Consider the following 72,089-nt stretch of genomic DNA (forward strand, 5'->3'; position numbering starts at 1 on the left):
TTTGCTCAGTTCTGAAGAGAGCATAGCACAGAAACAGGGGCTAGCAGTTTTTACACAATTGCCTCTTCCAGACTCAACTGTGCGCACTATTTGCTGAAAACCGCCTACTGCAGAAAACATGCTTTCTCGAAGTCAGCGAACCAGAGGAATACCATTTTGCTCGGTTGTTGACCACAGCAATCGCCACTCGCAGTTGTGATCGTCAAGAGCAGATTGGCAAAAGAGTAGATAAGCGCTCTCAGAGGCTAGTTTGTGAATATTCTGCAGCTTAAAGTTCTTAACTGGAACTGTTGCTTCAATAGCATTTCATCTTTCAAAGAGCAGACTATTTTGTAATAGTTCAAGCGCATGCAAAAAAAAAACAGAGAATGGGACAAAACGCTGTGTCTCCTTTAGTGTCGTGTTTTGCTCGCCCTTGAAGTATGCCGCAATAAACATGTTCCAACTTGCCGAGTTTTCTGCCCTGAAAGATATAATTTGTTTTTTACGAAACATCTATAGCTGTTTTCGAAGAAACCTACCAGGCAGACCCCATGGCTGCAAAAATTCTTCAAGAGAGCTCTAATTATGTAGTGTACTTTGAAAAGTGGGACGCATCTTTATAACAGTGCCTGTTTGATCACCTTTCTCGAAATATATACAAGAACAATGTTCAGTGTACATAAAAATCAATTTATTATTTAAATACGATTTGTATGATTTGTGCGCACAAAATACAACAAGTGCACATAACATGCGTCACGTTTGAACAATACAGCTTTTGTTCTTTTGTTTGTTTTTTGCACTACAAATATGCGAGTATGTACACACAAACAACATGCCATTGTTTTTGGTCATCACTTTTGTATCACTTCTTATGTCATGTAAATGTATACTATAAAACTATTCATTTGATCTGCTCAACAACGTCAATAATGACAAACAATTTTTACACTCGCTTAAAAGGCAGCTTCAAGAGTTCGTAAATTCTTGTATTCTTTGGCACACCCGAACCAGTGCAGCGTTTGTGACAGGAAAAACCTGGTGATGAATATGATTCTTAACCAGCTATATTCTAGCTTTTATGAACACACTGGCTAGACGGGTCTTATTTAGCGTGCAATGTTAGCAGTGATTAGCCTTGCTAACGTACGCCACCCTTGGTGCGGTATTTGTGGCGCATGATTGAATTTTTGAGTAGGCAAATATGCGTCACGGAAAAAGAAATACGTGGATGAACTCACCTTTTAGTGGTTCTTTTTTCAAACCTTCTCGTTTTTGCGACTGATAAGCCAGTATACTGCTTGTAAAGTGTGTCCCTAATGAAGCCTCAAAATAAAAAATGTATATACAGTCGCTACATGGCTTTCAACTATACGCATACGTTGCTTTTAACTACAACTACATCGCAGATACTGTGGATCGCAATACGCTCAACTTGTCCATGGTTAAAAAAAAAAAATGCGCCTGCTGTTTATCCTTCGCCAACGCGCATCTGTTTTCCCATTGAACCGTGAGCGCCACGACAAGACAGCTATAGCAGCACAACAGTTTGTTCTACAAGGGACAACCTAAACGACGTCGAGAAAACACATACGTATACGGGACACTGCTCGTTTTAAGTCTGAACAGTAAGCCAGGGCAGCGTGTGACAACTAGGTTTTGTATCTACACTGTGCAGCCCCTGATGCAGCTGCCACGAAGGTTGTCATGTCAGCAAAGATGGAACAGTTCCTCCCTCCTGGGAAACAGCGGGAGCATGAAAGACGTCGACAGTCATTTTAAAACCTAAAGCCTCGAGCTTTCCATTTTTTCATCCTCCTTGCTTGGCTTCTCTTTCTCGTCCAGAGTGGCCGGTTGCTCTGGGTCGCAACCCTTGCCCCAAGGCTGCAGTTCTGCGGTGCCGAAGAACAAGAAGGCCGCAGCGCATATTATGCCCACAGCTGAGGCAATATAGTAGAAGTAGCTCCAGGTCCGGATTGAGTTCTGTAGAAAAATGAAAATAGAAGGGCGTGCATTTTGACATTGTCGTTACGGTCCCAACCAAACAACACCGCAGCTCATGACACACTTTCCTCTGCCTGGAACTGTGCCAGCAGCGCTTTTCGAACTGTCCGAAGAACTTCATGCACGTTGAGTAACAGATGGCAGCCGCACGGACCACGATGATTCAAACAAAACAAGCTGTAAAAGATTTCGCTGGTTGCTGCGTGAGTTGCACAGGGATTTGGTATGTGGCAAGGCAACACTTCGCTCATAGGACGGAGAACAGCAATTTTTACCCTTGATGCCGGCGATTACCATATATATCGTGTTCTGGTTACGGACAGCGAGGTGGTAAATATAGTGGAAATCACAGGACATGAAGGGCACTACTGTACGTGAACCCTTTCGATACAAACGGAACAAATGAAAACTGCTTTGTTCGTTATTTCTATCTCACGCTCACTCGTTGCCTCACTCACTTTATCGCTGACTAAATCAGCGTCAACTGTGCACACAAGACCGAACAAGAGCCAACAAGGTCGGTGCGCCCGTAATTGTTGTTTTATTGCACCTATGTTGAACTGCAGTTTGTTCCAAATATCTTGAGCTTAAATTTAAAAAAAAAGGTGCATTTTTGGTGGAAAAAGGTCACTGAGGACATTGTTACGCAGCAGAGGGCGTACTCAAGGCGAAGTACGCAGAGAGCACTGAACAAAAATCCATGGCACACAGGGCCCATCTCTACCTCGATACATTGTGTACGACAATAGTGTATGAGATATGAAATTTGTCTGTGGTCTTCAGCAGCATGCGCGCGTTTAAAAAGATCTCGGTGCACCGTCTGTGGGCAGTTGTAAACCCTTTGACGACTCTTTGACCATTGTGCTACCCATGCAAGCATGCTTTAACCCTCCTTTTGTGTTCTGTTGCTTTGCGGGCCTTCCTCCTCGCTTGTAATCAGCATTACGGGTTGAAGCTCTACCTAGTTTAGATAATATGCACAATGTAAACCTAAAGCCTCAGCAGTATGAAGCTACCAATAGGTAACACCTAAGAAGTATTTTGGATTATTTTTTATAATGTGATAAAAGACTTACTTCTTCACTGGTCAACACACCGGCGACGTATGGCATAAGAAATCCTGGCAGGTTCCCAATAGTGTTCGTGATGCCAAGCAGTGTTCCTGGTGGACAAAAATAAGTTTAGCAGGTTCATAACTGTACATTAACTAGTTATATGTACCGACTGACGAAAGAAATCACGCCATGACATTTAACATATTTTCGTCGGATTCTGCTTTTCTGGCTTCTGTAAGTGAAGGCGTTTTCCTCTTACTTACAATCCTTCGCTCACTCGTTTGCTGATGTTTTTAACGGGATCGTGAGGGTTTTGTCTCAAGAGCACGGACGTGCATTGCGTTCCCGGCGAATGCGACCATCCTATTCATTTCCAAAGGAATTCCCCGGAGAAACTAGCCCGGAGTCACGCGCCCAAGATCGCGTTTCCCTCTGACGTGAGAGTACAAAACTAACAAACCGCGTTTCCAGGAGCGAGCGGAAATTAGAAGCGGGCTTTGTTTGCCACCGGGGTCCGCGATAGAATGGCATCCGCTCTGGCAATCACGGAGACGTTCCGCGGTCGCAGCCCAAGGAGGAAGGAACGAACAAGGAAAGCAAGAAGACGTCACCTCGAGCGACACGACACGGAACGTTTCCGAAATGCGCTGCGACTGACAGCGCGACAGGCGCTCGAAGCATCTGCGGCGCCTTGCTTATTGCCTCCTTATCGCTTGCGCAAAATTTCCGTTCGTAAACGTCTGGACGAAGCGCTTCGCGAACGCCTCGTCAGTCAGCGTGAAACGAGAAAAAGCAGCCCCTAACAGCAGTAAAGAGCGCGTGTGAACGACTGTTTACTGGTTTCGCAGCCTAGAGTGTTTATAGCATTCTCTAGAGAGCCGCAGGCCAAGGCAACAACGTCCCTTTTCTCGTTTTTCTGTTTGCTCGAATCAAATGGCAGGCCTTCCGTCGGGCATCTACGTGGGATGTCCTGTAAAACTTAGCTCATAGATAGTTAAGGCGCTGTATTACTTTCTGTAACGACGGTCTAGTGTATAGCACGCCCCGGTCCAAGCTGCCGAGGCAGTGGTTGAAGTCCCGCATTGCGCCTAAATTTTTATACCCGCTGCATTATCCCAGTGGTTAATGTGTTCGGCTACTGAGCCGGAGAACCCAAGTTCAAACGTGGCCATGGTGGTAGCGTTTTGGTGGACGCGAAACGCAAAAGGTAAAACCGTGCGTTGTGCGATGTCAGTGCACGTTAAAGATCCCCAAGTGGCCGGAATTATTCTGGAGCTCTCCACTATAGCAACTCTTTCTCTCTTCCTGTTCTCGCTCCCGTCGCTCCCAACATGTACATATGTGGTGAAATAAATAGATTGAATTGAATTGAATTGAATCTTCGCCTCTTCCCCCACAACACGGTCAGGTGTCTACCGAGTAGTGCGACATACACTGCGGCTTCCCCTTCCTCAAAATTAATTTAATTTGACAGACACAGCAAGGCATCTTCAACAAGTTTAGTGTACCCGAACGAAGAAAAATGCCCGCCATCACTTTCTGTCCGTCGTCACTCTTTCTACAATGACGTCAGTAAAGTGCCTATTTATTCAGACTAAGGAACAGCAACTAGCTGAACAAAACTTTTGCTCCCCGCAACCAAACTAAACACAAACGGTTCTCGCGAATAAATTGAGAGTATTAAGAACAAAGTTCGGTAATGGAGCAGTAGGAGGCTACCCTTCTTTTATTCGCGTTGTGAAAGTCTGTTCCAGAGTTGGGATAAGCTTTCACGTCAAGAGTTCTTTCATGAAAGACGTTGTGCAGTACGTGGAAGTAGTCATAATATATTATTATTAAAATACTTTAACAAATTTAGAGAACTTCATACATTTTGAACGCTAACTCTAGAACTTTGTATGTGCAAGGCGAGCAAGGCCGCAAATATTGAGATTTCAAGATTTGCAAGTTTGAAATGAACACTCATGCTGGTGCATTTTCGCCCATTTCAGTTGGCATAAGCTGCGCAGTGAGTTCACAAAATAAATTATTTCAGCTCTACATTTGTCCAATTACTTTTTTTTGTATTGTATGGTGTTTGAAGATTACTCTCTAAGGAAATTTGAAGCTTAACGGTGTTCAGTATGAAACGCACTTGACGCCATAACTTTACAGCTATGGGCGCAGTATGAAAAGCACAATACTTCACAGCTCAGGAATAATTTAGACCACGTGACATTCCTTGATGTACAGTGAAAGTTCTGTGCGCAAACATTCTTGTATTTTGTCTCCATTGAACCAGGGCCTCTGCAGCCCGGCTGTTGGCAAAACGCCATGCACAGACAGACACACTCTTCAATGTGATTTCTTCAGTTAAAATAGAGGACACCAAAGTTTCATTACATAAACCTCTAAATTTTCTATCTTCGCGAAACACGCGTTACAATAGCCACTGCAGCGGCTGCAGAAAGCGACAAATAAGTGAAGACCTCAACTTGACGGGCCCGAGGGTGTGATGATCAGGCGAATCAGTAAATGAATCGGCATATAAATAAATAGCTGGAGAAATGAATAGGAAGAGCCAAACCTTTCATTAATGAAAATTTAGGGATTATACTGTAACAGCTTTTGGAAGGAAAAGACAGAGGCAGAGAAATGTGACTGTGGTAATAAGACATGCGGGTACTCCGAAAGACGGAGAGAAAGAAGGCTGTCTCGTGCACATCCAGTGATGTTCTTCGGCTTATTTGCCTGCTTTTTTCATTTTCTTTCCCGCTATCATAACCAGTTATAACCAATCATTATGACCCTCAAGTGAATGCGTGCTTTAAGCAATACGACCTCCACTTGATCTGGTACCACTGTCGGCAACGATGCTGGCAGCCAAAAACTTGAGCTGACACTCTCTGCCGTTAGTATATCTGCGGGTGACCGACTTAACAAGGCGGCTGGACAGCTCCGAACGAGAAGGAGTAGCTCACAATTCATCGCCGAGTGGTCGTGGCATGAGAACAAGAAAGAAGAAAAGAGCATCAAAGCACCGCGCATCCTGTATCAAAGGCTGCCGATGTGGCTGTGCATTTGTTCGGGGCCACATTATCGCCTCGTGCGGTACGGCACTCGGACCCGTAGCGCTGTCCACGTGTCAGTGTGTTGCGTCCCCACCAGCCAGCCAAGGCCTACCGGCGAAATCAGGCGACATGTCGATGTGGGTGACCATGAATCCCACTTCTCGGACGCCCAGCGCCGCCCCGGCGAGGCTAAGGAGAGCCACGGACCAGACTCGGTCGCATCCGGCCATCGGCATCCCGATCAGCAACAGTGCGGGCACCACGGCGGCTGCGAAGGGGAAGGCCAAAGACAAATCAGCCGGCGGTCTTCGTTCCAAAGGGGTCCGCTGCAGCAATAGAGCTCGGCTGGTTAGCCCGAACAGTCGTTGTACGAATCGCATCGGTCGCGTTACGAAGAAGGGTTAGATTGGGTGTCTCGCAATACAGAGGCGGTCATCCCTTCAGTGCAATGCCGCCTCGTTTATTAAGCCTTAGGCTGATATCGGCTGCTTATTGGTCGTGTAACGAGAGTCCTTTGCCAGGGAGTCCCGCAGTTAAACACGAAGCATGCTTTCTGCCCCTCTAAAACTCCCAAGGAGCTTTGCTGTTGGGTCAATGGCGGCTATCGCAACGCTGAGGAAGGGAGAGTCGTTTTAGTAGCCTGATCTTATATCTGAAGCTTTGACGCTTAGATGCATAAAGTAGAAAGACAGAAAATTTAAGAAGCGCAGGCTTACAATGTTTTGTGCGTACGGTACATGAAGGTTATAAACTGAAAGTGCTTCTTACCCTTCGCGCCCCTTTCTCTAGCAATACAGCTGAACTACTCAGGCCGGAGCGTGGTCTACGCAGGGGTAACCGCGTTGTGATGGGCTATTAGGTTTAATTGAGTTCGTTACGTTTGTTTGTTGAACACTTTCAAACAGCCGCGAACTGAAAACAAATGCACTGCTACGCTTGATAAAAGGGACACGAGTTTCTGTCTCTGGTTGAGAATCTATCATTTTTAAATGGAGCTCTCTGGTGATTCTCAGAGGAAAAGTAAAGCAACACGACGTACAGACCCTGACGCTCGTCTATTCATATGCCGGTACGCGGTTGCATCTAGTCACCCACTCAAATGGCAGCACCTAAGCTGTCCTTCCCTCTCCGCCCACAAAGGCTATACCCGGGACGTTACGATCGACCGGTGGCAGTACTTTTACAAACATCTACGTCAACAGATCTGTAAAGAAGTCACATTAATGTGCCTGTGAACTATATACAGCATCCAAAACTAGCCATAAAATTAAGATGCTGGATTTTTATTCCTGTACAAAGCGCGCCGGAATGTCTTTAAATGTAACGTTGTCTTCTGTTTGAGTAACGCAGAGGTAATTTTGTCAACTAGTAATAACATTTCCTAACTCGTCAGCCTTCCGATCTGAGCATTGCCTTGAACTATAACTTGATACGCTGAGCTTGGAAATAGTTATCTCATGGAAGTTGGCGTGTATAACACAATTTATGATTCATTACAATTTGCTATGGACGTCGCGCCATAGGGCACGCAGCATAAAGGAAGTAGTTTGCTGTTCACCGTTCAAAACCATGCAAATACGCCAAATGAAGTGATTACTGAGCCAAACTGTTTAATACTATAATATTTTCACGTGACACATACTCAGCCGTTTTTTTTAGATTACCTGCGGTTTAAGTATGTATGGCGCCTATAGTGCAAGCTTCTTTTCACAGAGCCGCGCTATATGAAATTAGCATGCATGACAATGAACGCCGTACGAAACCTTGCTTCATCTGTTGACAGCTCCGTGCATCACTCGTTGGCTGCTGCGAATATCTCCTGCAGCGTTCCAGGCAGACCTCATGCGTCGAAGCACGTAATGGACGTATGTGTACTTATTGTGTAGCCATTTAACACGTGCCTTTGACTTGCACCTTGTCATACAAGACTGAAGACGTTTTCCAGCACAATGAGGCTTCTCTGATGCGGAGCTAACACGCGCACTCTTCCTATTGTTTTACTCGCGGCTTGTTCACGCCGGCCACAGAAAAAAAGAACTAGGGGAAAAAAACGCATTCACAAGAAAATATACAGACTCAAGCTGGAGCATCGCTCTTGTGTATTTCTTCTCCCGCCAATGCGTTCTTTTTGTAGTTTTTTTTATGTGAGCTGTGCACCACTTAGCCCAACAAGTCACCCTGCTTCTATTATTTTATGCTGTGCTACCTGAGCTGTCTCCAGAAAGATGAGCAGAAAGTCCGTATGAATAAAAAAAATTGCCCCACAGAAGAAAAGACGCTCTTCACACGTTGCGCAAACGGCATCATCTTCACGGAAAACCATCTGACTCTCAAGGGTTTTAGGTCCCCCCCCCCCCTTTTTTTTGGAATTCCTACAATACCATATATGCGAAGGAACCTGCTTGATACTGTCTCACGCAACAACACAGTTACTTTAGCTATGAGAGCATAGGAAAAGAAGTAAAAATAATTTTTTTTTTAAAGATGAACTTTCTCAGAGAAAATAAAGCGGTCTGACATTACGGGGAAATTTGAAGTGAGTGCCATCCCGTAATGCGAATGATTTCTTGAAATAATGTTCTCGGAAAAGATATTCGGTCTTACAGCAAAGTGGGTTTTGTAATGTGTCGTGTTCTAAGAACCAAGTCCGACACTTTCCAACATGTCAGGAACTTAGACACAAAATCAAAACCTCATTTTAAGCCCTCGTTTCCACGCTGCTTTTTTTTTACGTCTATTTCAGTAAAAAACTGGGAACTAAAAATTAGCAGCTGCTCCAATCATTGAAACTTCTACGCAACAGTTTCATGCGTCCACTTCGCTGACGTCAAGGTAAGTTACTTTGGAGCCATGATTGGGGCTATGCAAGTATATAAAATTGTTTCTTAAACAAACTCTTCAACGCAGAGAGATTACCGTGGCTTCCGGAAAGGTCAACAGCAATTTCAAAGCAGGTCTTGATAAGTGTGTGTTGTAATTCCTTCTTATACATGTTCCAACTAAATTCGCCAAACGTTTCCTTCCACTTTCCCTGGTATGGATTTAAAGGAAGCGCTTCATGAGTGGCAAAGCGCAAAATAATAACAAAACGTATATGACGCAAGACCGTACCCCAGCGGATCTGTTCAGTCGCATTATCAGGGTTTCCTAGAAAGTGCTAAGGTTCCACTAACACTTAGCCTTGCTTTACATTGATGCTTATCAGTGCAGTCATGTGAACGGGGAGACAACGCCAGCACTCTGCAGTTCTTAAGGTTGTTCCTTGCCTTCGTAATTTTTCTGGCTCCATTATCATTATATCTTGACAGAAAAAACCTTTAAAGATATCACTGTGGCTTGTTCCCTGGTCGCAGGACTTACTATTCCTACGACCTTAACGCGACAGCATCATGTACATTATTACTTATATTTCACTTTTGTTTGCATATACTTTCTTGTATTATATTGTTGTTAGACAGATTCACTATTCACTTCAAAATTTGCACTTTACTGCCGAATACGGGTAGTAAATTTTGATGGTCGGTTTCTGTACTCTAGACATTCCAGCAGCCTAAACGTTAATCAAGCAGTGAGACCGTATCATGTGGCTAGAAAAGGACTTTCAGCCTCTTTTTTTTTATGCTTGTTCCTGGCTTCCAAGAAGACCAGTAATTATTTAGTGTAGACAACTTGCTGTTCATTTCAAGAAGCAGTATGTTCTGCTGTTTTAACCTGCTGCTGTAGAGAAAGGCTGTCGGCTTAACTTTCATCGTTGGCAGTCTGTCAATTTTGTCGCTGTGGCGTGCACGGTGTATGGGTAACAAAAAAAAGCTTAATGGGCGCAGGCTTGAGAACTTTTACCTTAAATTGGCTAATGTGGAATGGAGATATCGGTCCTTACGACAAGAGTTTTTCGCAGACAACTTAGGCGTTTTTACTCTTTAAAGCCAAGGGAGCAAGCAATAAACTATCTAATTGTGAAACCCTTTTTCATTCAAGTAACTATCCCCTTTATCCCCTGAGGCAGTGAATATGGCTTAGAAAAAGGAACAGTAATGGGCTGGTGCAGATTAATGAAAACAGTAGAGCTTGGCTCTCATTTCTTAGAGGCTAAAGCATAAAAAAGAAAAATTATTGTCCTCTGCATCTTGTATCTGCATTTTGTCACGGTATCGGAGCAAAATCGAACTTTTATCGTTCATAGTTGATTTGTTTTCGATCAGCACGTGTGGATCATATCGAAAGAAAAAAACTAACCGGATGTATTGAAGAATTTCCGGATGGCTGTGGTGCTCATGATCCCCTTTTTGCGCAGCACGTCAGCGTAGACACTCGCCAGACAGCTGGTGATGGTGGTGAGCAGGTAGGGGAGCGAAGAGATGAGTCCATTCTGGGAAATATGATTGCGCCACAAACAGTGAGCGAAACTGTTCCACAGTTAAACCACATCGACACCCGTCGATTGACAGCTCGGTGTTATCATCATACGTGATGTATATTACTCCTAATTCCCCTCAAGACAGCTCATATCCTGACAGCTGCTTCGCGTTCGCGGAGTCCATTCCCATGATGCCAATTCACACCTTGCCCTTCTGTCCACCCACACCTCTTGATTCAAAGCTCAATGTTATTTGCGCCTGTTATTTTTATGTTAGCTTTAAAAGTTAGCCTTACTTACACTTTAGGTGCATTATGTACCATCCTCCTCGGACACCTGCCTGCTGTCAGTTCGCATCCAGCGCAAGGCTGTCTATACATATAATATACCTTAATCTCTGGATATGTTCTCTCAGATTGCTGGGCAAACGAAGAAGCGCTACCAGCAAATTAACGGCCTCACGTTTCAGCCGCTATCGAACAAGGAAACCACCCAGGTTGTTACGCTTTGGCGTGTAATACGATTGAATACTGAAAACGCTAGTATTGCAGCCCTAAGCAGTACTTGAAATTTGCAAAACTTGACATTTAGGTCAAGTTGAAGTCTGGACTTTGAAGTTCAAATTAAATACTTCAAATCCATTGTTCAATTTGAGATTTAGCCCACCTTTAGCAGTTTAAGCCCAGCAACATTCGGGATGGAGTTTCCTTACCTTTTTGATATCGTACAGAAGGATCGTAGCCAAGTAAGAAGGAATGATGGTTAGGAATGTGTAATAGATCCAGTTTGATCCAAAATGAGCCAGAGAGAGAGCCCAAAGTCCTTTGGACATTGCAATCGGCTTCCAAGGAATCTTCACGTTCTGAAAATGAGAACAAAGGCGGTACGATGTTATGTAGAGAGGCTACACTCGGTTGCACTATCATCGGCTCCTGAGGGTTGCGCTACGAGCGAGGACTCTTTCCGACAACGCAAAACAACATGAAGCGGAAATGTGCTTGTAATAACCGGGGTTGATACTTGTGGCACGCGGCCAAAATACGAAGGAAGCACAGAATACTCAGGAATTTGAAAAAAGAGATCGCATGATCGGCGGAAATTACTAAGAGCCAACGATCACTCCTTTTGGTCTTTAATTGTCGACGTGCTAGTGAGTGGGATATTCTGTTCTTGTCCACACACGAGAATATGTTCTCTTTCCTAACTGGATGCTGAATTTGCTGTTCAGAACAAAATACGAGCTGGATGTCACAAAAATTTCTGTTAGTGATAGCTCATCGCTTCCTAAAGTTAATGATGAATAGAAGTCGACTTTGACATTTTTCTTTTCATAGTTTGCCAGTAATTTACGGCGGCGCATCAGTGAACTTCAGTCTTCTGGATTCGTAATAAAGCAGTTGCTTCAGCATTTGTGACATGCAAGAAAGCAGAACGCTAACGACAAAATAAAGTTCTTCGTAATACCACGAACATTCTTTATCACTGCATTCCGCTTGTGATTATTTCCCAAACTAAAGGCAATTCATACAGCCTTGTAGTCATCTTTAGGTCTTAGTTTTTACCTTTTGTACTTTTTCGTCGCCCTGGTTGATCAAAATATAGTCGTATTCTTCCTGAGTGATGCGAGGATGCTCTTCAGGACTGTCGTAGACAAGGAACATCCAAAATACGAACCAAACACAGCCGAGGAACCCTGGAATAGGAGTCAAAAGAAGATCTACCTTTAGTTATTGTTTTTTTTTTTAAGACGACGGAATTGACTCATTTTTGCATGCACAACGCACTGTACGGAAAAACCGGAGACCAGAACTGAGTAGTTAAATCACTGGCCCCAATGCGCTTCAGTGAGGCAAGTAATCGTGCTTTCGTTTACAACATTCGTTAATGGGCACACAAACCACTATTTTTCGTATTTCGTTTTCATCTTTTTATTGTTTAGACAAAACATTCAAATTTTTGAACGTATAAAGGAGGCAAACGTACATTCCAGACTCTACTGCTTGCACTCACTTTTACTCACTGCCCCTAGGCGCGTGTTGACGTTTCTGGCCTTTTGATGGGGAATAATGTTGCAAGAACATTAAATACACATTGTACTTTGTGTAAGTCAAGAATAACTAACAGCAAATTGGAAGAAACAGAATAAACAAACATCGTTCAACCCTAGAAAATCGACACTATTTTGGCGCATTGCCCAAAACATATTTTAAACAAATATAAACATCAAGCGGAAGGAAAAACTAGGGCGCTGCCAGTCATCAAAGGGCGACTACAGAGGCGTTCTGAGTTCATTGATTTTAACAAACGTTTACTGCTGGTGCTCATCTAAGCCTTGGTCTGTTAGCCATATTATACACCCGCACTGCGTACTTTCCGCTCAAATTGTAATCCAAAATGCCTTCGTCGACCTCAAGAACGACCAACGCGGCGTTTTCTCCGTCAGAAGGAGCACCCTCCAGTTGCTTCCATTTCACGCTTTCTGAATAAAATATTGTGAGCTCATCTTTCACAGTAACAATTTTTGTGATCTCAATCCGCAGGCGAGAGTTTTACCGATAATGCTTGCAATGCCACGCAAACTGCTGCCTTAGGTTGTGAATTTTAGCTCCGATTTGTTAGGTTTTTCAGTTCTAAAATGATTTAACTTTAAGTTGTAACAATTGATTTCTCGCTACGAACAGATGTAGCTCGAAATGTAATGCTATTACAAGATAAACACGTTCAAGATGCCGTGCAGTTCTCTTTTAGCAGGACAGTAGAAACGCTCAAATGAACGCCGATGCAACACCTAGTCAACTACACGCTTTAGAACTGCATCAATCATGCATATGTTTTGACGGGAGGATCCAATTTCACAACACGACTGGCGCTGAGGGTTGCAAAAGAAATGATTGCGAGAAATCGAGAACTCGTTTCATGAGCAATTTCTTTCTCTAGGAGCACTCCATCTGCCCTTTGAAAAAAAAAAAGAAAACAGCAATTGCTCTGGGCGTTTGTGCAAAGGCACAAACCGCGAGGCGGCAATTTTAGCAGCCAAAATGCAGCACAGCTTCGTCGATTGCACAGTGGTCACGACGGGACAGCTAACTAAAGGGGCTTTTCTAAATGGCCATTACGCTAAGTGTACATCCTATGCTACCGATAATATACCCACTCGAGATATCAGTAAGGTGACCCCACAATGGTTATAACTGCCTCATGAGTTCCTGAGAGAAAGTCCATTCCGTGCTTTGAAGCTACCGTCGATGACGAGATAGAACGAGCGATTCTGGGCTTTTCGCTAAGATCCGAGGGCACACTACTTGGACGGTACTGTTACCGAAAACGTAGAAGACGGCTGGCCAGCCGCCCAGAAAGGAAGACGCCGCCAGGAAACCCGAGAAGGTGAGGGCGGCCATGGCTCCGACGTGTGCTCCGGCGTGCACCAAAGCCGTGGCAGTGGACCGCTCGAACTTGGGCGACCATTGTGCGAGCATCGAGTGCATCGCGGGGTACGTCACTCCCTGCAGGATGAAAAGAAAAAATTAAATAATGCAGATGAACGCGTTAGCTTCATGAGTGGATATTCGCAACAGTTGCGAAATTTATGTGACGCAGTGGACAAATAAAGCTATGTCAAGAAACGATAAATAAGAAAGGACGGTGTATGTGAAAATAATCTTGCTGATAAATCAGCAGGAAAGCTTTTACGTATCGACCTCACGTCTCAGTTTTCGGTCCCATCTCGAATGCCTCAAACATGGCGACGCATTCAAAGTAATTAAGTGTATTACAAATATGCAAGTTAGATCTTCATTAAATAAATATATGAGTCATATTACTTTCAAACGAATGGCAAAATGATGTCCCTAACAGTACTTAAGAGACAAGATATTCAGCATCGCAAAATGGAACATGGAAAAGGAAGGGTAGTATATTGTGGGTAATGCTCCTGGAAGCGATGAATATGACGACACTGTTGCACATAATGAAATTAAACTAGTACGATTACACATACTAGGTAGAGTTGGTTAACAATAGATTGTGGGCTTAGTATACTTCCAACGGTACCATTTTATTGCATCTTTGTACAACAACGGTTTTCGAGAGGAATTGTAAGAAGTTAAACACAATGAAGGGTACCGAGGACCGAGGGTATACCGAGGACCCAGCTCTGCATTGTTCCGGCCGAACAATGCATCGCGAACTGCAGTTGCTTACACGATTTCCACGTGGTTCGACTAGGCTCTTTGAATTCTTACGTGGAGAAATCATGACATCCCGATGTCAGTGCACGTTAAAGAACCCCAGGTGGTCGAAATTTCCGGAGCCCTCCACTACGGCGTCCCTCATAGCCTTAGTCGCTTTGGGAAGTTAAACCCCATAAAACCTAAAACCAAACCAAACCAAAGAAAATTAAGAGAACACAGAAAAATTGAGGCCAGTCATCAATAATCATAGAAAGAATAAAATGTAAAATAAATGGAACTCGACACCGACTGATGAAGGCTCATGCACGGTACCATAAAAGAGGTATTGCACGAAACTGGAGATGATGGTAGTAGGTTTTACTTCATTTTGCTTTCTGATAAAGCAGAAAAGCTCTTCAGTGAAGCGCAAAAGATACCTGAACAGGACAACGGTCGGGTTCAAGTTACTGGTTGTCGCAGTGCGGGGTTAGGTAACGCAATATTCAGAGGCAAACTTAGTCTTAAATGATATTTGAGTATGTCGGTGTTTTTTGCATGACTGAAGGCTTTTAGAGGTTTAGGGAACATGAGCTACACCCTACTAATTGGATAATTTTCGTCAGATGGGAGTCAAGCACGATATGAAATCCTAAACAAACGTTAAAAAGCCCAGTGATGTGTTCAGAAGATGTGGACACTTTCGAGATGCGTACTTTTCTGCACAGTATTCATTGCTTACATGTGTGAGGTTTGGGCGCGTAAGTGGCACCATCATTCTTTCGAACATTTGACTGCAACATTAGAGAACATAGCGCGGAAAAAAATCGCAGTATAATTGCAGCTGGAAGTGTCACTCACAGAAAGTAGAAATACGTGAAAACGTACTCAGAAATATGTCTATATAGGAAGAGAAATATGCAGGAAACATGGATTTACGACTCCTTGACCGAGCAGGCAGAATAGCATAATCACCATAGTCATAATTCTAAATTTCAGGTCTGTGAGCACAGATGTGAAAATGGCAAGGTATTAAAGGATTTCGTCTTTAAGGCAAACAATGCAACGGCTTAATTATCACATAGTGAAGCTGAGCATTGTGGGACAATAAATTCTTTTATTAATGTTGTCGAGTTTTTCGACTAATGCCATTCATGAAAGAAATGCAGTTTGGTTTTCTGTTTGCTTGAAATACACTTTACAACCTTGATTTATTCTTTTTCACAATTTGTTTCTGTCTTCGTTTCTTGGTTTGAAAATTTTACTGCGAGGTTCATTTAGCTAAGAGGTCACAGCGATTCACGTTCTCCTCATTAGCGCAGCAGAGCGGTACATGTAAAGAAAACCGTACGTGCGTGGTATCATGCAATCCGATGTCATCAAGGAAGCACTTCCTTAAGTTAACGCGCTCCCACAACGAGAGACCGTGATCTACTAGAACGCTGTTATGTACGAAAGTTTTACCCTACGCTGCGCGGGGCTAATTCCGCGCATTTGCTACAGCGGCTGCCCGTACGCGCAGCTATAGCAACTTATAGCTACGGGTACTGTGTGGGTAGCGCAACTAGACAGTACTGGCATACCCAAATGTTTCGCCCTATGGAGGAAGTTCCGACAGGAATGCAACCCCAGCAGACTCCCAAAACACCCACATGTGCGCATAAACACCTTTGTATTCCCCATGTTCGAGCAGATTCGCAAGCGCTTCAGTATATGAGCGCCGAAAAATGGCTTGGCGGGTTCGAAAAAGTGGCCGTTTTGAAAGGTACGGCAATGTTTTCTAATAAAAGGGCACGGGGACTCAGAAAGCAAAAGAAAAAAGAAGAGAAGAAAACTAGGTGCCCGGTTTTAATAACCAAGTGGAAGAACTCCGTACCATAACATTACCATCACTGTCAGACTACCTGCTTCCACAGCAGGACAAAGGCTTCTCCCATTGTTGCCAAATCATCTCTGCCCAGAGTCACCATCTGCCGCCTTATCCTCGCATAATTTCCAACCTCCTTACCTATGCACCTCACTCTCTCCGGCCTCCTCCTACGTCTACTTTAGCTTAGAATCCGCATTTTTATCCTAAGGGGACATCGTTCATTTTCTCTACACATTACATGCTCTGATCATGTCCATTTCTTCATCAAAGTTTCAGCAAATATATTATGAAGTCGTGTTTGTTTCCTAAACAAGCTTACGTTACCCCTTTAACCCTATGGTTTTCTCGTTTCATAGCCCGCTACTCTCAGTGGGCCTTAAAACTCTGCGCAAGGAATTTCAAATAGGGCATCGCCGACGCCCTTGTCCGCTAAATTGCGTCGCGATACCTGTAATCCTGCACAGCTCCAATACAGCCTGCTTCTAGACAAGGCCCCTAACTCAATGAACAGCGAATCGAAAACAGCTTTGCCAGTCACGCCGATACCAAAATCGATCGCCTTAGGGAGAGAGAGGGAGAGAAGCGGCGAAAGGAGGACCAGGCCAGGCGCTCACCTCCCCGAGGCCCTGGATCACGCGGATGGCGATGAGCGCCCCGTAGTGGGCCCTGGAGGCGACGGGGATGGCCAGCGTGAGCACCGCAGTGAGGAACACGCCCAGGCCGAACATCCACCTAGCGCCCAGCACCTCGGCGATGCGGCCGCCGGGCAGCTGGGTGATGACGTAGCCGTAGAAGAAGGAGCCCAGGATTATGCCCTGGGTGTAGCTGTCCCATTCGAACTCGCCCGTCTCCTGCACGCCGTGGAGAGAGCAATCAGGAAATTAATGCTCCTGGCGAGGCGCAAGCCGCTCCATGCAGAGTCATGCAGAGTAGCTCCGTGGCGTTAACTGATGAACCCTGCTGACTAATGACCATGTCGTACTGGATTGTTCCGGGTTAATTCCGACCACGTAATGTTCTTTAACAAGCGCCAAATGTCAGCACCTGGACATTTTTGGCGTTTTGCCTCCATCGAAACGCCGAAGCCACGGTACATATTGAATCCGTGATTTCGTGATCAAATCCATGCAGCACATAACCACAGAGAACATATACATGGAGCTTAACGTTCTCAATTGTAAAACTGCCCAAACCTCACCTTAGTTTTCCACACCCCAGCCCATAGCCCGGAGCACTTGGCTACACACCGGCGAGCTCTAGCCGAGCAAGTGACGCACCTTCTGGTGCCTAATGTGTCCACGATAAAGTTACTCTGGCTGAACCCGCGAAATACTGTGCAGCAGCCGGACACCGCAGCCATCAACCACGGGGGCGGTTGGTCCCCTAGTCTGTCCGCAGCGAGTACAGAAGAGGCGACCTGTAGCGTAGTTCCTGCAGAGTACCATATTTGGGTTTCAGAGCGCTCACCCTCGTGACAATGTAACTCTGGGGATTGTGTGAAGTTCAAGCAGAAGGCCCACAAAATAGTTTCAGGTGTGGGCACGCCGACAGTACCGAACAAGTATACAGACAACTAGGAGCTCCCCGATAGGCGTCATGTCGCAGGAGTAATAATTTGCACCCATGGATCTGAGTAAACATGGTTCCCTTATTACTTTACTTTATGGCATCAAAAACAGGCCAGGAACAAAAATAGCAGAGCTGTTGGTTAAAATGTTCTTTCATTTATTAGGCGTTCGAAAATGAGCATGATGACTTTTATTTTGTTTGTGTCATAAAGACTTACAAGGATCTTGGTTTCCATATAGAAAGGGGACAGTAGGAGGAAGTGAAAAAACTGCCAGTGGCATTCCTCCATAATTAGACCAAGAGCTCGTGCGTTTATTATTATTGCCATTAAGGGGGCACGCCAGTAATGCCGCGATGAGCACCCAAGAAAACACCGAATGACCCAATGCAACGAAGAGAGAACGCACGCGAAAAACATATTTTCTATTTCGTGTTTCTTGCTTTGAGGATTTTACCGCAAAGCTGCGCTGCGCACGCTAAAGGAAATTTTTTAAGCTGCTTGCGTTCGGCAGTTGCTAAAGTCTACAGACTCCGACTGTTCCTATTGTCTTGTCTATGGTTTATGATGTTATTCCTAAAAACTGGCTGCATCATTTCACACAAAATTTTAAATACAAGTCACCGAAGCCAAACAAACGCAAAGAAGCTGGTGTGTGTTTGATTTTTCTACGGCTAACAGAAAGAAACACGCCTGCAGTCGCACCTGCAAAGAGAGTGATTATAAAAAAATGAAAACACGCTGACACTCAACCACTAGTTTAACTGCGCGCGGTGCTGTGAAATCTGAGACTCGCAAAGAACAGGTCTTCAGGAACACTCCATCAAACAATCTCGCATTTAGAAACCCCGAAAAGTGCGACTCCTTCAAGGTATACTAATGTAAACAAATAAATTGCACCCCTGTTGGTGCTTACAAAGCGAAGACAGGCTGCAACAATGCAATTCACGAAACCGGACAGTTTTGCCAATGCTCGACGTGCCGTGGCTTGTTGATTTGGCTTAGCTCTGTGAACAGCAGGTGGAGATCCCTTGTTGATACAACACGTTAGAACTTGCCAGAGGCCACTTGGCATGGCGCCTGATCATTAGCATACCGTTTTCATCCGTACTGAGGCACGAATTTCCGGGAGGAATTGTGTAAACAGGGTCGCTTTTCGATATAGCAACTGGTTTGACGAAGGTAGTGTGAAACGGGTGCTTCTAGGAACCTGTATTACTCCGTAAGGTGGCGGGCATTACTTTGAAGCATCGCCATTTTATATGGTATTTAAATGAAATAAAATGAGACCTGCTTTTGCAATCGCTTCTGGAACTCACCGGATGTTGCTCCGTGTTGTTCGCATTCGTGTCCGTCATATTGGCATAACCGTAGAAACATTCCGAGTGATTGTGGTACTTGTCCCCGGAGTCAACGCTTTTCACCATGGCGACCAGCGCGACGCTAAGGTTGACACGAAGAGAGTAGACGTTCAAAAGGCCGAGGAATCCCATGAGAACGAAAATGTGCCGGCATGGTATAAAATCTGAAAGGAAAAAGAGAATATTTACAAGCAATTCATCTTTAAGAATATGTAGGCATTAAACACACGCCATACACATAGCGTTATTTACGCAGAAGAGATCTTAGTCAGAGAATTCGACGTCTGACTGATTCGATGGGACATGTCTTTGCTATTGTAGGCAATAATTTGCATAATAAAAGCAATGTGATATGAAATCATTTTAAGTAATTTATATTAGGATTCGATAGTACTTCGAATCATGTGGAGGAAATCTGTAGGGATAAATCATTGTTCGATAAAAATTCTGGATGTCCCTTATTTCAGAATCAAACCAGTGGATTATGATTTTTTCACTATTGCAATTTAGGAGGACAAAGTACGTTAAAAGTCTATGGTGAAAAAGCTGCAATGGATGAAAATTTGCTGCATTCGAGAGTTCCTAATTCTGGGTTTTGAGCCTTCTGAGGCCGAGTTTTTAAAAAGCTCAAATTAAATGTTCCTTGGCGAGGCGCTGGAAGCTGTGAAGTGATATGTCTACTCAGGGAAGGTAGTAGCCGTAGATGCGGACCGCGGGTATGAAATAACTATGAGAATGGTGGAGCGCATTTGCCAGTTACTCTCAGATCATGAATGGCAGTTTACCAGTATACCCTAACGGGGAAGAATATAACAGCTGTATCTTACCGGTACTCATTTATGGGGCAGAAGCGTGGAGGCTAACGAAAAGGGTTCAACTTAAACTGAGGACAACGCAGCGAGCTATCGAAAGGAAAATGATAGATGTAAAGTTAATGAACAGGAAGAATGCACAGTAGGGCAGAGAAGAAAGGCGGGTTAATGGCATCCTAGTAGAACTCAAGAGGAAGAAATGGGCTTGGGCAGAGCATGTAATGCGAAGGCAAGATAACTGATGGTCGTTAAGGGCAAGGGACTCGATTCCAAGGGAAGGCCAGCATAGATGGAGGCGGCAGAAAGTTAGGTGAGCGGATGAGATTACGAAGTTTGCGACGATAAGGTGGTCACAGACGGCACAGGACCGCGTTAATGGAAGAGAGAAAAGAGATGCATTTGCCTTGCAGTGGACATGGTCAGGCTCATGCTGATGATGACTTTAAGTTGGAATGCAGTAATCAGGTGCTTATGGATTTGATTTATATTGATGCAAACGGGCTAAATACCGCGCCTCATTTCAAATGCACGAGTCGCGCGGAATTATTATCCGTGTCCTTCGAACCACTGTCTACGACTTTGTCATTTGTGCTTCAGTCAGCTTTCGTTCACACGTCTAATTACTGCGCCTCATTATTAACAGGCTAAAACTCACGACCTTGAGCTGACGCGCACGTCGGCATTAAGTAAGGCGCTCTCCGTCACAACCTATGTGATGTGCTTGAGCTGATGAGCGCCAGAAGTAGCGTACATGCAGTGTCACAATTTTTGCGAAAAGCAGCTGACCCAGAGTTGCGCCGTACTCGTAGTGATTAGAACTGTTGTGGATACATTGCAGTGTACATTATTTACCGGTAGTGCAGTGAACATGATTTGGATTTTAACATGATTTCTTTTTATACAGGGTGTTACCACCTAAGACTTTACACAATTTTTTTTAAAATAGGCTTTTTGAGTTAGATGAGCGCTTTTTTCGGCATAGAATTTTCAGCGTTGTTGTACGTCAGAACACAGCTAATACGTGCTAACTAACAGTCTGGCTAACTAATATTTAATAGTTATCTTTTTAACTATTAGTGCTAGTGCCTTAATTATTGAGAGGCGTGTAACCCAGCGGAATTAATACCATATCAATTTTTAAAAGTTTCGAAAACGCGGTTACCCTAAGCGCTGTGGTAAAACAAATTATGGCTACGTCGCGCCAAAATACATGCGCTTTCAAGAAGCTTGCAGGCTAAGCAACCTCTCCAGTGCACGTAACTCGTCAAAATAGCCATAATTTGTTGGGCCTCAGCGCCGAGTGTTACCGAGTTTTAGAAATTCTAGAAACTGATATAGATATTAATTGCGGTAGGCTACATACCTCTTTATCGTTAAGAAGTCTAACACTAATAATTGAAAAGCTAACTATGTTAAAAATCTAACCTGTTAGTTACCACGTCTTAGCTGTATTCCCATTTGCAACACCGCTGACATGCGCATTCATTCTTACCACGCACAATATCTGACTGGAACACTCTGCCTTCACATATCGCAACCACCACTGATCCTGATAAATATTTTAAACTTATATCTTCAATAACTACTGCTTAACTATTCGCATACATTGTTATTTTATTTGTTCATGGCTTCCTTTTTTGCAGGGTTTGTGACTAAAAAGATTCATTGTATTAGTGTTCTGTTTGTATAATTTTAATAATGCAGTAATCTTCGTTCTTTGCCGCGCTCCCATTCTTTTGATTCTTTTGCTTACTTATATGTCATGCAAAGTGTCTTATTCGTGCTTTTGATTGATTCTTTTGCTTACTTATTTCATCCATTGTGTCTTATTTGTGCTTTTGTTGTTTGTTTTATATTTGTGGTTTTTCTTTTATTCTGTTCAATTGCCTGTGCCCCCCCCCCCCCCTATGTAATACCCTCTCGAGGGCCTTTAGGGGTATTCTGTATAAAAAAATGCTATGCCGAAAGAAAGCGCTCTTTAAAACTCTAAAACCTGTTTTTAAAAATTGTATGTAGACTTAGTTGAAATGCCCTTTATAGCACTTTCAAACAACCGCAGGTAACCGAACTTCCCGCGCCGTTCTTAGGGCAGCATAGAGTGGCTGGTAGCATTAAGGTAAGGCCAACGAATTCACGTGGTGGGGAACAAAGTGCCTTGCGGGTACTGGCCGGTGAGTTTCTATAGACCTTGTTGCGACGGGCACTATCCGCGTTTCATGCACGAAACAAGAATCCAACTCTAGCTCTCGTAGTAATACAGTAAGCCATAACGACTGTCCTCAATTATCCCACCGACCGAGGTGAAATGTGGCGGATTACAAATAAGGAAGGAGATACGTTTCATAGTCAACTCGAGCCTACCTTTGCTTAGGACCCGCAGCATACCCTTAAACATTGTGAAGCCTAAAAATCACAGTGCATACCAAGATAGCGATCCTGGGCAAGCCATGTAAAATAATGAAATTTTTCTTCTTAAACGCTTACAACAGGCAAATTTTTTTCTTCGGAAACGTTATCCGATCTCTTGAAACTATTATAAAGACAGTTTTTCGCCATATTATTGTATAAAAAGCAATTACTTCAAATTCATTTAAGTTACGATGTCGGGTTTGTCGAATAAGCAGGGCCTGGATAATATTTAAAAAAAATGCAGAGTCTGTTCCTTTCACTGGTTAATTAATTTCGCGAATCTGGTTTTCAAGACCATTCTTTCTGTTATTCCTTTTTGCTGTGGAAAGGGGCTGGAATAAGATATTAGTGCTTACGAAAAGAATACAATTCGTTCTCTTTGAACGCAAGTAATGTTTTCTAGATTGGTTCCGTTGTTGTGGACCGCGAATTTTTACGTTCGCTGTGCCCGTACACAAAAAAAAAAGGATGTGGAAAAAATGCCAGCTTCTGCGAAGCACAGTCTGCAGGAACTAGACGCACGACTCCTCTTACAGCCCACCAGCCGGATTTGTCAGATTTTTTTTTTCTGGCAGCTTTTTTGCACAATAGAAAATTTTTTGACGTTTGACGTCATTCACGGGTTCAGCAAAGCTATAGAATGATTCGGTGTCTCCTTGAAAAATTTTATAAACGCAGCAAAAAGCAGGCTGAAGCTCACATTTTTATGTCAGCTGGCTGCCAGACAAGCTAATTCCGGTTAAATGTAGCAAATATTCCCTCCTAACGAAAGTGCACAAAGTAACAGCCTCTTCCGCTTCATACATAGTGACCATCTGCAATAATCATGGCTTTGCTAGGCCACAATGGTTTTTAGAGGAAATATGCTCTATAGCATGGGGACAAGCGTATGCATTTAGGGAAAGAGAAGATTCAAAATGCTTTGAAGATTAGTTGCATTCAATGAGATTTGCACAACCACGTTTAAGCATATACGCTGTCTCCACATCTGCTCTATGCGCTCCCACAGTAACATTTCTTCATACTAGTTTAGCGCCTATTCGCTTCTATTCAGCTTTCGTAATGCCGCAACATCGATCTGAACGAAAAAAAAAAGACATCGCTTTGTATTCCTTTCATCAAGAAATAAATACAAGCATGCCAGAAGCGACAGGACTAGCGGCGCTAGCAAACACGCTTTAAAGGATGGTAAACTGATGGGGACCTATATTTAGGACGTAAATTCACGCCAACAGATTTGAAATCCCTTCACACTATCACGCCTAGTGAGGAAGCAGGAAAGATTAGAGTTAGTGAAGCGTTCTTTTTCATTCCGTTTTTATAAGTGCACTTATAGTTGTGCCTAGAAAAAATTTTGATTTCCAGGCAGATTAAATCGCATCTCCGGGTTTACTGAGAAAAGGCGTATATTTCGACCATGTCAACTTTTACGGCAGCTTACCGACGCCTAACATAGAACAAGGCTTACTTGCTCGAAGTGTTCTCGGAGCAAGCTCTTTAATCTGTGGACGTGGCGGGGCTCTCTTCGGCCTCATTTTAAATGTGTGCTTGTCCGATGGTCCGTTTTCCTCGGGCGTGCAGGCCTGACGATAAAGAAGCCACTAGTTTTGTCCCGCGGTGTTTGCTCTATAAATACTCACTCCGTTCGGGCAGAACGTGTAGGTTTGTCGTGGTTACGATGAATGCCGCGAGGAGCGAGAGGTTCTTCGCTGCCCGCACAAGGAACACGATTGCTCTTTTCGAGGAAAAACTGCGAGCGCTGAATGCGTCCCGCACTTTCAGGCACCCACAGAAGGACGCACCCGAAATATATGTAAGCTCCTTCTTTGCGGTGGAATTAGACTCGGGTGGAACGACAGGCGTTAGAGTTGGAAATAGGCCTAGAAATGAATAATGTCCCGACCAACTGGAGCGTGTTTGCTCGATATTTGCTCGCGTTGGCTGACATTGGGGAGCCGAAGGTAATTGCGATTGTATCGTAGCAATATAGGACCATGTTCTTTTTGATTTTAAAACTCCGGCCACAAGCAAGCGATTGAAAATATGCATCACTGCACCTGCCGTACAAGCAGTGCACACTCGCAGTTTTGAGGTCAAAGCCCTCCCAAGCCATCCTCTCCACTCTTGAATCTGAAGGCCAGTTGGGGCCAGGCGCGTTTATTCTTCGCCTTTTTTTTTCTGTCTCCCTGGCCGTAAGCTGTTATCAGCTGACCGGCTGTTCAGTACGGCACAGATACCTGACAATAGCCTGCCGGCCTCCAACGAAACACTGATCTCATGCGCATGTGGAACGTGCGGTCTTGTGATTACGCTCGTTAAATAGCAATTTTCAAACAAAGAAATTAGAATCACAGTGCAGAGGCGTTAGTATTTTCTTTGAAGAATTGTTTGCTTTAACTTGCATGAAAGACTACCACCTTATAAAGTAAATGTGTCTGCTACAGCCAGTAGTAAAGACACACTTCAAACCAAAAGCGAAAGAGCGCGCACCGACTGATGCCTTCTGATTCCTTGTTTTTGGTGCAAATTTTGACTTTTGAAGTTTGAACTCATTTCAGCATGAGCTTCAGTACAGTTCAAAGCTCTGTCGTTACTTTCAAAAGCACGGTTACGCGTTCGATGGCCCTTGTATAAAGACCATTAAAAATGGCTGCAACTTCACTTTATGGTCGCGGATAACGCGCAAAGCAATGCGAATCACAGCGCTACATTAAATTTGTCCTGGTAGTAGGTTGAATTGTACGCTCTCGTTGGTTATTGACCTCTATTTCAACACTCGGCGAACATTCTATGTGAGACTACGAAAACAAGGCTGCAAAGAGTGCGGCTGTGATTGCCATGTATACGGGTCTCTCGTTATCAGATTTATAAGGTCGCATGGTAGAGCTGTATTGCCTCCTAATTTTTTCTCTCACTATACTCTTCGTTACAGGATTGCTGTGCTGGCCTTATTGTAGTTAAGGGTCGAACAGTTGACATTGCCAGCTCAACGTCAGAGTTTCCGCAGTTCTATAGGAATTTGTAGGATGCTGGACGAAAAAAAAAAATGTCTTTATTCGCCGGATGCAAAAGTTGGACCGATTTTAAGGGATGTTTGAATGCAACGACGCAAACACGGGAGAGAAAAAGGGGCGGAAGGGGTGTGTTCAGGGACTGGGGCACACGCTGAGTTTTTTTTCTTTCAGCGATGTTCCTGTTTTTTTGCAATTGCCTCAAGGAACGCAACTCTCCTTCGACGCTCAGCTAGGTGCAAAAAAAAAAGAAACGACGAAAAAACTGTTTGATCGCCGCAGAGTGGGTATGTGCCATTCTGTCGTAGGCTACAACAACAGAGCTCACAGGAAGAGTTGAACAGCAGCTGCGATTTTTCCCAAGCCAGCCTCAACACTGAAAAAAGAATGCCGTGTCAACGGACCGTACCCACGAAAAAAACATTAATACTAGGGGGGAAGTGAAAAACATACCGCAATAAATTTTTAAAATAAACGAAAATAAACGCTGCAAGTCCTCCTGAAGAAATTTTTCAGCCTCGAGCAGCGATTGCTGTTGGTGCGTAAACGAGCAAGAGATAATACCTCTTTGAGTATCCCATAATCTCGCTGTAGGAAAGTGCGCACCTGTGTTTCTTTTTTTTTTTTTTGCGTGCAGATTTCTACAGTCACATCGAGTGAGTATCAATCCGAGGTAACTTTTCGTGTTTCACACAGCACATCACTTTTCCGGGCAAGCGCCTGCATCGTAACCGTGGATAACAGTCGTACTCCTTCACAAGAGCACGATTTTATGCAGCTGTTGCCGCCATGTTACATGAAGTTGTCACTTAGCTTAGCATCTAAGGGACTGCTCCAAACTTTTGTTTTGAAATGCTGGCTTGTGAACAAAAGCTGTGGGTAAATCTGAAGATTAGCATTTTCATTGCACTCGAAGTACAAATTCACAGTAGAATGGTTCGGCACAGTGGGAAACGGTAATGGGGATGATCGGCTCGAACTTAATGAACTGAAAATGCTGCTTTCTCGTGTACAAGTACAGGAAATACGCCTAAGGACGTTTCATTCGGAACTGCATTGAACACTGAGCACGAGAATTTATGATGAAAAGTGTGAGTTTGAGAAAAATAAAAGGAAACAAAACTAAAATAAAAAGCGTGCTTCTCGTTCATATTCAAGGAATGACCATTAGTTACTAATAAGGCGTTACATGCCGCATTGCTTTTCAGTCAGCAAGCAAGTGTCACATCAAACTTTCAAGATATGACAGCAAAAAAAGAAAAAAAAGAGAGAAAGAACGCGCAGTCGTGCCTCAGTGCTTTCAAATTTGCGTGACCAAATACGGTTTCGCGGCTTCAATTGTGAGATGCAGGCTGTTATACTTCCAGGGAGGTGAAACGCACAAGCACCAGTGCGCTTAGATTTTCGTATGCAACCCTTATGTGACATCATACATAAGGGGACCAGCGAACGAACACTGGAGCACCAGGAGAAGGAGTGCTCAGGACAGCCTCATATGACTCGCAGTGATTGATTCCCTTTGCCGAGGTGCTCTTAAGACACTGGTATAGCTTTTACACGCAAAACTACGCTCATTCATAAATATTCCGTCAGAAAAAAAAAGAACACTGAAAGGCACGAGTTCTGAACCTCAATAGCGGAACAGACCAAGCACTTACCAAAGAACCTTTCTCCTTTGCGGTGTTTCTTGACCTTCGGAGGTGAAGCCGCGGGAAACGCAGCGCCGTCTTTCTGGGCAGGCTTCATCATTAACGCAGTGGTCTCCTCGATGGAGTTCTGGCAGTCTGGGTTGAGAAGAAAGTATCCCGTGAGCAAAGTTCACCGCCTATTTCAGCGTTATTTTTCTCCTAAAAGTAGACCACTTTTCCTTCGCTTGTCCTTCGCATCAGTGCTTGGCTCACATGAAATACAGCAGCCTTTTTCGCAAGGTATAGAGCTTGAAAGCGCCCCTTACAAATGCTTACCAAGACGTCTGGAGAGAATGATACGATACATCTCTATCTGATGTATGCCCGATGAAACGTCTGGTCTGCTATGAATGTTTGTATGCAGCGTTGAGCAGCTGCAAAGCGGCCTCCATCAGCCTAGCTGTTCTGCCGACCGACTTTTGACGCTTTTGTTTAGCATATTTCCGGGAAGCCACCGAACACGCTTTCAGACAGGACCACCGGAAACTGCATGGTGACATTAACTATAACAGTACTTTCTGAAAGAAGAGTATAGCAATGGTGAGTCATTAATCTTTCTTCAGGGTGCGGAAAAAACAAAGAGTGCAAAAACAAAAATAAAACCTGCCAGCGACTAACTTACCACGGCATGTCATTTTACCAGCCAATATAGATTCTGTAATTTTTCATTGAACTCACAGGTGATGACCCGTGGTGACCGACATCCAAAATGAACAAACCTCGACGCCAACGCCAAACTTCCTTTGAATAGGTGCGGCGCATCATGCAGCTGCTGCTCCTGTGGAGTCTGCTCTGACTCAGAATGGAAAGAAACTTCATTAAGAAAGGCTGTCATGACTTTCGCGTGAAGATTCGCGGACGAAGCGAACTTTACAGAGGTTCTATTGATGATGACGTTCCTTCAACAAGGATACGAACATCGAGGACGTTACACCAATCGAGCCGGTCATTAGTTTTGACCTTACTGTTTTCAAGTGGCACGTGTTATCTCTGACAGACTTATATAAGCGCCACTTCCTTTCCAAGCACGACACGAAACAAGACAGGCTAACGAGCACAATTTCAGTTTTCATTTGCTACTCAGTCTTCACGCGCACATTTCATTATATAAGTATTTGACCTGTAGCCCGACAATGATGTGGGTTATAGTAGAGCCTAACTAATTTGCGAACGCAGTAATGTCTGAGCAGTGAACATGTAGAGTGTAAGTCGTTAGCATTTATTCATTACTGGCCCTTGCTATCCTGAAATGTGAACAAAAATGTGATAGATAATGAAACTATTATTCAGAATTAGCTAACTAGAATGATTTCTGAACATCTAAAAGCAATGAACCAGCGGACACATGCGTGAAACATTCAACAGAGCGACAGCGAAACTAAAAATCATTGCACGGCCACTCTGATACGATTGTATTTCCGTTAAAAGTTAGGTTTTCTAGCAGGAGCGTTAGCTTTTGGAGCGAGTGATCCGATAGCAGGCACTGCATAAAATAAGAGCATTCAAAGCGCCAGCTCCATATGTGGCAACCGACACTATGGATTTGCTTTAACAAGTATGCTGGAAAATTCCAATTCTGCGATGATGAGAGAATTTCATAACCGTTTCTATACAAAACAAAGAATGCACACTTGCGCAGCCTTTATAATAAAGCACATGATGCACAGTAGAACACAGGGTTAATTCACCTCAGAGATTTTCGCGGAAAACCACACATTAGACGCAAGCGACCAAGGACGGTGTGTTCGATATACTTACGTAACCCGTAGTGAGGTACAAATTTGCACGATGGCAGAGTCGATTATTTTTCCTCCACTGAGGCCCGCACAGCGACGCAGCGGCCGCGCTAGTCCCTAAACACATGCGCACATATCCTCAGGGCACGCGGCTTGTCACATCCGGAAATTGACAGCGGCGGCACCGCAGGGGAGCGGCGATCCAATGAAAGTTATTTCAGCACAGACGGGGATGGAGGGCACTGCACTCAACGGGCTTCGCGATGGCGCGCTCTGTCAAAGCCGTTCAAACGCGATCCACGGCAGCGACGAAAATGTACAGCCGCTATACAGCAAAGCGGCGACGGCGTCAGAGTACGGAACGCCGAGCTCGTTCCTCGGTTTGCAACGTTGCGGCTGGAACGTGTGTCGGCCTACCAGCCTGCCAGATTGCCTCCTCCACTCGCCAAGTATAGCGACCTTGTTTCGCGCGACTGGCTGAAGCCGAAAGGTTAGCTCGCTCGCTTCTACCTGCCCCACGCCTAAGGGTAGGCGCAGCTGTTTCATTTTCATTTTTGTTTCTTTCTTTCTGCCCCTTTTTTTTCTGGTTGCTTCTTTTTAGTTTCCGCGAGCGCTCCGGTAACGGGAACGGCTCGGCGACCGGTCTGTAGATGCGGAGGGAGCGATGCCAGAATGTCGCCAAGAAAGAGGAAGGGAAAGAACGAAAAGAAGGAAGAGGTGAAAGAAGCGAATAGAAAGGAGGCGGGAGGATAACACGCGCACGCGGCGGATCGCCTGAAAGTGAGTGGCGTGGCCGTCGTGGAGGCGAAGTGGAACGGCGCGAACAATGAAGGGCGAACCCTGACGCAATTTGGACGCCAGTTCGCGCAGCTTATGTGCGTTGGATTCACTTGGCTCGAAAGGCGTGATAGACGGAGGTGCGTGTCTGTGCTCGATGTTTGTCTTGGCAGTTTTTGTTTGTGTGTGGGACGTTTGCTGTAGTTCGCCTCGTGCTTTTTGCCATACGGAGTGCTCTCCTGTCGGGAGTGTTGTCATAACCTTATTTAGAACGAGTGTTACTCCTTGTCGTTCCATTGATTCCTTCTATTCTCAGCGCTCGAAAGCTCTTATTAACAGCAGCATGGAAGGAGGTAATGCTATTATAAAGCGCAAAAGTAGTTTATTACATTGCGTACCAAAGAATGAGAGGAGCCATATGTAAGCTTACTGTTCTTTTTTTATCAAGGAAATGCGGTTCCTGCTTGTGCCTTTGAGAAATGTTTACGGCCTCGGAAACGTGGTCTGACTTGTTCCATGTGGACAGCCTCATGTCCGAACATAGGCAATGAGCCTGTGTGCGCTTGTGGTGCCCCTCATAAAAATGAGTCGTTCATGCCTGGTGCGAGAAAGAGCTGCGCGATAAAACGCGGTGAAAGCTGACACGTTAGACGAAACTCAGCTTCGGATCCAAGAAAATTTGGGTAATATTTAAAGGCTATGTTCGGGTGAAATTTCAGGACCCAAGTCATCACCTACGTGCACAAACTCGCCTGCCAGCAAACGGCTTCTGATGAGAACACTCTTGTACATACATGTAATTAATATATTGCGCACAGCTCACTGTACTAATATCGTCATATTCTCCTCATCTCTTTTCTCTATTTCCCTTAATTCTTTGCTGGAATCAAGTACAAGGCGAGGGGCACAATCTTCAGACTCCAATTTCCATCTTTCTTGCATTAAATACCTCTCTCTAGTGAACGCCTTCACGCGGCAGTGCAGGCAAGAAATGCATGCCGATATGCAGACGTAGACAGCATTTTTTGTACTTACAGAATACGATTAACTGCTGAGGTGAAAAGTTGCATCGCTGAAAAATAGCGATGATAATGCAAGCTCACTCAAGGCTTCTGACTAAAAATTTTTGGCTGGCGCTGTGGAAAGCACATTTGTACGTAGTATAAACTTTGCCTCTGTTTACATCGACATGGCACAGCAGCACGAAAACTCGACTAACGTTTGGAACAGGGTGCAGCACAGACTAGGCGCGTGCTTTCGTTTCGCACGGGTCGCTGTCAAAAGGGAGACGCTAGATTGACCCGCGGAGAAAAGCAAACTGTTCCACAACACGCATACACGCTGCACTTATAGCACGCATGCACAAAAATTCCGTAACATGGAGTGTGCCCTTAGCCATTAAGCCTAACGATTCCGGAGAAGGGCTTCGAGCCTAGCCCATCCTTTGCTCTGAGCGCTAAAAAAAGTGGAAGCACCACTGGCGTGGCTTTTATGACAGCGCGACCGCAACAAGTGCAACTACACGAAAAGAGATGAAACCACGCCGGGATGAGGCTGAAACAATTTCGGTGAGAACCACTTCCAGCGTAATAGCGGCGTAACTCTCTCGTTTTACGCGCAAGGCAGCCGTAACAGAGATCTTTATGTCCAACGGAAAGGGCCGACTGCGAGGAATAAATTCCTGCTATAGAGCGGCCGCTATTCCGTGAAGGTCCACTCTCAAGGCATGCAGAATATTTTATCTTTATCAGGGATGCTGGAGAGTGAGGGAGCCCAATCTACAAGTATGCGGCTGAACTGAAGCATATATTATCGATTTCAATCATGCCGCAGCCATCGCCCCTTTATGAATGCGTCAATGTAGTGAGATATGAGCGACATCTGCTCGCCGAACTTGAGCACTAGCTGCCCTCAGTGCTGAGTAGGAAAACAGAGTTCGCATGTTGAAATGAAGGGAGTATCTACAAGTTCGACCGGATAAGGAATTGCGTTCTTTCATAAGCAAGCAGCTATTGTTCTATGCGATATGCCTACGGCTGCTTGCATACTTATCTATCGATTAATGCTGTTCAGAGATTCCTGAGGTTCCGCGTCCTGTCTTTTTGGTTCATATTATAAGACATATAGCTAAAAAATATGCTAGCTCACAGGTATAATGAGTTCACTCAATGATAACAAACGTAGCTAGACTGACTGGGTTCAGGGATGAAGAAACCAGCGTAGTTCTGTCCTTGTCCTTCTGTCCCTTGGAATCAGCGCTAGTAAACATGCTCAATTACGAAAAACATGGGCGCTAACTTTCAATACATTGTTTTATTTTCCCAAAACACTTTGCACGTATATATGCGTTCAAGTCGCTAACGACCCGTCGCGCATCCCATGCACATATACGTCGCCTTATGAATAGGCTTTCGTTCCGATGGAAAGAAAGAGATGAAGTTCTAGAACAGCCTTTCACTGGAATTTCTCTGTTGTCGTCTCCCATGTTTCAAAAAGTGCTAAGCATTTCTATTTTGAACTCTACCTCAAATGTTGGACAATCCCTCATCGTAGGCACGCGTCACTTTTACAGGACAACTGTGACGTCTTCGGCTACCTTAATGAGTGAGCGTAAACTAACTACTGTAGTGTAGTAGTGTAAACTAAGAGTGAGTGCTGGGCTGAGTAACTACTTTAGAAAAAGTTAGGGGTTGGTTGGCGCTGCACTGAAACCGCCAGCTATCTCGTCTGCCATATGGGAGCGGGCGCGCCGAAGTTTCAGCGCTGCTTTGCAGTGTTTACACATAATCATGACCTTATCAGGCTGATAACTGAAGCAGCTACCAGGGCCCACTTAAGTCTTGAAGTACTTCGTCCCTCTACCTTTCTTTTTTTTTTTTTTGAGCGGAGTTATTTTTCCTAAATGTGACCTAGTGTGCACATGGTATGAGCGACAGGTCATTGGTGGCACGATTGTGAAGCCTTCCGGCAAAAGTTTGTGGAACGCAACTTCGGTGAGGAAAGTTAATTTTCGTGCACTATGCGACTGTCAGGCTTAGAAGTAGGTTTCGTTGAACTGTTCCAGGTTGCTTGCAAAAATGTCGGTGAAATTCAGGTTTTTTTGCTGCTAACATCGCATTCCAAAAGCTTCCGACTGCAGCTGCACACGTCGAGCGCAACTGTTTCGAATAAAATTTTTTGTTGAAAGTTATACTCGTGTGTGCCTTTGCTCTCAGTCCTTGCTTTGCGTTCCGTACTTTTTACAGAAACCAAGCACATTTGAAAAAGAAAACACTCTGCTCTATGACCGTCATCTCTCGCAGTGCATTTAACTCTTCAAGCCATGCACATTTACCACTCGTCCTTCGTACGTTCACGCGCCATATTTTTACGTAGTTTTTATTTTTCTTTTATAATAAAACACATGGCAACAAAGCTGTGTGGCAGTACCTTGTGGCAAAGCGTTGTGTTGCGAAACCGTGTTTCTAATTTGTGGCTCTTCTGCGCACATTCTTTGCAGAGAGAGGAAATTTTAGTTCATTTCTGAAAAATCAAAGTCACCCAAGCAAAGACGCGGTGGTGATAAGTGACGGTGTAAAGATTTTTTATCATCTGCGCTCGAAGCTACGATTAGGTTAGTAGAGCGGGGTTTCTTCGCCCAAAATGAGTTACTATGATAGCCTTGATACTCTCTCATATGGCACACAAGTTATATGTGTTAACTAAAAGAGTGAATTGAACTATAAAAACATATATTGTCCAATGCTGTAATCTATAAACCTACACTACTCAGAATATTTGCCACAAAATAGAACGTTATCATCACCAGTTTGCTTCGGCATCACATGAAAGAAAATGCGCGGTTCCAACAGAATGACTCTGAAAAGATGGCAGGTGTAAATTCTATTTTGCAGTAAATTAGCCATGCAGTCTTTCTTGAACATCTTACAATCCGAGCAAACCAGATGCACAATAATTATCGGCGTAAGCTAAGAGCGCGGTTATGATTAGGCCCCACATTAGGTGGCTAAAACAGTAGCAAACCTTGGCACTGCGAAGCCATTTTAGAATTGGTGGTAGGGCCGTAAAAAGCACTTACCTCTCTGAGTTTAGAGATAATGGTACATGAGTGAACTTAAGAACTCTGGAGTCTGGAAGCGCTGCTCTTTTCATTTTGTCTTAATCGTAAGTGCCGTGTCTTCTTTCTATTTTCTTTTTGAGCGGTGTTCATCGCCTCAAGGCATGAAAGGAGTACTGCTTCGACGCAACAATAATAGGGCTCAATTTAGCTTTACTCGGTACCCTATTCGTCGCTTCTACCTGCTCTCCGCGCATTGGGTCCTCGAAGCGAATTGGGCAACCATGTACCCGCACAATATTCGCTAGCGTCGGCTTTCAATGAGACCAGGCGTCGCCGATGAGGTTCGGTTGCGCCATTGTATCGGCCTTGCCGATACTGGCTTGCGTCTTTCAATTTCCGGTCGCGGTAGGTCAATTTTTTTCTTCTTGTTCTTAGAGGCGAATACAGAAGGAGCGGAACGCAAAGACTTATCCTTCGAGGGAAATAGTGCTGTGAATAGGAATGCAAGGGCACTGAATCGGACTGAAGAATATGGCCAGTGGGAAGCGGTGCAGCACGAGCAAACTGGGACGACGAGGGGCGTCACAAACTACAACCGTCAGCTCAAAGTTTAAAGTCACTCTCAGCTGGCGGCAATACACCTAAGCGGCATCGTCATTAGTAGCAATGTCATCATTAACGATGCTCTGAAAGGAGCATGCTGGATTGCACAAGGCTAAGGTTTAGGTTTTGCCGAATCTTGACGGGCACTGTTGCCGCCTCACAAGACATTCCATCATGAAACACGCTACTTAAATCAGTAACACAGCTGCAGGTTTTATGCTTTAGACCTTACCAAGCGATACATTGACTCGTCGAAAAACAAATCTATTATTTGTGTCTATAAAGCTTGCGTTTATGAATGCGTTTGTGTTAGAGTGCTGTTTGACATGAATGCAGGGCACAATGCGAAAGCTTTCAAACGTGATTTGCAGAGGATTCTAACCGCCTCGCTATGATCACCCTAGCTGCAGGGCAAATGTCTCTCCTACTGCGTGATCTCCGATTATAGTTCTTCTGCGCCATTTATAACCTAACCAGACCTAACCTAACTTAACCAGAGACGCTCATTTTTTTAGATACTGCTGCTCAAAGAATCAAGAATAATTCAGCTATTATTCCGTTCGCATTACGGGCAAGCAAGCGCCTTTTGGTTTTCATTGTCAAACTTTTCTTGCAGTGCATAGGAGCTCTTACCATCCTATTTACGGGTGTATTACTACAATTTTGTTCTAAATTGCCACTTCATGCTTGCATACGCTCAAAATCGAATCTCGCGTAGACTCTTCAGTGCTTAGTCCTGTCATTGCGAATTGTCTTTGAGATATCGAGATAAACGATAAGCTACAATTCCAACTTTTTTCTACTCAACCTTTTTTAGCACAAAGAGCTGAAATGTCAGGCAGTGGTTTATATGAAGAAAGATACATTATTTTAAGCACGCGGAGACGCGATAAGCGCGCGGCTGGTGCCATTGACCTGCGAAGTCAAGTCTTCTCCAAATATACTTGACCTGAGCTCCTGTAATTTAGGCTTTTCTACGATTAAATTCAGATGTGAAAACCGCCCTTAAGAAACCCGCAATTCATAATAAGCGAGGCGCTTCTCAAAACAGGGAAGCATGCACTACTCTGCGGAAGAGGAGACTGACATGACACGATTAACCAGGTCATTTCTCTTTCAGAAAGCGACCGCTAGGTGTAAGTAGACACAACAACGATTTCGGAATTTATACAGCCTTTAACCGACTTTCGAAATGCCGGAAGCGTTGGTAGACGGTGCACAAACAGAAACTCACTCGCAAATGGCTTGGAAAAACGGCTCTTTACGGCACAGCAGAGGCGCCTAACTCCGCACAAAGGGGCCAGCTGTGCTAAGGGACTTCAAAAAAGACGTGAAAGGTGGGCGTGACTGTAGGGGGCAGCACGTGCACACACATGCTTGCGGAGTGGGCCAACAAGCCTCACAGGAACTCAGAAAGCGTTTCGCTTCCCACGACACAGCCAGTGAAAAATGAATTGCACTCGGAAAGTATGCGCAGAGCCTCTACTTTGTATCGGGCTTTTTTTTTTCTCTCCCCTAGTTTCAGAACACAGTAAATCTACACCGGGTCACAGTGAAAAAGCGACGACTAGCCATGAATCATCATAGCAGATGCAACATGTGCCCCGTTCAGCGGAAAGTACGTACAGGGCAACAGTTTTATCATCAACAGGTGTTTCTGTCGCAGCTACTCAGGGCGCAGAGTATCGGATCACGCCGCGGTGTAGAAGAGCCAGCAACAAAGTGGCATTGAAAGACAACAGCTTCGCAGCAGCTGTACCGCGTAGCGATGACAAACACTCAGAAGCAGCGGTGTCAAGGTCGTTGCCGCTCTACGCTACCACACCGCTAGGAAACTCGTTCAACTCTCCGGCACGTTAAACCATGTGCGTTTACTCAACATAGAGCCGCGCGGCACTCACCGGCAGGACGTAGAACGGGTGACACCAGAGGACGACTTGGCGCGTAAGCTCGCCGAGTGTGGACCGTCTCGAAGACAACTTTTCACTGTACTGTCACGCTAACGCAGGCCTAAGCGAATGGAGAATCAAAGCACGAGCCTCGGGGCAGCGCCGGTCTAATAAACGAAAGAAGCAAGCTTGGCGTCGAAGTCCTCCTCTGGCAGAACGAAGACCCCCAGGGGTCCTCACAAGCGAGGCGTGGTGGAGGCCGATGATAGCACGCGTCAGCTGCTTGGTCACCGAGACGTCCTAATGTCGAAGCGCGCTGGCGCGCGCGTTAGCTTCGTTGAGTCGCCGATCGCAACTGCCGTCGCTCCCTCGGGGAGCGCGCGGACGGCGGCGCTCATCTCTCGAGCGCCAAGCGAAGCGAGAGGAGGAGGATGGGCGGCGTGTACACCGTGTCGCGTGCCGCTCTCCGCTACAGCGCGCGCCTGTCCCTAGTCTTCTCCCGTGCGGATTCGGTAAATAGAGTACGGCTCTTTCCACGGTCGCCTCCTATTTTTGCTCTTTTTCCTTTGCGGGAGTCGGGGAACGAAGGAACGAGAGGGAAACGACGTGGCTCGTTCCTTACCCTTGCTGCCTGTCGGGATGACGTCGACTCCCTCTCGAAGTGCGCCGCCGTTCAGAGATGGTCCTCAAGCCGGGTCTCGCCGCTGGCCTCCTGCTCGTGAGCGACCGCAATGCGACACGACGGAGAGACGACGCTGATGTAGCAATCGTGATAACGGTGCGACCATTACCACGTGGCTTGATGAACGAGAAAACGTCCCGCCGGGTTCCGATAGCGATAGGAGACGCTGATATTGTTTTTTGTTTCTTAGATCCGTCCACGCATCATGCTGCGGACGCACTTGCTTTTGACAGAAATTGGGGAAAAATAGGAGCATTTGTGGAGAAGTGTTTTGCCCCAACCGGACGCTTTCCCTATTTGCTTCAGCCGCACGTAAATACTGCGTATGACGTGAGACACGGATGTTTTCATAGTGAGCTGTCAGCAGGCCCTGGGAGAGGCGCCGGAACTGATGCCGGCATCCGACACTAAGATTGACGCTATCAGGCAACACGATCTCAGCCGTTCTCGAGCTTGCATTTTCGAGGCGAGAGAATACAACACCACACAACGAACACACTGATAGATTGCGTGCTTGTCTCTTGATTGTTGTTTGTAGCTTGTTTCTAGTAGTAGAGCGTGGAAGATGTCAGTATGTACAGCCGACGAGACCCAACTGCCGCCTTGCTTGAACAAAACACATCATTTCGACGAAGATTCATTGAAGAGTTATAACGCACGGGGGTGTCAAGAACACTGTGACGCTTTTCGGTAGTAATTCCTGCAACCCGAAACTTTGTTGCGTGCCGTATTCGTGGATGGCAGCCTGCGGCGCAGGCATGGTTGAAACAAAAAAAAAATGAATCTGGAACGAGGCGGATGCATTCCTTTCGATAACGAGCACGAGAGGCGCCCACGTCCTGTGATAAGTGTCTTGCAGGCTAGGCTTACGAGAGAGTTCTTTGGCGATTACGCACACGTGTAGGGTTTCCTATCGCGACCTCATTGTGTTCTGATGATTTGTGTTAATGGGTAGGGCATGTTCGATAACCTTCGACGAAAAATAGGCAATCGCACAGGGTAGCGTTTCGAAAATGCCTCGCATCGCATTGCGACGTAAGGTATGACGAAAGTGAGAGGAGCTGCAAAGGATACGCAATCCTTACTCGACCCTTTTTGGCTGCGTTAGTGGCACAGTCACTAATATGCTTTTACTCTTACTGTTAAAAGTGGGGGGGCTGAGACCTGATTGTGACCTCATTAGACTCCTTATCTCTGAAAGGATGGAACCGCGTCTAAAGAATGTTTGACGAGGAACTTGTGAAGACGCACCCGCTTCGTCCCCTTTAATGCTTGCTTCCCGTGATATCAATTTCTAGTTGCATTAAATAACAAGGGAGGGCGCCGGCGTCGCAGCGGCGTCGCAGCGCCATGGGCGTCGTGACTGCTGCGCGCGCGGAGGAGAGAGCTCTCCGGCTCGGGAACGCTAAGCGTGTGGATGTTTCGGCACGGCGCTCCGCTCTCCGCTAGCGAGGCGAGGCCTCGTGTGGAACCTTTTTCCAGCGAGCTTGTCCGTTTCGGCCTCGAAGCATCTCCCCTGCCCTAGCGTGGGCCAACGTTCACTCGTAACCTTGCTGGTGAGCCGGACGACCTCGATGTTGCTGCCTGGCGTTATTATTATTGCAGCAATAAATACCTTGCTTGTGTCAGCCAGAGTGTCGTTCTTTTGTTCCTACCTCAGAACAAGGCCCGCCGTGGTCAGCGTGCTATCGGTAGTGGTCGCGATTGTGGGGTGGAGTCGGCGGTTTTGAGCTGTGTGAGCCGCGGTTTAGCGGGGAAAACGTATTAACTCCCTCCCCCGCCCTCTATAACAAACCCATAAACTCCAAGTGCAGAGTGGACAACAACAGGTAAGAAAACAAGAAAAGCGTGTTCTACATAACCAGCTACAGAAATTTCCCCAGGCATTGCATACACTCTTACCTCGGTTAGCATGAGCCAGGTAAATCTATTTGAGTGTGAAGCCACTGTAGTGAGACACAACTCAAGAGCGAAGCAGCAGTTGCTTCTCGAATAAGGCTCTCCAGCCAATGGCGGCGACTGATTTTCTTGACTCGGCGTTTAATCTGATGAAGCCGTGGTTAGTACCGATTTGTCCGCCACCCCCTGCGAGTTCATGCTAGTAGGACAAAGAGGATCACTCAAGAGGTAGAGGGAAAAAATCGGTCGACGCCATTGGCTGGAGGGGCTGCTTTTTGGGGGATTTTCCGCTTCGTTCTCGAGTTGTGTTCAACTATAGTTACCACGGACTGTTCTTCATATCACTTGTGAAGAGATTACTTGGCAGATGCTTGGGAAACTTCCCTTTTCAGTGAGAAAGCACTACTTCATTAGGTGTAACCGGCTCATCGAGTTTGTAGCCTGACCTTGAGGGTGACCTTGCCAAATCATAAATAAATAAATATTGCCGCGGCTGGGGATTCGACCCCTTGGCGGCGAGAACAGATTAGCTTCGCCGGCTACTGCACGGGAGAACTATGCTGTCACCGCAGCCGATTACACCTCGTGTTAAACTGCTATACACTCTCGCATTGTCCATTGCGCATCTGCGTATTCTTCAACTAATACTATTAGAGAACTAATATGCACGCTCTCGCGCTGTGCACTGCACATCATCGCCCTCATCAACTGCTACTACTGCCGAACTATTATAGCCGCCAGACATGGAGACGACCCAGCAAAGCAAAGCAATATGCCAACCAGACTAAACACATGCTTTCGCTCGTCTTTTCGGTTTAACTACGTTGAAACCCTACCACTTTTTTTTCACTTACGGTTTGTGTTCCTGACAGAGTGTATGCCGCGGTGGCTCAGTGGTTACGGCGCTCGGCTGCTGACCCGAAAGACGCGGGTTCGATCCCGGCCGCGGCGGCTAGAATTTCTTTGGAGGAGAAATTCTAGAGGCCCGTGTACTGTGCGATGTCAGTGCACGTTAAAGAACCTCAGGTGGTCGAAATTTCCGGAGCCCTTCACTACGGCGTCTCTCATAGCCTCAGTCGCTTTGGGACGTTAAACCCCAATAAACCAAACCAAGAGTGTATGCCCACCGTATTTCGGGTTACCGAGCAGTGTTAACCCGGACCAAAAGTCTTTTTGGAGCAAAGGGCATAACGGAGAGACTGTTAGAGGTTAGCGTTATTAAACATCAGAGACAGATTTCCTTTCCTTTTTTAAAAAATCAAGCACATGTGCATAGCCTGTTTTTATCACTCATTTTCCATCAGTCGCTGAACCCCGGTTCAATTCCGCATAAACAGCAGGTGGGCAAAGACATCCTAGTGTTCAGAAAAGAAAGACGCTCATCACGCTCATTATTATCGCCGAATTTCGATAATAAGCCTCTCTTGTAAAATAATTGAACATATATTATAATATCCTATTGCTAACTTGCTAACAATCCTGAATTTTTTCATTCAAGTGAGAAACTTTTTAGCGAAAATCATTCTTGTGACACTCAACATGCCCTTTTCCTGCACGACTTAAACATAGATACTAGATAGCCACACCTGGAATGACAAAATATTTTTAGATTTCGAAATATCATTCAGTAAGGATCTCCATGATCGCCTCTTACTAAGGCTATCACGCCGTAATATGCATCCATGTGCCCTGAGCAAGATTTGAGGGTTTTTAACTAACCGTCAGCAGTTAATATATGCCAACTCACATTCTTCGTCCTTGACACGCGTGATATCAGGCGTACCGCAACGTATCGTGCTTGGGCCTCTCCTTTTCTTGATATACATTTATAACCTGCCTTATGACGTTTCTTCCCATACCCGCCTCTTCGCCGATGACTGTGTCGTTTACCGAGCAATAAACAACCCCAACGACCATTGCGCATTAAAAAATCACCTTACTCGCATATAGGACTGGTGTAACACTTGGGTCACGTCATTGAATAATCAATATATCGGCAGAATACTAGACGCCAACATTGCATTTTTTTTTTATTAAAGTTCTTGCTATCGTCAAAAGCGTTCCCTATTGGTTTTCTATCGAAGTCTTAACTGTTCCATGCGATCGATGGAAACACTTTAATAGAAAGATTTTGCTATATGTCAGAAAAATGGACTATTACCTTCAATATTTCCATGCAAGTACCTTAAAATTTTTCCATTTTCAAAATTGTTGTCCTAAAATGTTGGGTATGTTACCGTCGTCGTAAGTGCGTTGTGCCTGATTGAAGCATCAATACCACTCAGATTGCAACAACTGCTTCATTTAAATATCTCGGTGTTCATATTTCGCTTGACCTAACTTGGTCATGCTAAAGGGAATGGAAAGAGGTGCTCATTATGACATAAACGCCAGAAGCCAACGGTCGCCGAATCCAAAGAGCACAGGGGATGTCTTTTTTATTTTGTAGTTTTACTAATTCGAGGTTAATAAAAGCAGAATAAAAAACTGCCACATGGCCCCGGTGGCATCCTAAACAATGACCTCCAAACTTCGCGCCCGGTTCGTCGAATTTGCTGAATAGTGCATCGAAGGACTCGAGTCTGGCAGTCTTGATGCCGTAGGTGGCATACAAGGGTTCTCGCACAGCTTCCGCACTCACCGCTCGACTACGTTCCTACTCGGTACTAGAGGTAATACAGGACGTACTACGTCCGCCGCTATGGACGAGGGTGCCGAAGGTTCGATACATATTAAGGCGAAAACCTTTAATGCCTCATACTGTCGTTAGCAGACGCGGTCGGCAGCCGTGTCGACAGACGCGTCGGCAGCGGTGTCGACAGACGCGTCGGCAGCCGTGTCGACAGACGCGTCGGCAGCCGTGTCGACAGACGCGTCGGCAGATTTGTCCGCCTTTCAGCGTCACTCCTTAAAAAGACACTGCGCCGAGGGTCGGAATCGAACCAGAGCCTTTGGCATTTGAAGCGGAGACGCTAACACTCCTCCACGAAGGCTCAAGGTCCGAGCATGAATAAAGGCGCATCTAGTGAATGCATGGGTTTCATAAATAAAATAGAAGGAATAAAGTGAGGGAAATGAAAAATAAAAATAAGAAAATAAGCAAAAATAAAAACAAAATGAAAATAAGATACGCAAATAAAGATAAAAAACAATAAAAATGAGAAAAATAACAAGAATAAAAAATAAAAAACAACAAAATATGAGAAATGAAAACAAGCAGTGCGCCAGGAAACGCTTTCACCTTGCAGCACTTTAGAGAGCCAAAGTGCCCCCTGAATTTTTTACTTCGAAAGCTGACAGAGGAAAAAGATTGCGGAGGAATAAACTCAGGCTTTCTTTGGCATTTATGCATTTATCGCTGTGCTTTCCTCCTCGTCACGGCTGCCAGTGTCGATACTAGGCGATTAAATCATTTTGAAAGGTGCGGTAGCTGTCTAGGCCGCCATTGTTGATGTCAATGGGGAAGCAGTCCTCGCCCTATTTTCGGCCGGAACAGGTGTTGTCACTGTTAGAACAAGGAAGCAGCTTGGGAACTTTAGAAGAAAAACGAGGGGGTTTGCAGCTAGTGAGGAAGACAGCCCCAAGGCTCGCTGGCCCTTCTACTCTGTCAAAAATCAACTTCAGCTCAGAGATAGAGAAATTGCTTGTCTATCAAACTGAATATTTCACATGGTTTCGCAATAAGTGGCAGCAAACTCAGCGCCTTGTTTGTTTTTATCTGTCGTCCTGTACACAGTCAAACGGCGAGTTGAGCGAGTTGGTACATCTTGAGAAAAAAACAGCGCAGGAACAGGGGCACAAGAAAAGACGACGGGACAGGCGCTGACTAGCAACTGAAGGTTCATTGCATGGAACAGAAAAAATACTCTACAAACAACCAGGAGCACGCATGATCGACTCCAACAACACTGATAAGATGTCACAATCAGCCATGATGCTCAAGGAACGATATCTCACAGTCATGAACGAGGACACCTGTCCTGCACACCTGTTCTGTCCTGTACACGCTGCCTGCTTATTCTCCAATTGAAAAATGCTTCAGCCGTCCCAAGCAAGCACACCGTCAACGTTTCTTCAGTCATGAGGAACAGTGAGAGCTTGTATTACTCGTTTAGTGCCAGGATAAAAGCAAAAATTCTCCAGCAGAACACCTTTCAATATATTTTTGGCAAAAAAAAAAACTGCGCAACTGCCCATTCTCGCCAATGAGCTAAAAACCACAAATTAACGAGGGCTGAATCAGGAACATGATTTTCAGTCACCTGGGAACGACACAAGCATTGTCAAGGGGGCCGGACGAGTGACAAATTTTTCTTGTGCCAAAAATTTAGCCTTAACCCTGAACCCGCAATTTTCACGGAATGGGAAACAAACGAGTCGCTGGATGCTGCCCAGCATTCGTACATACGCATCCTCTTTCGCGTCACGGTGCTTCTTCATAGTGGTGTCATGCACTTTTATTTGGAAGCGCTGCCTGCTGAAAGCATTTCGACACCAAAGTTTGCGACGAAGCTTATTGTGTAGTACTAGGCTCACGTCAGGTATGTCGGATTCAAAGTCAACAGAAATATGACGCCGGCCCAGGTAAGAACGTTTCTTTTTTACAGAATATACGCTGAGTAGTCTGCTAAATATTTTTACCTAATTCTTAGCAACTATTTAAAAATGAGCACCGCTCCTGCGTAGTGGAAAATACTTCAATTCAATCCCTTGCACAAATCTGGAAGCAAGGATCAAACTTGGGGTGAATTTTTTTAACCAGGACTACGTGAGAGTTTCTCGAGCATATAATCTCTGAAGAATAGACTGCTTACCTTGGAACCGAACGTATGTCCGTGGTCCAGCACTATTTTCGCAAAGCACATACTCAGATATTTTACAGTTAGTTTAGTTAACGCGGAACATATCCCTGACAGTGGATCATCGCAAAAGGCATATTAAGAAAATATCCGAGGTATTTGATCCCGTTTAAAGTGAAACTGCATAAAAAAAGCTTGAATCCATACTAGGTGGCAGAATTTTTGTTCACGGATTAGACGGCTAGGACTTGATCAACTAATTGGATGTTGCACAAATTCATTACGAGGGCTCCGCATTAGTGCGTGTGGCATGGGGAGTGGCCCATGACAGCGGCATGGCCCCTTTGCTACTATTAATACAATACTAATCTGAGCGCAATATTTCATCCAAATATCCAAATTTTGGCCAATGAGTTCTTAATTCAGTACCAGGAAATCAATTTTTCTGTCTGTCACGAAGCGTAAAAAAAATCTTGCAGATGCTTATAAATGGTGCTAGGAATCGCTCCTAATATCTAAAGGTCCCTTATCTTCAACGTAACAAATAACAAAGAAAAATGAGTGCAATCTCACATTCTTTAGACAAATTAAATAAATGATAGAAATGAGTTAGCGAAAGTGCGGTTATTACTGTCGATTATTTCGATTTAACGCTATCTCACACGCACTGATCCAGCAGCCATATCAGCAATATGTCTTCAATTGCACTGCAACGACTGATATTTTTTTTTTTTTAAAGACTCCTCCTCCTCAAACTATCCGAAACAAAACATTCTTGCCGCGGTGGCTCAGTAGTTACGGCGCTCGGCTGCTGACCCGAAAGACGCGGGTTCGATCCCGGCCGCGGCGGCTGAATTTTTTGAGGGCGAAATTCTAGAGGCCCGTGTGCTGTGCGATGTCAGTGCACGTTAAAGAACCCCAGGTGGTCGAAATTTCCGGGGCCTTTCACTACGGCATCTCTCATAGCCTGAGTCGCTTTGGGACGTTAAACCCCAGTAAACCAAACCAAACCAAACCAAAACATTCCGTTTAAGCGAAGCTCTTGATGCCTTTACTAAAATACGCTAATATCGTTTGGTTCTCTTTCGGGGAACTACTTAAAAGAAAGTACAAGGAACACAGTGAAAGGCAGTCAGGTTTGAATTTAATAACCAGGACATTACCTGCCCAGAAGCTTCAAAACAATGACGGATTAATAACATCACAAAACTGAGCAAAACTAGGTAGATTAAGTTCGTGTTCCAGCCAATTATAAGCCGCACAAATATTAACGTTTCGAAGCTCAGCATTTGACAGATATGTCCTAAACATCAACACATGGTGGGCCAGGCTTCGCACAACGCAAACTGTTCTGAATATTTGAAGTTTTGGCTGTGTTTTGGTTTTATGACGTTTAACGTCACGAAGCGACTTAGGCTATGATGGAGGCCATAGTGGAGGGCCTCTAGCATTTCGGCTGCATTGAAATACGACCTTCGGTATTTCAAGATTTCCCTTTGTAGTTCGGGTACTAAAGTAACTTCTATCTTTCATATCTATCTTTCATAATTGAACAGGTTGGTAGCACTCGTCCAGCAGGAACTACACAGACCGCAGTTCTTATGGACATTAACGGTCTTGAAACTATTTGAATTGGCAGTACGATGAACCTTCTTATGTTTTAACATGCTTAACATTATCTGTTCCATTTTCCTAGTTTCAAAATCAGTAACCTGACTTGGACCGTAAAGCTCACGCATAACTGCTTTTTGGCTGTTTTGTGATGAACTGAGTGCCGCATTCTTTTATTTTGTGCATCGTGGACTAATTGTTATCTTGCCCAGTATTCTGAAGCGTAATCGCTGATTAAGTATTGACGTTTAGGGCTTTTAACTTCTCGATATGCAAGTGCTTCACTCATACTCTTGTGATTCCTTTTTTTTACCTTTTGTAATTTTCGCAGTTACCTTCGTTTCATATTTTGTTTCTCTCCTGCGAAGTTCTCCTATGTGATTGGCAGTTTTATTAAATAAAACATATGAATAAAGTAAGCGAAACTCGCACTCAGAGTTGAACTTACTAAAAATTTGTCCCCGTGAATACCTTCTCGATTAGGTGGAAGGTGATACCTGCGTACGCGTGCGTTATTTCGCTCACATAGCGCGTCACATTGTGTCGCCAGCTGCTCGACATTCCTGCCCTGTTTGTTTCTGCCTCAGGGCCTCGCCAGAATATGCGGCGCCCAATCGACAAAGCAGCCACCTGTTCCTACGATGTCACACGTGTCGACCATATTACTGAACGTCTAAACGCCTCGACGCCTTCCAGGTTCACCGGCAAACACGCACTAACGTGTTGGGGATAATCAGAGAAGCCACTGCGGTGTCATCAAAAAAGAGGGACTGTGTCAATAGGAACTACGACGACGCATCAGCTCTCCTCGACGATATCGGCGCGTCTGACAGCAAACACTACACTCGAGTGACGGTGGCGATCTCGGAAGACTTCTGCGCTTTCCTTCGAGTGTGCCGAAGCGGGTATCGCCAAGCAACGCCCGTGACCGCGATAAGTCACACACTAGTTTTCAGAGCGAAAGAGTACTAGGCACGAAAACCACCACAGAAGCAGCAGTCTTCAAAACGGTTATGTTGGAAGATTTTTTTTTCCAAAGCACCTAAAGAAACTGGCGCTTTTTAATTCTGTAATACCTATTTGTTACCGTAACGGATCAAAACTTTACTTCTTTTACTCCGTTCTAGAGATGAAAACAAGACCGAGGGGAAACAAGGCTATGTGACTAGCAATAAGAGCTTCCGTTCTGCACTGGCTATGAAGTGGTTGCCCTTTTTACTTTATAACTGGTATCATTAAAGATTAAAATGTTCGTCTTCAATTTATTTTCAAATGCAAACAGAATCCCTCCATAAATCACTGGTAAGATCCGTCATTTTCGGCAACTTACGGGAAGTGAAAATCGCATTATTTCTCGAATAGAAAACTAGCAGCAGTCGGCTTTTTGTTCGAAATCTTGTAGTGTTCAATTATGGCTATTTTCGCAATTAGAAAAATTAGCAATGAGCACTCAGTTTTTTCTCGAACATAAAAGTCTGAATTTTCAGAAAGAAGCTCTGAAGAATTGGCTTTAGCAAAACTAATACGAAGGCAAATTTACGAATCCATTTATTCTTTTGCTTTAAATCCCGCCGTGCTTGTGTATTAGCCGTAACTGCGAAATAAATTTTTGACCGCCAGATGTGCCTTAGCCACAGGAAGAGCTGTTTTAGAGGAACGTAGTTAAGCGGGGAATATTACCAGCAATAATGATGCAAATCTGCGTTCTGTGGTGCAGCTTTCACAGCACCATCATTCGGCAGGAAAAGCTTCTCGTGAGCGACGACACGCAAAAAAAATTAAAAGCATTGTCTAGAGCACCAAAAATTAGCTATGGAGGTCTTCCTAAAATTGTCTTAGGGTCGCTTGCATTTCCCCACGGTAGCTTAGTTCAGCTGTTGACAGTGGCAAAACACAAATCGGAAAGGTTGTTTTCTTGTGGACATCGGATTGAACCCGAAGTTACGGCTTAAGTAGAATGATCTTGCGGGCTAGTTGGTTCATTGCAGAAAAGATTAGTACTGCGCGAATGGGACAGGACAGGAGAACGAGGAATATCAAAATGTAGCGAACCGATATGGCGTCAGAATGGTTTTTTCGGCACCGATTAGGCTGAGTAGTGTCTGCCCTCTGATGTCGATAGAAAAGAGAACTAGGCCGTCATGCTATACTAAACACGAAAAGAAGTTCACAAAGTGCGATTCAGGGCTTGTCTACAAAATTCCGCTCACTTGCGGTAGAGTTTACATCGGGCAGACTGGTCGGTGTTTCAATGAACGGGCACGCGAACATAAATTGGCAGTACAAAACAATATGGGAAGTCATCTGGCACATCACTGTAAGAACTGTGAAGGGAAGGTTAAGGACAAGAAAAAAGTGTCTGGCACCCCAGTTTTGCGCAGCACTACTTTTCTGTTTATGTCAAGAAATAAGACGGAAAGGGAGGTCGTCGAAGCCTTTCAAATTCTAAAAAATGGCGCAAAATGTGTCAGCGCTCCGTCTATTTCGCTTTCACGGAGTGAAATCACGTTTTTAGAAGGCCACCTATAATTGTTTCACTTGTGTCCCTAAAATGTACTTCCTTCAAAGCCGGAAATGTAGCTTTATCTGGTTTTATGTTCACCTTTACACTTGTTCTTCGTTGCCTTCCATGTCATGGCTGTTTTTCCATACCCCATTCCATTCTTTTACCTGGTCTTAATTTTCACCTTTACTCTTGTTGTTTGTTGTTTCCAAGCTCTCATGCCGCTTTTTCCGTATGTCGCACCATGTTTTTGTCGAGCTTTCATACTTTTTTTTACTGTTGTAGTCTGTAGGGAAAACCTGCATTGTCACTTCGAGTATTTTTCATGCTCTTTACTCCGGCTGATTGAAAAAAATAAAAAAAGGGAAAACAAAACAGCGCCTGTGTTGTCGTCTGTGTTCCTCGTTCTCCGGTCCTGTCCCATTCGCGCAGTACTAATCTTTTGTTTTACGGCCTAAACTAATTTAGGATTTAAAGCGAAAGGGGTGAAAACCCTACAAGCAGTGCAACAAGCAAGCAGTTGGCAACTGTATCACAGAACTCACTTTAGCAGCGTAAAAAAACGGAGCAAAGCACTGACAATTTTGCCCTGATACCAGCCACAAAGCCAACCACGTTAAGACATGATCTGCCATAAAAAACCAATAATGTGCCAGCTATGCAACATGGTAAGCAATTATTTCTGGGTACCAAACCCAGCCAACACCTTTTTCTGGCTTGTAAGCTAGACACAAACAAGAGCGAAGCACGATTGAAAACTACAAAAACCACGTTACCAGCTTTTACCGAATATCTCCAGGGGTATTAGAGTAAGTAAGGAAGCAAAAAGCCATACTTGATTTTCCTTGCTCCATGGCGCGTATGCTAGGCGCTGTTCGACGCACTACACTAGCAGTGCGGCAACGTGAGCCATCTACGAGTGAAAGAAGAAAAGAACCACGTGGAGGCACCCTTGAACGCCTTTCAACAAGCTCTTATAGATAGCGGTAAGCTAAGCGGCGACGGCCCCGATTAAGCACTGCGTCCCAGCATCGGTGCGTTTGCCCGATAAACACGCGAAGAAGCCCATGACAAGGTATATGTCCGGCTGGCCCTTTTGGGCACTCGGGCGTAGTGATTCGGCACCCCTTCAGCTAAGGAATGCTGCGCGCAGCCTTTTGATGCTCCACTTTGTCACTCGTCCAGGACGCTGATCCAAGCAACGCAAGAATCGGCTTCTTTCATACGCCCTTGCGAGTCTGTCACGTCCGCTGGACACACAAGTACCAACCGCTGTGGGCTAAGTTCGAGAACTGCAGCCAAAAGCGAAATAAATGTACAAAAGCGGAGCATAAAGATAGTTCGACTGGGATTCTAGGCACCGCAATACGACGCCGACATGTCTGGACTGCAACGTTGACCTTCTTTTACACATCGGCGTTCATTTATGAAAGTTTGCTACCCCTTAAAAAAGTTTTAATCGGATGGCGTGTTTTTCATTGGCAATCCCAAGATGTAGGGCGAATGATCAAAATTATCATCGCCTCATATAGCACTTTTTCGTGCTGAGCAGAGACAACAAATACTGAACCGAAGGAAATAGAAGATATCCTTTTCGTGAGCCACTTATGTATTTCTGCCTGTGCACGTTATCATGAATGATTCGTGCGTTTAATGCATCGCAAGTATCGATGTGTGATACATGTATTACTCTCAGGGTCACCAGCCCGTATTCCAGGCAACGCGCGAAATAAAAAAAAGGATATACTCATGCTTTCCGGCAACCTCGCAAGTTTTGGCGGCCGCCGCTGGCTGTGCAATATAAGATATGCCATGACGCCATAAAATGAAGCCGCCTGGATGCGATCCCGCTACCGGCAGCAAGCATGAGGGAAGGCTCAACAAGTAAATAAATAATGACTAGTGTGGACTGATACATGTTCTTCGATAACCGACGTTGCCCTGAGGCCTGCAGGAGCAGAAGGGGTAGAAAAATAAGACGCAGAGAGGTTAAACAGAATACAGGAATTCAGTGTGCCATTAAGCATTTAACCAAGCTGAATAGCTTTAAAATGCTTGTACTCGCTCTACTTAACTTTTTTCAGCTGTTTGCCAAATATTTACATAATTTCGCCTCCCCAACACCGAAAAAAGAGTGAACATTCTGACCCTAAATTTAGCTGTTTTGCTGTCGCATATGCCTTTCTTAAATTTAGAATTCCAGTCACGTTGTTCAAAAAGATGGAAACACTGATTTATTCAGCACTGCTCATACGCGGCACCTCCTGCAAATACCGAGCATTACTAAGAATTAACAATTCGCTCTACAAGAATAAGGATGAGAAGCAGCTCATCATCCGCACTGAAGACTAGCTGATCTTCAGACACTGGGGGATCAGTATCTAGCTCGTGTGCACAACCATTTGTATGAAGGCACCGACCGGTGCTCGCCTACAGCTGTCAGTCACAGGATTATATTGTCACAGGATTATATTGTCACAGGATTATTATATGACAGGATTGAAGCTGCTCTCCCCTTGTCTAGCAAGCACTATATCTACAAAAACTCTATCGATTAGGGAATGTAATATGTTTACTGCAAATGTTGTTAGCTCTGAATCTCGGAGTAGTTTTCTTTGTCACCTGTCATAATTGTTTATTTGAACTTTTTCGTGACGCATTGCACCTACTTTTTTGAAGAAATATATTTTCACACTGCGCTTTATTTTGTGTTATTTAATACTGCGTCTTGCACTTTGAAACTCTCTCCCATGGTTATGCCTTTTACAATATTGTTTCAGTTGTGTGAACCTTCTTTGCGAATTTGTTTTGTGACGTACCTAAAAAAGAAAACCTACATGTACCCATTCCTGCAACAGCCTCGAAAGAGGCTAGCAGTATGTTCCAAATAATAATAATAATAATAATAATAATAATAATAATAATAATAATAATAATAATAATAATAATAATAATAATAATAATAATACTAATAATAATACAAGCGCTAGTTATTTATTCGTGTCTATGGTTGCGCTCGAAGCAAGTAAGTCTGCGCGATGCTTTATCCGGAATATTTTTTGCGCCGTTAAAATTCCATTCGACTCAAAGCCCCCTTAGTTCTTCCCTTGGATAAAGTGTCCTAATAATTTCACTGAAATGCACAGAATAGCTCATTGCTATTTTTCAAGGGAAGGGCATTGCGCGAAACAAAGACATGAGACGGGGTGAACAGGATGGCAGAACAGTGTACACAGTCACAAGAGAGGGTGAAAACAAGAGAAGAGTGATCAAGCACGTCAGTAACAAGCGGTAACACATAGCTTCCCATTGACAGGCGCCTCGGCGTCAAAGGGCAGATCGCACCAAGCAGAAAGCTCAACTTTGGCACAGGCACATTCGATAAAGGCATGGTGCTGAGATAACAAATCTCAACCTAGGATGACATCATAGGTGCAAGACGGCAGCAGAACAAATTCAATTTCAATTTCAAATGAAATCAGTTTATTTAGCATTTCTTTCAATACAGAAATAAATGCAAGGATAAGAACAAAAAGCTGCTTCTCGAGCAGCTTGACAAGGTTCTTACCCCTTGTTTTCTCTTGGCAACGGATAACAGCAGAAATAATACAAAGCTGCGATTAAAATTGTACGAAGATAAGAGCATGTAGTATACATAGAAACTGTAAACACAAAATATATAGTAAACACAAAATACATAATATACATAGTAATTCCAAACAAAAATGCTGCATATTAGTAAAAAGTAATAATACTGGTTCAATGTAACTGATAGACATGGATTCAATAAGACGAATACTAATACTTAATCACCAATATTTTGCACACTGAAGAACATCTAACGGCGAAATTGATATATGGCTATACAGGACTAAAAACATTTCCTGCTACATTTGCAGGCATAGAAGCACAGACCACAGTTTTACCACAGACAGTGTAATGCAGCCACCATTAAAAATACGTGCACAAAAGGCTGCAATAATAAAACAAGATTTCAAAACATTGACGTTACCTCCCTAAATTGTGAGTGAACAAACACTTAAGGTGTTGTTTCGATAGTGTGTGGATGTCCGTGTTTGAACAATTTATAGCACGTCCTAGATGTAGACACGGGCTGTACACATGGCTAACGGCTCGAATGGGTGCGCTGTTGCAGTGCGAAGGTAAGCACCAGACAGCGCGGTAGTTACTTCACACAGCGAACGGCAAAGACGAGCAGAGATGACGGAAATGGCGGCGCCAGTATCAACATGGGAATGTGTAACAGCAGTTTCGACACAAATATCAGTAACATTAGCGGGGGACAAAGGAGGACGTGCAAATGTCGACAGAAGCGCACGTATTGCCTAAGGAACAGCAGCTGATGGTTTTCCTTCGGCGGAGGGCTAAGCTGGCTGTGCATCGGAGAAAGCGAGTGGCGACGCGGTGAAGGGGTTGGTGTGTTATGTAGAGCGGGCGGTTAGAGTCGAATGCAGGCGGTGGTGTGTCAGAAGGCTGGAAAGAACGGGGAGCACCGTGCGAAGGAACGTAGAATGCTGCTCGTTGAGGATCGCCAGATGGGAACGTGCGGCGTCGGCAGTAGCAAGCAATGTGGCCGAGGATGCCACAGGCAAAAAAGCACACACTGGAGGGCGGTTGTCTGGAGTGAGCCAGCTCCTTTAAAGTTACGGAAAACATTTTAACGAAAAGCGCTGGCTGCTGAGAACATGTCCACCACAAATGCTGTAGATAAGCTCTATGTAGAAATGAGTGAGTGGAGTGAGAACCCTAAGGCACAAATTTGCGACACTGGGCAGCGAAGGGCTAAACTGACACGTTCACATAGGCGCAACAACGGGTCGAGAAGAAAGAACATAGAAAACGATATTTTCTAACGTGAAGCTATAGCTCAAGCCTCTCAACTGACGCGCTTGTACGAACAACGTTTCGCAAATGGTGGTAAAAGCAAAGAAAAAATGCACTTCTAGCATCTGCTTTCTTTTTATCGTTGCATTTGCATGCACACAATGCTCGCTAATTAGGAACACAAGTTGTAGAGTTCGAACGCACTGCCTTTAAAACTGCTCTGTTCAAGAAGAGCTTCCTAAGAACAGAGACAGCTGTACACTTCACGCCAGGCAGCCCTAAGAACAGGGTTGCGGCTCGCCACTGAAGTTTCAAACCGTCGTGGGCAAAGAAGTGCAGCGAAACAAAAACGATTAAACGCACACGATGTGGTTGGCACCCCTTTTCGAAACCGTGTTTCAGAAAAGGACCAGAACGTTCCCACTTTTCCTTATCACCAAGTGCAAAGGAGAGACAGAGATTGCCGGCCGTATCGCATGCCTTGAAAATCAATCGTTTCAAATCATGTCATAGCGTGTCACATGACCCCATATGCCGCATTTTCTACAGCGCTCGCTCTCCTTCCGAACATACTGAACAGTCAACAATGTAAATATGTTCAAAAAAATATTCAATGAAAGAGCAGATGAACTGCTCGGATTGATGAATCCAGCCAGAAGTGATATCAAGAGTTTTGTCGGTTCTTATACAAGACTGCACTTAAACGTGTAAAGTGGGGCGCTGGGCTAAGGACTACAGAAGTCGCCATTCTGCATTTCCAATCAAAAGGTTGTTATGTACCTCTGCAACTTCTAGTCTAGCACAGTTGTCAAAGACAATGTCTGCAAGGAAACGCCCATGCCAGAAAAAGAGTTAATGATAATGATTCGATGTGCGTGAGCGTGAGTGTGTGTGTGTATGCGCGCGTGTGTGTGTGTATGCGCGTGTGTGTGCGTGCGCGTGCATGTGTGTGTGCGCGCGTGTATGTGTGCGCGTGTGCGCGTGTGCGCGTGTGCGCGTGTGCGCGTGTGCGTGCGTGCGTGCGTGCGTGCGTGCGTGCGTGCGTGCGTGCGTGCGTGCGCGCGCGCTTGCGTGCGCGTTCTTTTTCTGGTCCTGCGTCTCAATTTTTCGCTGGTTTTCTATTCCTGAAACAGTATCAGGACACGTATCCCAGTTATAAGAGCGGTAGTACGGTATGTACAGAGGCCGGGTCAAAGGAGATAGTACTCGCGATATGCGATGGCCTGCTTCAGTGGAAGAGGCAGGAACGCTGCATTCGAAGGCAGGTTAGAAACTGGGCCAGTTACGTGAATAACAAGGAAATAGGATGGCGGTCCTGTACAGTACAAACTGACTGCGCTCTTGAATCTTTGTATTCTTTCCTAACCTGTATTCAACAAAGCATATAAAAAATCCCCAGCAACATAAATTTGTAAGCTTTTTTATTATTTGAGCAGGCCAAGAAACTGGATGTGATGCGTGCTTGGGTTCCGCCTGTGCTTCGTATTTTTGAAAAGGCATTTACGCCACTTTAGATTGTGAGCTCCCGCTTTTCTTTTTTTGTACTTTCTTGTTCTCCACAACTTACTTCCTTTTGTACAATAGCATGGTCGACAATTCTGCGTGATACAACCGGACTATGCTGCGACTTCGTGTCAAAACCGAAGCAGCGGAGTCGTAGCAGCTAGAATTGCTTACGAAATGTCTTAACTTCGACACAACACCTTCTGAAGTTCGTGTTGGCTCGTAGCTACTATGTCGCAAAATACCTAGAAATTCTGGACATGTCCATTGTTTCAACGAAAAGTTGTTTATTAACGCAATTTTTTTTTATATCTTAAGACTGCACCACAACAATTACTATGTTCACAGATCGCTCCTCTGGAAGCGTGTATTTTTCTTGTATATATTCTCAAGAACTCACCCTGTTTGTTTTCTATTGCAGTCTTCTACTCGGTGCGAACGCTGGACCAATTTTAAAAGCAAGTTTTTCGTCGCCTCAGAAGATTAGACCATTCCCATTAATATGTTAACAGTATCTCATGATATTCCACAGTTGTGTCCTAATTATTGTCAAAATGACGGACGATTTAGCGTGGTTAGGCCAGATGTTAATTAGGTGCGCCAGCGCTTCAGTTTTCACTTCGATTTCGGCGTTTTGCTTTTATTGGAAGGGTCACTTAAGCTCCACCTTAAGGGTATGACGCGATAAAAGATTGCAGTATCAATAAATAAAATAAATAGTGATAATGACGTAATGCCCCTATATGCGTAATTGGTCATTCTAAACTTTGCATTCACAGATCCCTAGGAGTCCTCATACCGTACCCTCCTGGCGCAGTGGTGCAGCGGTTAAGCGATGCGCCACTGCCTTGGGATGGCAGGTGCTGCCATCGGTGGGGCTTGTGAGACCCAGGTTGCTCTTACCGAGGAACCTCTCGCTACCAATCATTAAATGCCACCTGCCACAGTGGGCAAGCTTGCTCACAGTCCGGTGAGTAGGTTGCAGTGACGTAACAGGGTCACGTGACCTATGTGGCCCACCTGCCACCTATGGGGAGGGTGGGCAACCTGTATGGCAGGTGGCCAACCTAGGACAGGTTGCCCACAACCCGGTAGACGTAGAGACCGTACAGATAACGGTTAAGCGGTTGAGTGAAAGGTCTAGTGCTAATGCAATAAAAACAAGGGCCATACGGTTTTCCGTGACAGTCTTAACGATGGTGCAGGAGAAACTTCAAAAGCAAAAATTTTGCTACGCATCAGAATGTGAGACCAAAGGCCATTCCCAATATAGTCTCAACCGTATCTTACAATATTCCACAGCTGTCTCACAATTAAATGTGAGGTCTAAGAAAGCTAGACTTGAGAAAACTATTGGCGCATACTGGAAGTACATGTAAAAAGTGATTTTTTTTTCTGCAGGAAAAATACCGTGTCGATAGTGAACATCTAACGGCAACCAATGTGAGATCATGAGGTGGCTACGAATTGGCGTGAGCGGCTCCTTAAAGAGTGTTAGGTATATGTAACGCAAGAAGACATCTGCCACAATGCCGTTATTTTCGAAAAGTGAGTGTACGAAAGTGAGAACGATGCAAGACTGCTTGGCTTGCCACTCCATACACATGCGCGCCCGAGGGCAGCAATGAAGGAAGTGCTGCATCTTGAGAAGTTTGGCAGCATTGAGAGATTCCTCCTCCTGCTGATAATGTTTCCTTGCTGGCATTAACATACGACGACCGTTTCAAGAGCCTCTTTCATGGTTTCCTGCTATGCCTACCACTTGACTCTTCTCTTTTCGTGAAGATATACAGAAAGATTAGGCAAGTTCCTTTCGCGCTGTATAGGCACCTGAACCGCATCTTGAGGGAAGAGAGCGAAAGTAGTGGAGAGAAGAAATGTAACTGTATTCCACGCAAGGTCTCGGTAGCGTGTGGGGGATTCCAGTGGCACTTTGTGCTCGAGTTTGTGTTCTGGTAACTATCCATTCGCTTGGGCACTGCAGAAACAAGTGCAGGCCACTGCTACTAGTCGCCTGTACAGTGCGCATTGCTGGCCCACTGAAAGGAACAGCTCATACGTACGACTACATTGCTTATTAATGAAGGCCTTGAATACTCTCACGCGGCAGTTACGCCACACATGCAGGAAGGCGGATGAAGTATCCGGCAGCAAATTGTCCACTGGATAAACTTCTCTCTTGCTCGACAACAGAGCTAGGTGGTGGGGTCACGAGCACTAGAGAGTTTTAGTATAGCGTACGTAGACATACGCAAAGGCATAGCGTACGCTATAAAATAGCGTCAGTCGTACTGCGCATGCGCCAAACGCTATTTCAAACCGATGTCTTACGTACGTTCGCGTTACGTACGCTATTTCTCGAATTTAGCGTGCGTGCTCTTGCGTACGCCAGGAAAAATAGCGTTGTCAACATGGCGGCGCCCAAGTCCCCACTTCGGAGAGAAAATGTCATGTTATTGGGTTTTTAAGCATATTCACTGCCCTTAAATGGAGCGTATGATATTCGCTTTGCCTCCTCTCTCCGACAGCAGAACGATTGAGTGATAAACTTGCCCTATTTTGGATTCTGTGTAACGATTCTGCCGTTCCTAACCCTAACAAAACACCGCCGACTGTGGATTGGCTTGATTTGGATTTTTATGCCAGGGTAGCCATAGCCTCGCCAAAAGTAGCCGTTTCGGCTGTAGGGCAGGAGGGGTCCGAAAGAATGTTAGTACGTACCATGACGTTCTTAATAGACCTTGCTCGTTCGGTTACCTAAAAAAAATTTAAAAACGCTAGGCCCTGCGCCGACTGCGCAGTGCGCGACTCATCGGGGACGCCATGCAACCGGCTATCTACGTGATACGACTTGGATCAGCTTGGCCGATGCCTTGGCTAAGCGCGAAAAATACGACACAAAATGTTTTAACGTCTTAACACCAGATGGCGCCACTGCGGCCTTAGCTATCTTTGCGTTCGGGCGGTTGTACGGTAACCTAAAACTGCTTTTGCGACTTCCACAGTAACCTCCCGCTAAATGCTTGCGCATAGCGTACGTAAGCGCTCCTACACTATACTAAAACTCTCTACTGTCGGCGTCAATTAATTTGAAGCCATTAATTTGAAGCCAATAAAAAAGCCATTTTGTTTACCTATACTAAGAAATTTCCTGATTCTCCCATAAACGTGGCAGTGAAGATAGAAGGACGAAGGAGTCAACTAATAGCACGCATTTCTTTTGGTCTTCGCTCAAGTATAAATCCAATGCACAGGCGCTGAAAACAGCAGATACTATTTATAAACTTTCAGTATTTCATCACTAAGGGTCATTTAATTGCAGAAGTGTAAAAACTGGAAGATCTATTAAGGAAATATAATTTCAGGGCAATAAAATTTAGCTCATTTTGATCATCACTGATTGTTTATGGACAATAAAACTGCGCGTAAGTGCAAAAGCGCAATACGCAAAAGAAGAGCAAAATTTAAACGTGCTGCATCAACAACGAATGCTGCAGTGTTTTAGGCACTTTTGCAGTTAAGGTTGGCTTTTCTGTGAAGTTGACTGTAAGCAAGCCTCTCGCAATTTTGTCGCCTGTCACTTCAAAGTGCCCTTGATAAGAATATGTGAGAAAGTGGCGTTTCTGCGACTATGGTATCAATTCACGTGGTTATCGGATCAGAAATGATAATTATTCTCATTTTCTCCCTGCGTGTGTATCATACGTCATGCACCGGCCACTATATAGTTAACTCAAACTGATAACGGACTTACATCGTCATGGAAAATTCTGAATGGAGAGCGTCAAACTTGTATAACGAGCACTCCGTTGGTATCTAGCATAAGTATGCAAAATAACTCGTCCCTAGAGGTTAACAAGCAAAGATAAAGTCGCGGTTGGTGCTGTACGTAAACAGTGCTCCTTAGAAACAGTACACTCACGTCTGAAAGCAGTGAGCTTGTTCCCGGCTAGAAAAAAAGAAATGATGCCGCGGGGGCAGCTACCTCTTCAGGGACAAGTGACGCTTCTCTGTTTATAGTGCTAAAGACGGTCCTTTGGAGGTCCAGAAACTAATGTTATGTGTAGAAATGGGCGCTCATGGAAAGGGTTTTGACGAGAGCGAATGCAGCCATGTCCTTTCGTTGCATCCCGCCGTGGTGGCTCCGTGATTAAGGCGCTCGTCTACCGAGCCAGAGTACCCGGGTTCAAACCCGACCGCGGCGGCCACGTTTCGATGGAGGTGAAACGCGGAAAGCGCCCGTGTGCTGTGCGATGTCAGTGCACTTTAAAGATCCCCAGGTGGTCGAAATTATTCCGGAGACCTCTACTACGGCACCTCTTTTTCTCTTTCACTCCTACCCTCCATTCCCTTACGGCGCGGTTCAGGTGTACGCCGAGATATGTGAGACAGATACAGAATTTACCATTTTTTTCGTTGCAACGTACGGACCTTCATGGCACATCCAATGCTCTCATGATTTTTACATTTATTTTTTATAACACGGACCCTAGAATTTTGGGGCAGTGCTTACAGTGTTTGGATGCTCACATATGACGACAGTATGCGGTATTTTGGTCTGTGTGATATTCTGAAACAACAGCGATTAATGCTCAAATTGCCCCTTTCAGCCTTCTTCATTAATATCACTGAAGCCATCTGAAGAGGAACAGTCAAAGAAGGTGCGCTTTCCACTTCGCTTAGAAGCGCTAGTGCTTTTGCAGTACGTCATATGGCAACATGGGGCTCGGGTTTCAATGCTCCGATCAGCCCACGTGAGTTGCTGTTGAAATATTCATGACAAGGGGGGGAGGGGTCATGCATATCCGAATGAAAAGGCCATTTTACCGCTAACATGTGGTCGGAGTCATTGGTTAATTGGCGGGAATTCGGTGAATTCTAATTCTCCCACTGTCTAGATCAAATAAAGTACTTTGGATTTACGTATTTGCGCCGAAATTTATATACCGAGCGAGGGATTAGAGGAAAGATCTTTAAATTGCTGAGTAGTACAAAAGTTCAAGCCGACATGGCAACTGCTCCAAACGCGTCCCTCGTAGCGCCAGCTAATGCTTCTCTGACGCAGCTGTAAACGTGTTAACATTAAGAAAGGAGGCGGTTGTTTGAGGCGTTCTAGAATGCGTACAGTGAATGCAAAGTTTCCTTAACAGGATTTGTGGGCCAGCCTGGTCAACATGGAGCAGATATAAAACAATTAGCACAGAATAACTGTTTCAGCCATCATTGTAACAACCATAAAACTTTGCACGTTTCAGGCGCTATAAGATGAAACCTGCATGTTTCCAAGACAATTTTCAGCGCTTCACCCCACAAAAAGAGGACTTCTGAAAGCGCATGCCAGTGAAGTTCAAGTAAACAGCGGTCAGGGTGGCTTTCACGTTTTTACAACTGTCATAATAGCGTTAGCTGGTCGTACATTTCTACGCGTACAGAACGCAGGCGGATATATTGGCGAGTGATCTGCGGTATCACCATTTCGTCTCTTTCACGCGATATGGGTATGATACGGAAATAGGTCATCGAAAGTGCGATCGCAATACCGTCTTGCAGTCCCTAATGAAACGTCACGGCACATGGTTGCAACGTGTTTTTTTTTCTCCTGGGCGCACTCAAAGGTGTAGAGGCGTAAAAATAATGGGATTGCAGCTGTGTCACTTCAACCTGACACGGATGGAATGGCAGCCAGATATCAGGCCTGCGCTGTCTGTCGTTGTGTGCGGACACCGTTGGCAGTCGTGGCTAAATTGTACTGAGACAAAGGAATCCCGTTATCTTGAATCAGAACCGTCGGAAATCCGTGAACAAACAACGAGTAGAGAGAAAGAATCCTCGCGCCTTGCATAATCGCAGCATATTGCGTTGGAGACTCCATAGCTCTAGATATGCAAAACCCGTCAAGTGAAACACACCTCTACCAGTATGTGCTTCGCAATGCTGCCCCCCCCCCCCCCCCCACGTTGAGTTTGAAATAAGTCCCCTCCTGATGCTTAAGAGGAAAATCACTTCCCCTTTCTTGGGCCCATAGTTCCTCCCACTTATTCTAGTAAGAGGTACTAAAGGTGCACGAATATTGGAATTTTTCGAATAGCGAATCAAAAAACCTTTTATGCGACTGATTGAGCGAATGAAAGAGTGCATGTTCGAAGTTACTCGAAAGCAATGAAATCTGTTCTGAAATTCTCTTATAACTGGCACGAATTTCGAATAAGGCAAACTGTATTCTTTTCTTTTTTCGACAAATTGTTTTAAACACTGGACTCACTCCGACGCTGGACACCATGCTGCCTTCACGCCCGATGTTGGAGACCACAGTGACTCAAACTCTCGGCCCTCTCATCAACTGTGATTTGGCGCGACTTGGTTCGCTCTCATCAGCAACAATATGTAATTTTCCTGTGCGTATGGCATGGCGGTTATATAACCAATGTACTGACTTCGTGTTGCGTGTTATCTATACTCTGTTTCATACATAGCAGTCAACGCATGCCAAAAGCAGCGCACCTGTTTGCGCAAGCTAAGTCCATATTTTAAAAATAGTTCGCCATAAAACCAAAGTGAACACGGGCATATTTCGTTTCGATAACTAAAATGGGGCCTGTTAAAATGCTCAAATCGGAACGAAGCTTAAAGATATTTCTAATCTAAAGATAAAAACAAGAGTAAGATCTCATTTTTCTGTGTAGTTTTGAAGAACCCACCCTGTCGAGATGATTATACTAAGAAGAAATTGATAACACGCGAAAGTATGGCGACAACTCCCCCTCTCCTGAGGATGGTGAGAGGTGGTCGACCGGTGTGGGACATTCCTGCAAAGGCTTCTTCCTCTCCATTAGATATAGTTGTTGGTAAGAGTTTTATGGTGCAATAAACGGTAAGGCTATCGGCCCCAAACACGGGGGAAAAAATGTTGTTCGGCACCGGGGTTGCGACTCAGCCGGAAGCGTTCGCGACAGTGCGTCACTGTCCCCACTGTACACCTACCATGTGAACTAGTTTGTGTTTCTAATGTTTTTCTACCATAAGTTCTGCTGCCAAGTGCCACCTGCCGTTTTCATGTAGGGATTGGGGGGGGGGGGGGGGGGGGATCAGTTAAGCTGCGGTTGCAGTTTTTATCCTCGTCTCCCCCCGTCACTGACGGAAAATAAAGCTTACATATTTCTCTCTCGTTCTCTCATGTGACCCTTCGAAAGCATCACTAGCTCAAAAGGGCCATTGTGCATCGAAGGCTGCTTTACCAAATAATTTTAACCGCACGTTACTTTGCAGGAACATTACACCAAGAAAGCAAGTATCTGAGGCGGTTGCAACCGCTATGTATGGAAGTTGCAAGCTAGTCTAAACACAGCGATCGGCTTCTACCTGTACCGGTGTCTTAAACATGTGACCGGACAGAAGATGTACACATGTGAGTAGGTACTGAAGATGAGCCACAGATCAGCTGGGTTTTGCCTGGGCCAGCTACAGTTAGCTAGGCTAGGCAGCTGGTGTAAAAGTTCAGGATGTAAGAACACAGACGAACCCAAGAGAAAAGGAAGCGAGCAAAAATTACTAAACGCAAAGCAGGCGGGCAAAGGAGCTGTTTTTCACGACACAAACGCAAGCAGTTTCAGTGAAATGTCCGTCGAGAATATGAACATCTTATGTATGAAACAGCATTGAATGGAATCATCAGGATTATTGTTTTATGCCAAGGCCTCCGAGGATGGCTACATTCAATCACACTGCCTAATATCCTACTGCATGTTTTAATTTTCCGACAGCCCTGATAGCGCCAGACGGGTGGCTTTAATCTTCGCTTTAGGGCCGACGAGACTGGTCCTTCGCTGCTGCTCTTCAACCACTGAAAAGTGCCATTTGTATCGTACAAGCGTAGCCGAGCGTACACATCCGGGCTTACTTGCGCATTGCACTCTGAATTATGCTGTATAGACAAATTTAAACGCAAATGACTGTTTATAATTTTTCTCGCGTCTCCCGCAAGCACAGAGCAACTGCAGGAGACACTAACCCCCCCCCCACCCCCCAAAAAAAAAAGAAGAAACAATAATAAAACTTCATTGTCCTTTTTCTTAGCCCGCACCATTGGTACTGTTTGCCGCTGAACGCCCGAAATGTACACCATCGCAAAATAAGGAGTCAAAAGCCCGGCAGAGGCACGTCTATGTACAGGCCCGTGCCCAGGCCCGGCCCGTGGGCTAGGCTGCTCTTGACTGTAGTGCATATCTTGAACTCTGAGGGGCCGAGAGCCAGCAGGTCAGCTGTTAAGGCGAATCTGTCATTTTGAGTCCACCTGGTCGAAATCTGGAACGAAAAATTTCCGGCCTCCTGCTCACCTGCTTCTTACGCCTGCAATTAGATCCAACTTGCTAAGTTCAGTTGATAGTGTTGCTCATGCAGCTCCACAGCTGTGACCGCTGATTTTATGCACGCTCCATTCGATAATGCTGCATGTCTTCGTCACCAATATTAAGAGTTGAGGTTTAATTTTAAAATTAGGTTCTTTTGTTTCGGGGCAATGACAAACACGACCTCGCAAGTGACTTTTCCAATAAATATATTCTAAATAAATAGCGAAACATAGAAACCAACGGACACATCAGCAGGAGATTCTATAGCATCCCCGTCACCTGCATAGAGCATTGCCATCGCGGCCACAGAAACGCGATATTTTTGCGCATAGCAACATCAATTGCGCGTGTACACTGAAGTCTCCCTCCCGCAGAGTTTCAGTAATTTCTCTCGTCAGCTGGAATGCGCTTTTCCCGACCGCTTTAGTCACGTAGCTGTTGTAGTTCCAGCACTTTTGAGTCATTGTAAACGTGGGATGCGCTTAATGTTCCTCACCGCTTGCGAAGTCGAAACTCTTCACAATAGGTCACTTCGAGATAACAATAGTCTCCACCTCTCCTGCATGTCCTTACTGCCTTCACTAAAGAGGACGTTGTTGCATTTAGCTGAATTTATACGTTTTTTGTGATATTTATGGCTGTAGTTAATATTCGCGTAGTCGTAAATGCCTGCAAATTTAATTCGCGCAGCCACAATAGTCTTCAACGAGCTAGGCTTGTATGACGGTGGCAAGGCTATGAGAGTGTGTATGTGCATATCCATGGGCGTCCGAAAGGGGGGGTGGGGGAGGGGGCGGTTGCCCCCCCCCCCCCCCCCCCCCCGGAATTACGGATATCATTTATGCACTAGTTCCTTTTTGGTGTTAATGTACCGCCGCCCCCATCCCCGGACATCGGGTGCTCCCCACCCCCCTGGAAAAAGTTCTGCCCTTGTGCATATCTGCGATGGGAGAAACACTTGAGTGGGAAGACTGGCCATTTTCAGTTATGAAATCCCGTCCGTTCGTGGAACAAAGCCGTAATTATTTCACTTAGTCATGATACGATCACAAAAATACAAACTATCATTTGAATAATGACATCAGCTATCGAGAAGGATCAATTGCCACTCGGTCATGAATCTTCTCCTGACTAGGAGATACACTCTGCCCATACGATGAGGGAGTCGCAAGATATGAGTCCTGGGCCGTAAAAAGGTTTTCGACTGCGCACTGAATAGCTACGAACAGGAAATGAAGGGCGAGTGTTATAGTCCCTAAAAACATCTCCTTAGTGCAAAAAATACAATGAGAGCATGCATATTATGAGTTATTTCTAAATGCATACTTGGCGACTTGCTTGTACGCTTTGTGGCCTTTCAGATCGAAATGAGAATACGTATGCCCACTTGTGATTAAGCTGAATATAGTAATAAAATCACTATGTGCAATTCTGTAGAGCTCGACTGCTGGGCTGTCGGTTGTCCATTTTCTGGCCTCAGAGCTTTGAGACCTTGAGTAGGGTGATAGAAATCTCCCGCGATAAGTTTGTAGAACTCTACTTTGGTGAAGAAATTCAATTTTTCTTTATCTGGCGCGCGTTATTCGAGATTTAATGAACCACTACGTAATTCGCACAATCAAAACTGGGCTGAATTTATCTATGCTAGGGTCATGCAAACTATACGATGAAATTTTCATTAATATTGCGTTCCAGAAACTCTTGACTTAGGTGCACGGTGAATATGATAGTTATTAGTGTGGTGCCAAGTGTAACGTCACGATTCATTGAGTCCTCGAGTTAGGCGACGTTCGCACGCGGCTAATTACTAATTAGTTGCAATTTGGTGTGCGTAGCAAATTGCGCAAGGATTTTTTTTCTCAGAGTGGCAAAATAATTGTGAATGCGTTGTGGCCTGCATTGACAAAAAGACGGAGGCATATTAGGAAAGAGGGAAAGACACGGGCTTGTGGGACCAGTGCTGACGCTGCTTACACAACACAACGAGGAAACGCTGAACCAACAGCTCTACAAGGTTGTGCCCGACACGGTAAACAACCTCGCAGGCTCGCGGTGCTGGCGCCCTCTCGGGCGAGGAAAACGCAACCTTTTAGGGTAAGTTTTATTTCCTACTAGGAGATGGCGCCTCGCCATCTCGCGTAACGTAGAAAACGGACTTGGATGGAGCGAAATTTGGAGGGAAACGCTGCAGTATGTTGCAAGAAGCAGTGCCCCTCTATTTCAGGCTAGACCGGTAGCCTTATGCAAAGGCAATATAGAAGCAAGTATGAAAAGGCAAATGATATATGTGCAGCACGAGTCAGCTTGTGGAAAACATTAAAGATATTCTGCTAGGCTGTAAATCTAAGCATCAAAATATGAAAGCGTACACGATAACCATTCTAATAGCTTTGTGTTTTCATCATCATCATCATCGTAGTCAGCATGACTACGCCTCACTGCAGGACAAACACCTCTCTCATGTGTCTCCAATTAGCCCTGTCCTTTGCAAGCTGAAGCCACCGTATCCCTGCAAACTTTTTAATCTTATCCGCACAATCTAACCTTCTGGCGCCCCCTGCTACGCTTGCCTTCCCTTGGAATCCAATCTATTACCATTGACGACCAGCGTTTATCCTGACTTCGCATTACATGCCCTGCCCAAGCTCATTTATTCCTCTTGACTGCGACTAGGATGCCATTAACCAATATTCTATCCCTGATCCACTCTGCCTTCTTCCTGTCTCTTAACGTTATACCCATCATTTTTCTTTCCATAGTTCGCTGTGCTGTCTTTAACTGAAGTTGAACCCTCTTCGTCAGCCTCCACGTTTCTGCTTCATAGGTGAGTACCAGTAAAACATCAATCAATCAATCAATCAATCAATCAATCAATCAATCAATGTTTTATTATCGCCATGGACATGAACATTTTACAGAACAGTGCTTGGACCCGTAGCCAGGGGCTAGTTTTGGGTCTAAAACATGAGAGATATAGCTGTTATGGTCTCTCCCCATTTTCCAGAATCGTTCGCCTTTGTGTTTTAGGGATAGTCAAAAGAACAATAACACATCAGGTATTTCATTTTATTTCGTTACTCTCAGGGCCGGTCAGCGTTAGAAAGGAGTGAAAATAAAGGAAAAAAATTACAAGAATAAAATAAAGATTACCAAGAAAATACCGGATGACATGAAATCAGAGTGAAAAAATTTCTCAAACCGCCGCAGAAATCAAAACAATATGTCCAAGAACGTCTAAAATATCTTGATATGTGCAAAAAGAATACGATTCAAAGTAAACAAAAAGCACAAAATTATTAAAAAGCTAATTTAGTTTATTTGGCAAGGTGGCGCTAGCTACCACTCCAATTTAAAGAAAATGCATAACAGCTTCCTGCCTGTCTGTCAAAAACCTTTCTTCTAATCCGGCGTTACAGCGAATAGCGAAAGAATGGCACTTGTTTGTCAAACAGTTTCGGTCCTTACTGTAATCACATTAGGTAACTAAAACAAATCTAGGATTACCTCAAATTAGTCCCAATTAACTTATTTCTGAGCAGTTACCTCCCAATGACCACAGTGACATCCAAGGGATGTCACTGCAAAATCTTCACAGGACGTTCGGATATCCCCAGTAAGTGCGGACAAACTCCGGTGGATATCCTTCAGATCTCCTAATGGTCGCACTTTCTTTATCCAAGGGAGGTCCGTAGGAAGTCCCTGGTGACTTTCTTAGGACATAACAAGGGCTTATTGGTTATTTATCAAATAACTATAGATTTCCCTGGGAATTTTTATAAACAGCTTCTTTTGGCAGGCATGGAAAAATGTTCGCAAAGCCTGATTTAAATTTTGTGCGATTTAGACATGAAGAAACGACTACGGCTGATTACGATGGTGTAGTTGCTCGGCTCAGTGGTGACATTTTTGCGGGTAAAATCTGCATAGCATCGCTGACGTGGCGAACATGTCTACAAAAACGGCTACAGGTTACAAAAACGCGAAAAATCAGTAGTCATGGTGCACCAAAATACTGAATTACATCCACGAAACGAAGAATTTCCACGAGCTTATTTACTCCAAAACTAAGAGGCTCTTTTTGGAGCCAGTGGGTCCTGCACGTGTCCGCCATTTGACAGCACTCTTCAGATGTCCACAAGAAGTTGAATTTCTGCACGCATTGCCATATTCCTCGGAACTAAAAAGAATGTCCTGTTTTAGTGTGGGTTGTTAGGCGTGTAGGCGCCCTACAGATGTGAGTTGTTAAGTGGGGAATTATAATGCAGGTCATTTGATGAAACTAGAAATGAGGGACCACATAGTAGATATCTTCCGTTTGAAACAACATAAGAGACCACTCTGCCATTTTTGTCGCGAGCATTATGCGAACGTAATGCGGCACGATTCAAGTAAATGTCCGCAATATTATCTGAACGGGATATCAACCGGTTAACGTGTGAGGACATCTAAAGCAAGCGCTTGCCACGGAAGTCCCTCGTAAGTACTCGAAGGTGTTAGAATATTTGGCAATGATTCGGATATCCCTGGAGCCTGCTGTTGTCCCTGGGGCAAACTGCATTGCGAACGATCTCAGCGATCATGTTCTCATTCTGCTTCCAAAGGCAAAAAACTGTAAATCATATCTTTTTCATACTTGAACCGCCATTTGACAGCACTCTTCAGATGTCCACAAGAAGTTGAATTTCTGCACGCATTGCCATATTCCTCAGATCTAAAAAGAACGTCGTGTTTTAGCGTGGGTTGTTAGGCGTGTAGACGCCCTACAGATGTGAGTGGTTATGTGGGGAATTATAATGCAGGTCATTTGATGAAGCTGAGCAATTTGAACGAAGTAACTTAACCCGAAAATTAGGACAGAGATGGAAATAATTACAGAGTTGGTTATATGAATCGGCGATATATATAAGCGGGTACTGGGGGGAGAAACCAGCAGAACAAGACGGCTGATTTTATCGCCAGCCTTACCGCATCGAGGCGACGAAGGTGATGGTGAAGCAAGACTGGCGCTGATAATGCGTAATGCAGGTGGGTTATTCATGGCAATGCCTACACTTCTGTTATCTTGTGGTCAGGAAGCGATGCAAATTCGGGAGACAGGCCTTGGAGCCGGCGACTGCCCTGATGAACTGGTCTACCTTGGGGGTGGGTACAGGTCTTGAGTCCCAACCTGACGGAGGCATCCGGTGCATTAAAGGTGTACCCAGCAGCACCCCATACATCGCGTGATGAATAGCCTAGCAAGTCCGTCATAGGCTAAGCCCGAACAAATAAGAGCAGCAACGTTCAGCAGGGACGTCGGAAGATTCACCAGCCCGCAGACTTCTTCCGGACCATCATTCTCTTCTCGAGTGATTGCGGCAGTACTAGCTTTGCCAGCTACATACACTGCAAGCTAAGTTAACGCGACGAAGCTAAAGAAACAATCCACAAGGAAGAACATCGGGTCAGTTGGTACTTAATTTTTTCGAAAGTCAAACAGCGCACCTGGACACTACCTGGACACTGGACACTAAGAAAAAACGACACGCAGCGCTCTTGTCCATGTCGTTCTTTCTTAGTGTCCTGGTGTATTTTGTGGGCTATTTGACGATCGAAAAAACAACCCACAACCTCGAGTGCCTAGATGCCACCAGCAATCAGCACATATAATAGTGCTGTAAAGGCGTACTCTTATAGAAGGCGTCCCTAGTTACTCTCGTGGAGACCCCGGGATATGGTATGCGACTTAACGTCCCGAAGTTTCATGTAATCTTTGACAAACACCATCGTATAGAGATACGAATATTTTGTCCAACCCCTTGAGGTCTATTAACGCGCACTGACATCGAACAGCACACGGGCGCGTTTGCATACTGCCTACATTGAAATGCGGTACACGCCGCCAAACTTGGATTAAGCAGCTGAACTCCGCTAAGTCACCTACCGCCGTGGGTGAGGGTGCGATAAATGCATAACTGTTTCACATGACACACTGTCCTTCTATAAAAGAAATAAACTCTTGCAAGTAAAAGGGATTTGAACGTGATCTCAGAGAAAAAGGATATGAGAGGGAGAGGAGAGGTATTGATAAATGCTGGAAGTTGCAGCCTTGATAAGAATTTCGGCAAGAGCTCCGCCTAGCACGCCTCCTAGCACGCCGCCTAGGACGTTTTCAGAAATGCATTAGGGCTGTATGAGTCTATCTTGAGTGATCCTTGATTGAACCGGCTTAACGTATACGCTAAAGCCACTCGACATACTGAAGGACTTATCGAACACGCTTTAGACAGATGGCTGTCTGCTGCCTTTGCAAGTGTTTATGGCGAATCACTCCATATTATATGCTTTTCTGTTTCTGGTAATGGAGACCTGCCCCTTTCTATCATATATGCTTTAACCGCACATTGAACAATCACGGCTGACAACATTCAAACGAACGGCCTACCTTTATTCGCAGTCTCTATTTTGTCACACAACGACAGAAGGATCACGTTCGAGAACATATGTGTACTCTATGCTTCTAGGCTTAATTAGGCTACTCGACCCCATGGTGATGTTTAAAAAGAACACATCTGCGTTGAGGTAAACGCCCTGCTCACAGAAGTTTTTGCTGCTATTTTGTTCTACCCGCTCCAAGGTGGTTAGTCTCGAATCGTCATTAGTGGCTTGGAGAATGCGGTCTGCAGTTTGTTTCTGCGTCAGTCCGCTCCAGTTTACTAGCAAGTCAGTCGACTCGCGTCTGCATCATTCCCGGAGTGTTTTTGCGATCTCTGGCCAAAGATGTCTCCTGAGTGAAGGCCTGCAGTTGAAAGCGACCAAACGTCGACGGATCGCATGCCGCTGTCATCTCCCATGTCCGAGGTGGATCACACAGACTGCAAATAAAAATAGCAGGAATAATATGGGCGTACTAACACTTTCAGTGCTGAAATGCACTCTTGGACTCCACCTTGCAGTTTCCGCGATGTTCTTCAGAATCTGAGCTCGCCCATTGGCTAGTTGCAGCACGGATCCTGGGTCATCTGTAGGGTGGCGCCAAAACTTGGCGCTCACTATTCTTAGCATACTCTAGAGCACGACCGGTCGTGCTCTAGAGTCGGTCGTGCTCTAGAGATAGCAGCATTATGAGTCATCATCATCATTACCGTCGAACTGCAATTCAGTACTAGTCGCAGTCAATTCCAGCGCACCAAGCTTGCGTATTGAGGTGCATTTTGTCGCGTGACAAGTTTGACAACGATACTTACCTGGTTTGGCCGCACATGGTGAAAACCCGTAATCATTCGCACCGAAATCGAGTTACCAAAAGGCGCCGACGCTGGGTTTCCGTGAAGGGCGTCGATGGCGTCATCGAAGGACCCGCACACTAGCAACGCTCGCCTCGGGCCTTTCACGTCGTGGTGCTTTCCTCTGGAGGCAATAGATGGCGCCACCACGGCGCCACCACTCGCAGGTGTTAAAAGTGCGGATGAGTGGCTGGGCGGAGCAAAATGGGCATCTGACGGAGCTCCAAAATGGTTTTCGTCGAGACCGGCGGCTGGAGGATAATATTTTTGTCCTCACCCAGTGTATTGAGGTTGCAAGAAGGGAAGCTCGTGGGCTGACCTGCTGTTTTATGGACGTCGCGAAGGCGTATGACAGCGTACCACATGAGCCTCTAATGCAACGCCTAGAGTCATTGGAAATGCCCTCCGCCTGGATCGACGTGCTTCGTCGCCTCTATGCACGCTGCACAGTGGTGGCCACAGTGTGCGGCGTCAGCTCGGAGCCAGTGGCCGTACAGAAAGGGTTGAGGCAGGGCTGCCCGTTGTCCCCTCTTTTGTATATGTTGTACGCTGCAGGAGTGGAGCGCAAGCTGTTGGAAGCGCAGTTGGGGTTCACGCTAAGCTACATCAGCGGTGGTGTAAAGGACCGATGGATATTACCGGGCCTAGTCTTTGCCGATGATGCAGTATTAATGGCAGAGACCAATGCGGACCTCCAGGCTCTCATCAACATATGCGCTGAGACCATGGCGCCACTTGGCCTGAGCTTCAACTCAAAGAAGTCGGCGGTGCTGTGTTTTTCAGCGCCGCTGGACGCCGAGCAGCCGGTCCACCTACCAAACGGGGACGTCCTCGAGGTGGCAACTGAATACCGATACCTAGGCATTAGGTTCAGCACGCAGCCAGAATATGCTGCAAAACATGAGGAACACTTGAAACAAGCTTCGCAGCGAGCGGGAAACATATAGAGAAGGCGGTGCCTATGGGGCTGCAATCGAGTTGTTATGGTCCGCGAGCTGTGGAAGGCAGTTCATGTGCCCGCATTGTCATTTGCAAACTCAGTTATCTGCGTGACAGCGCCCACAAGGGAATGGCTCGAGCGTGGTCAGCGAGTGGTGGGACGTCTGGCGCCGGGGTGTCATGGGCGGGTGGCTAACGAGGCAGTGCAGGGAGACCTCGGTTGGTCTACCTTCGAGGCTCGCGAGGCAAGAAGCAAAATAGCCTACGACGGCCGGCTGCACCTGATGCACAAAAATCGATGGCCGCGCAGAGTCTTTGACTATGTAAGTCAATACTGCCTGCGGACTACATGGGTGAAGCGGCTCCAACACCTTCGTCGCAAGTTCGGCTTCTTCAGAAATGAAGTACAAGCCGACAACGCGAGGAAATGGGCCAAGGCAGTTAATACCCAAGTGCATGCGCAGAAGCGAGAGGCGTGGAGGGCTGCCATGGAGGGGAAGTCGACACTGGAAGTGTACCGGGCAGCCAAGCAGGACATCTGCGTTGAGAGCTTCTACGACAACAGTGTAGGCAGCCGCCTGTTGTTTGAGGCACGCGCGGGTGCCATGCCAACGCTTGTGTACCGCAAGCGCTTCGACACTACAGTCGAATGCACCCAGTGCAGAGCCTGCGGAGAGCACGACGAAACAACGGAGCACATCGTCCTACTCTGCGAGAAGCTGCCAACGCCACCGCACGAGGGCGCTACGTTTCCGCAGGCGCTGGGTTTCCGTTCTTCGAACGAGGGCTGCACAGCGGATGCGGCAAACCATGCGGCAGTTGCAGCGACGAAGCGCCGATTGACAGAGTGGTGGACGCTGGTGCGACATTAGACCAGTACTGTTTCGTCGGTATTCGCGTGTGTGTTTGCCGCTTCGCGTTTGATAGTGGTGTTTTTATGTGTGTATCTATCCAGCCAGGGCACCTTTGGTAGGCGCCCGCCCGTTACAGAGGGAAGGCTACATCATCATCATAATCATCATCAGCGGAAATTCGGCGTAGTAGTAGTAGTAGTAGTAGTAGTAGTAGTAGTTAAAATATTACAAAGACACAAAAGGGAAGAAAAAGACGTTGCCTGTAGAAACAATTACTGCCGGCGGAAATAAAGGAACAGGGAGAGGATAGCAATAATAAACTATATATGACAGGGGAGATGTTTCCACACTATTCGCAATGTTTAGAAAGATATCAAAAAAGGCGAACAAATCTGCGCCGCCCGCGCGCGAGCTTCCGGGCGTTGTCCGAAGGAACTTTTGTAG

The 72,089-nt window shown here is 45.2% G+C and overlaps 1 protein-coding gene across 3 annotated transcripts; it reads right to left on the minus strand.

The window, feature by feature from the left end:
• Window positions 1-651: 651 nt before the first annotated feature.
• On the minus strand, window positions 652-48,842 carry LOC149372792 (sialin-like). 3 transcript variants are annotated; one of them, XM_089567332.1, is made up of 11 exons: window positions 48,727-48,842; window positions 27,303-27,428; window positions 19,371-19,576; window positions 17,099-17,335; window positions 13,768-13,951; window positions 12,011-12,141; window positions 11,161-11,310; window positions 10,328-10,460; window positions 6,204-6,359; window positions 3,063-3,148; window positions 652-1,965 (listed from the first exon to the last, which is right to left on the minus strand). In XM_089567332.1, exons 1-11 carry the CDS (start codon window positions 48,743-48,745, stop codon window positions 1,768-1,770), a joined length of 1,626 nt encoding a protein of 541 aa, XP_089423458.1. In that variant the 5' UTR covers window positions 48,746-48,842; the 3' UTR covers window positions 652-1,767. The 3 variants fall into 3 exon arrangements, with proteins under 3 accessions (XP_089423458.1, XP_089423460.1, XP_089423459.1); XM_089567334.1 differs by lacking the exon at window positions 48,727-48,842 and adding an exon at window positions 37,020-37,167; XM_089567333.1 differs by lacking the exon at window positions 48,727-48,842 and adding an exon at window positions 36,410-36,971.
• Window positions 48,843-72,089: the final 23,247 nt, after the last annotated feature.

This window comes from Amblyomma mixtum, chromosome 1 (assembly GCF_055824585.1).
Source record: "Amblyomma mixtum isolate Tamu chromosome 1, ASM5582458v1, whole genome shotgun sequence".
In the NCBI taxonomy this organism is placed as follows: Eukaryota; Metazoa; Arthropoda; class Arachnida; order Ixodida; family Ixodidae; genus Amblyomma; species Amblyomma mixtum.

Coding starts and splice junctions, on each gene's coding strand:
- LOC149372792 (XM_089567332.1), bottom strand. Junction 17,336..19,370: donor ACAACACGGAGCAACATCCG/GTGAGTTCCAGA, acceptor CACGGCGTGCAG/GAGACGGGCGAGTTCGAATG. Junction 1,966..3,062: donor GTGTGTTGACCAGTGAAGAA/GTAAGTCTTTTA, acceptor ATTTTTCTACAG/AACTCAATCCGGACCTGGAG.